The 57,022-nt window shown below is 44.2% G+C and overlaps 2 protein-coding genes and 5 long non-coding RNA genes across 8 annotated transcripts; all 7 read right to left on the bottom strand.

Annotated features, from left to right (window-relative positions):
• Nucleotides 1–14,569: 14,569 nt before the first annotated feature.
• LOC311125495 (transmembrane protein 196-like) lies at nucleotides 14,570–17,155 on the bottom strand. Its single transcript, XM_084158410.1, has 4 exons — nucleotides 16,957–17,155; nucleotides 16,816–16,872; nucleotides 15,600–15,854; nucleotides 14,570–14,959 (listed from the first exon to the last, which is right to left on the bottom strand). Exons 1-4 carry the CDS (start codon nucleotides 17,119–17,121, stop codon nucleotides 14,873–14,875), a joined length of 564 nt encoding a protein of 187 aa, XP_084014536.1. The 5' UTR covers nucleotides 17,122–17,155; the 3' UTR covers nucleotides 14,570–14,872.
• An 11,366-nt stretch (nucleotides 17,156–28,521) lies between these two features.
• Nucleotides 28,522–30,210, bottom strand: LOC311115200. The gene is made up of 3 exons (XR_014611203.1): nucleotides 30,108–30,210; nucleotides 28,908–29,337; nucleotides 28,522–28,747 (listed from the first exon to the last, which is right to left on the bottom strand). It is a non-coding gene; the product is annotated as an uncharacterized lncRNA (long non-coding RNA).
• Nucleotides 30,211–31,729: 1,519 nt separating this feature from the next.
• On the bottom strand, nucleotides 31,730–34,231 carry LOC311125506. Its single transcript, XR_014612882.1, has 5 exons — nucleotides 34,191–34,231; nucleotides 33,931–34,000; nucleotides 33,270–33,304; nucleotides 31,854–33,135; nucleotides 31,730–31,789 (listed from the first exon to the last, which is right to left on the bottom strand). It is a non-coding gene; the product is annotated as an uncharacterized lncRNA (long non-coding RNA).
• A 522-nt stretch (nucleotides 34,232–34,753) lies between these two features.
• On the bottom strand, nucleotides 34,754–36,919 carry LOC311106542. The gene is made up of 4 exons (XR_014610336.1): nucleotides 36,879–36,919; nucleotides 36,619–36,688; nucleotides 35,958–35,992; nucleotides 34,754–35,823 (listed from the first exon to the last, which is right to left on the bottom strand). It is a non-coding gene; the product is annotated as an uncharacterized lncRNA (long non-coding RNA).
• Nucleotides 36,920–38,787: 1,868 nt separating this feature from the next.
• Nucleotides 38,788–39,853, bottom strand: LOC311110068. The gene is made up of 3 exons (XR_014610671.1): nucleotides 39,813–39,853; nucleotides 39,553–39,622; nucleotides 38,788–38,926 (listed from the first exon to the last, which is right to left on the bottom strand). It is a non-coding gene; the product is annotated as an uncharacterized lncRNA (long non-coding RNA).
• Nucleotides 39,854–42,045: 2,192 nt separating this feature from the next.
• Nucleotides 42,046–42,956, bottom strand: LOC311110663. The gene is made up of 3 exons (XR_014610716.1): nucleotides 42,909–42,956; nucleotides 42,518–42,587; nucleotides 42,046–42,194 (listed from the first exon to the last, which is right to left on the bottom strand). It is a non-coding gene; the product is annotated as an uncharacterized lncRNA (long non-coding RNA).
• A 2,935-nt stretch (nucleotides 42,957–45,891) lies between these two features.
• On the bottom strand, nucleotides 45,892–51,749 carry LOC311123340 (metastasis-associated in colon cancer protein 1-like; the record flags this gene model as incomplete). 2 transcript variants are annotated; one of them, XM_084158170.1, is made up of 5 exons in its annotated part: nucleotides 45,892–47,116; nucleotides 47,441–47,629; nucleotides 47,803–49,856; nucleotides 50,177–50,302; nucleotides 51,633–51,749. In XM_084158170.1, the coding sequence occupies 4 exons, from the start codon at nucleotides 50,292–50,294 to the stop codon at nucleotides 46,913–46,915; spliced, it is 2,565 nt and encodes an 854-aa protein (XP_084014296.1). In that variant the 3' UTR covers nucleotides 45,892–46,912. The 2 variants fall into 2 exon arrangements, with proteins under 2 accessions (XP_084014296.1, XP_084014295.1); XM_084158169.1 differs by lacking the exon at nucleotides 51,633–51,749 and having other exon boundaries at nucleotides 50,177–50,312.
• Nucleotides 51,750–57,022: the final 5,273 nt, after the last annotated feature.

Here is a 57,022-nt window from a genome sequence, read left to right on the forward strand (position 1 = left end):
ACTCCAAAGCATCATTATGACCTATCAAAACATACATTAGTCTACTGTCCTCATCATTATGACCTAACAAAACATACATTAATCTACTGTCCTCATCATTATGACCTAACAAAACATACATTAGTCTACTGTCTTCACCATTATGACCTAACAAAACATACATTAGTCTACTGTCCTCATCATTATGACCTAACAAAACATACATTAGTCTACTGTCCTCATTATTATGACCTAACAAAACATACATTAGTCTACTGTCCTCATTATTATGACCTAACAAAACATACATTAGTCTACTGTCCTCATTATTATGACCTAACAAAACATACATTAGTCTACTGTCCTCATTATTATGACCTAACAAAACATACATTAGTCTACTGTCCTCATCATTATGACCTAACAAAACTAGCTAGTTTCTGGTGCGGAAAGTGGAGACACACAAACACGTTTGTTTTACTATCCTTGTGGGGACCAAACAATTGATTCCCATTCAAAATCCTATTTTCCCTAACCTTTAACCCTAACCTTAACCCCAAACACCTAACACACACAAACACACACACACACACACACACACACACACACACACACACCCCTGACTGCAATTTGATATTACAGTTTTTTCTGAATGCTTAAGCGCTAATCGTGATTCTTGTTGCACAATTTCTAAAACTATTAATACGTATAGCAAAACCACTCACTGAGTTTGCAAAACTAAAAGCACAAACACTGCTTTGCACTCAGTTTACAATTTTGTAACACACACTTTGCAAAACTGTAGGCACAATTCACTGCACAACACTCTTTTTGCAGAACTTTTAACACAACTCACTGCTTACACTCAATTACCAAATTTCCAACACACTCCTAGCAAAATTATACACATGTATGCCTATCATTAACACTATTTTGCCAACTGTCTGGCACACATGCACATGTGAAAACTGTTGTAGATAATTAGTTCACTTTGCAATCAGCCTAAGCACTATAAATAAGCCACAGGTAAGCTGTCTGTGTGGAGTACAATGGAAGGAGCAGTAAGAGGGAGAAGAGTGAGAATTAGAGGAGGCCGAGGAGGCCGAGGGAGAGGACGTGGAGTTGAAGAAGTTGGAGGAAGAGGACGTGGAGTTGAAGAAGCGAGAGGGTTAGAGGAAGTTAGAGGAAGAGGACAAGGAGGAGCAAGAAGAGGACGAGGAGGGGAAAGAGGAAGGGTAAGAAGAGTAAGAAATAGAATAACTGATGACATCAGAGCTACAATAGTGGACCATGTCATCAACCATGGGATGACCCTGAGGGAAGCTGGCCAACGGGTTCAGCCTAATTTGAGCCGCTACACTGTGGCAAGCATCATTAGGACATTTCGAAATGAGAATCGGTACCTACTTTGTAGCACTGCCATACTCTAATGAGAAACACAACAGTACCATACATGCAAAAATACTGAAATTGTTACTTTACAGAATTGCTAGACGTCCAGATGTTGGGGGCAGAGGAAGAATGTTCACTCCAGAGCAAGAGACCCATATAGTGAACATGGTGATTGCCAATAATGCAATAAGACTGCGCGAAATACAGCAGCGCATAATTGATAATGACACCATCTTTCAAAATATACACAGTGTAAGTATTTCTGCACTAAGTCGTGTACTTGCGCGCCACAGAATAAGAATGAAGCAAATTTACAGAGTTCCTTTCGAGAGAAACACAGAACGTGTAAAGCAACTGCGATATGACTATGTGCAGGTAAGCTATAGTGTCATTGGTTCTGAATTTGGAAGTGCATACTGTAGTGCTGTGCATGGGCCTGATGTGTTGCATTTGTTTTGTCTTGTCCAGAGAGTGATGGAACTAGAAGCAGATGCCATGGGACATGAGCTACTTTTTGTAGATGAGGCCGGTTTTAACCTCAGTAAAACCAGGAGACGTGGCAGGAACATTATTGGACACCGTGCCATCATCAATGTCCCAGGACAACGTGGTGGTAACATAACCATGTGTGCAGCTATAAGCCAAAATGGTGTTGTTCACCATCATGCAACCTTAGGCCCATACAACACTGCACACATTATTGCATTCCTGGACACCTTACATGACATGCTCACTGTTCAGAGACCAGAGCATACCCGATATGTCATCATATGGGACAATGTTAGTTTCCATAGGGCTGCTTTGGTCCGCAACTGGTTTACAGACCACCCATTCTTCATGGCACTCAACCTCCCTCCATACTCTCCATTCTTAAATCCCATCGAGGAGTTCTTCTCTGCCTGGCGCTGGAAAGTGTACGACCGTCATCCTCATCAACAGGTAGCCCTTTTACAGGCAATGGAGGAGGCATGTGGAGATATTGACCAGGCATCATGTCAGGCCTGGATACGGCATTCAAGGAGATATTTTCCCCGGTGCCTTGGACTGGAGGATATCGCATGCGATGTGGACGGAATTTTGTGGCCGGACCCAGAATGACGACATGATGTAGGCTGATTGTTTTTCTTTTTTTTGTGAAATTACTATTTTGTGTTCTGACTTTGTCTTGGTTTTGATGAGTGTGAATAAACACCAATACTTGAAGTTTGGATCCTTGTATGTTTACATGACACTATGACAAAAGTATGACCTCAAATTGACATCTGTACACAGAGAAAGCAAACGCCAGATGTGTTTTGTATTCATACCATCAGTGTGTAGTTGGCACATTGTGTGCTTAGTAGATGATGGCTTGTGTTTACTGTTTGATACGAAAACACAATTTTTAAGAAGGTGTGAAGAGTTAATCTAGCTGTGTTCGCTTTTGCAAGAGAACTACAATGTTTTGATAATTGGGTGAAAGGTTTTCTTATTTGTGTGTAGAGTTTTGCAAAAATAGCCAATAGTTACAAAAAATGTGCTTAACCAATCAGAAAAAACTGTAATTAGCATGAATCGCTCAAAACACAAAATTATTTTCAGTAGCAGTAAATATTGCACTGGATTCTTGAATAACAAATGGCCTGAATCATTAGTGTTCATATATCCATACTGTGTCAGTAGTATTGACCCGTTGCTCTCCTCCTCCTCCAGCTAACCATCCCTCTGATTCTTACATTACCAGTGGAACTGAGAGAGTCAAGGTTGATACCTCAGCAAAACCTGTCCGGCCTGCGATCCCATTCAATCTGGCCGGAGGGAGGGTTGAAGTTTTTGTGTGAAAATTATTATTTTGGGAGAAAGAAACACACACTCCAGGCCACACTTGAACGTCTAAAACTAGACAGGAAGTATTTCGAAATTATAATGGACGTATATACTATCACATAACTGCCTTTTTTCTGGCCCGCAAATTGATTTCGACAAGCAAATCGGTGAAAAGGTATATGTGAGGCCCTCAGTTGAATTTCAAAATCCTGATGTGGCCCTCGAGCCAAAACGTTTGCCCACCCCTGGTCTAGAGCCTGCTGTTAGATTCACCTCCGCCTTATCAAAGGGCCATGCTGTGAGGGAATCTCTTTAAAGTGATGTACATGTGGCTGGCTGGTGGAAAAAGTGAGAGTGAAAGAAACACAGTGTGTCCAAGGATGTGGATATGACCCAGCAAACCACAGCGATCACTCCCAAACAGACTCACAAACACTTCACATTTCCTCTCCCTGCAATGAGTCACAGAGCTGGAGCGGCGATTTTCACCATTCCCAGCGATGGTCCTGGAGAGAGAGAGAGAGAGAGAGAGAGAGAGAGAGAGAGAGAGAGAGAGAGAGAGAGAGAGAGAGAGAGAGGCACCACTAACTTGCCAAAAGTATGACCACCTCTTATACTACTGTTCTAACTCTTGTACATAGTGGTGTAGTAATACTCATTATTATTAAGACTCATTATTAGTAATAGCCATTATTATTCATACTCATTATTATTAATACTCAATATTACTAATACTCAATATTATTAATACTCAATATTATTAATACTCATCATTAGTCATACTCATTATTAGTCATACTCATTATTAGTCATACTCATTATTATAAGTGGCAAATATTTATTGTAATTTTATGGCACTGTACGAAATGCTAATTTATTTACATGTTACACTAAGGGAATTGAAATGTTCTCTTAATTGTTCCTGGTCTGAAGAAGTGTCACACCCTGGCTCTGGGGACTCTATATGTTGAGCCAGGGTGTGTAGATTCTATGTGTTCTTGTTCTGTGTTGTATATTCTATGTGTTGTATTTCTATGTTGGCCAGAGTGGTTCCCAGTCAGAGGCAACGAGTGTCAGCTGTTGCTGGTTGTCTCTGATTGGGAACCATATTTAAACTGTCTGTTTTCCCATAGTGTTTGTGGGATCTTGTTTCCGTTTGGTTTGTTCCGTGTTGGTTGTGTTAACCGTAGGACTGCACGTTTTGTTTGTTGTTTTGTTGTTTATATTATCACTAAAGATAATAAACCTTAAGTATGTTTGCAACTAACGCTGCGCATTGGTCTACTCCGTCTAACGATCGTGACAGAAGATCCCACTGTAGCTCAACTGGTAGAGCACGGCGCTTGTAACGCCAAGGTAGTGGGTTCGATCCCCGGGACCACCCATACACAAAAATGTATGCACGCATGACTGTAAGTCGCTTTGGATAAAAGCGTCTGCTAAATGGCATATTATTATTATTATAGGACCAAGCAGCGTGTCCAGGAGCAGGCAGCCTGGACGTGGGAGCAAATATTGGACGGGCAGGGGTCCTGGACCTGGGAGGAAATCCAGGCCGGGATGGATCGCCGTCCATGGAGGGAGACGGTAGAGGCGCAACGGAGAGAGGAGCAACGGCGTCAACAGTGTCGTCGTCGGACGGACGAGAGGCAACCCCAAAAAAAATTTCGGGGGGGGGGGGGCACACGGCATGGGCGACGGGGCAGCAGGAGGCAGCTACAGGGCGTATTAAGAGGTTAGGTGAAGAGGCCACCAGGTTAAGGGGGCTATTGGTGCAGAGGGAGCAGGAGTTAGTGGTGCAGAGGGTGGAGCTATTGGAGGCGATAAGGGAGAAGGTGAGAATAGAGGCACGGCGAGAGGAACTAGGTAGGCAGCTGAGGGAAAGGAGGGTTATGACGAAACCCAGTCCCGCTCCTCACACCAAGCAAGTGGTGTGCGTCACCAGTCCGGTCCGGCCCGTTCCTGCTCCCCGCACTAAGTTAAGGGTGCGCGTCGCCAGTCCGGCCCGGCCTGTTCCTGCCCCTCGCACCAAGCCTACGGTGCGCGTCGCCAGCCCGGCCCGGCCTGTTCCTGCTCCCCGCACCAAGCCTACGGTGCGTGTCGCCAGCCCGGCCCGGCCTGTTCCTGCCCCTCGCACCAAGCCTACGGTGCGAGTCGTCAGCCCGGTCCGGCCCGTTCCTGCTCCATGCACAAAGCCAGGGGTGCGAGTCGTCAGCCCGGTCCGGCCTGTTCCTGCTCCCCGCACCAAGCCTACGGTGCGCGTCGCCAGCCCGGCCCGGCCTGTTCCTGCCCCTCGCACCAAGCCTACGGTGCGCGTCGCCAGCCCGGCCCGGCCTGTTCCTGCTCCACGCACCAAGCCTACGGTGCGCGTCGCCAGCCCGGCCCGGCCTGTTCCTGCCACTCGCACCAAGTTTACGGTGCGCGTCGCCAGCCCGGCCCAGCCTGTTCCTGCTCCACGCACCAAGCCTACGGTGCGCGTCGCCAGCCCGGCCCGGCCTGTTCCTGCCACTCGCACCAAGCCTACGGTGCGCGTCGCCAGCCCGGCCCGGCCTGTTCCTGCCACTCGCACCAAGCCTACGGTGCGCGTCGCCAGCCCGGCCCGGCCTATTCCTGCCACTCGCACCAAGTCTACGGTGCGCGTCGCCAGCCCGGCCCGGCCTGTTCCTGCCACTCGCACCAAGCCTACGGTGCGCGTCGCCAGCCCGGCCCGGCCTGTTCCTGCACCTCGCACCAAGCCTACGGTGCGCGTCGCCAGCCCGGCCCGGCCTGTTCCTGCCACTCGCACCAAGCCAGGGGTGCGAGTCGTCAGCCCGGTAAGGCCCGTTCCTGCTCCATGCACCAAGCCAGGGGTGCGAGTCGTCAGCCCGGTCCGGCCCGTTCCTGCTCCACGCACCAAGCCAGGGATGCGAGTCGTCAGCCCGGTCCGGCCCGTTCCTGCTCCACGCACCAAGCCAGGGGTGCGAGTCGTCAACCCGGTCCGGTCCGTTCCTGCTCCACGCACCAAGCCAGGGGTGCGAGTCGTCAGCCCGGTCCGGCCCGTTCCTGCTCCACGCACCAAGCCAGGGGTGCGAGTCGTCAGCCCGGTCCGGCCCGTTCCTGCTCCACGCACCAAGCCAGGGGTGCGAGTCGTCAGCCCGGTCCGGCCCGTTCCTGCTCCACGCACCAAGCCAGGGGTGCGAGTCGTCAGCCCGGTCCGGCCCGTTCCTGCCCCACGCACCGGGCCAGGGGTGCGCATCGTCAGCCCGGTCCGGCCCGTTCCTGCTCCACGCACCAAGCCAGGGGTGTGCGTCGTCAGTCCGGCACAACCCGTGCCTGGGTCACCGGTGCCTGGTCAGGTACCGGTCAGCTGCTCCACACCGGAGCTGAAGCAATCCGCTCCTACGATGTCCAGTCCAGCGCCAGCCAGCGGGGCCTATTGGAGGGTGGTGGGGGGACTATTGGAGGGTGGTGGTCAAGCCCGGAGCCGGAACCGCCTCCGAGGAGGAATGCCCACCCAGCCCTCCCCTGTTTTGTCTATGTTAAGGCGCGGTCACAGTCCGCGCCTTTGGGGGGGGGGTACTGTCACACCCTGGCTCTGGGGACTCTATATGTTGAGCCAGGGTGTGTAGATTCTATGTGTTCTTGTTCTGTGTTGTATATTCTATGTGTTGTATTTCTATGTTGGCCAGAGTGGTTCCCAGTCAGAGGCAACGAGTGTCAGCTGTTGCTGGTTGTCTCTGATTGGGAACCATATTTAAACTGTCTGTTTTCCCATAGTGTTTGTGGGATCTTGTTTCCGTTTGGTTTGTTCCGTGTTGGTTGTGTTAACCGTAGGACTGCACGTTTCGTTTGTTGTTTTGTTGTTTATATTATCACTAAAGATAATAAACCTTAAGTATGTTTGCAACTAACGCTGCGCATTGGTCTACTCCGTCTAACGATCGTGACAAGGAGTGTCTTTGGTATATAACAGCTGACAGATTGATGAGGAGTTGATGAAAGGCTGGTTTCAGGACAGGTCAACAAGTGACTCAATGAAACCATGACTGTAGAAAAACACCATCTAGAGGCCGCATTCCAAATGGCACTCTATATCCCCTATATAGGGCACTTCAGATCCCTATAGGCTCTGGTCAAAAGTAGTGCCCTAAACAGGGAATAGGGCGCCATTTGAGACACATAGTGCACAGTACACGGCCTCTTCAGTAATCTATCTCCCTCCATGGAGGCAGTGTTATACTCTGCTCTTTTAGAGGTCTGCTTCCATGCGCTGATCTCAACATTCATCCATTACCTTCCACAGTATTCAACTACCAGAGTGACACATGAACTACGGGCCAAGAAACTGTAAACCCATGTTTGTTTTGATTTTGTCTAATTGTTGAACTTTCTCAGCCTTCACATCGTCTGTCACCAAATTATTAGAGTGTACTCAGAGGAGGAGTGGGGAGGGATGGAGTGATGGAGGGATGGAGGGATGGAGGGATAGAGAGATGGAGGGATGGAGCAGACACTACTGATGCTTTTATAGTGTACTCAGAGGAGGAGTGGGGAGGGATGGAGTGATGGAGGGATGGAGGGATAGAGAGATGGAGTGATGGAGCAGACACTACTGATGCTTTTATAGTGTACTCAGAGGAGGAGTGGGGAGGGATGGAGGGATGGGGCAGACACCACTGGTGCTTTTATAGTGTACATAAATCAAGGGGCTAATAAATTAATAGCTGCATGACTTCTTGGCCTCAGCATATATCACAGAGGGGAACAAGTTGAAGTCCTGTATACCCCAGAGGACAGAAGAATGCTTCTGTTCAGAACTGTGATTTGTGGATGTCTCTTAGACACATTAGCCTCTGAAACTCAAGCTCAAAGACGGTGATCAGGCTCCGAGGGGCCAAGGGCTCCGGTTACACACACTAACAAGCAGAGCCCCTCTGTATACAACAGATCTGTGTCACAAAAGGCACCATATTCCCTATATAGTGCACTACTTTTGACCAGGGCCCATATAATCCTGTTCCCTATATAGTGCACTACCTTTGACCAGGACCCATAAGGCTCTTGTCAAAAGTAGTGCACTATATGGGGAACAGGGTGCCATTTGGGACACACACCAGAACACCTCTGAATCATGTCTACCTGCAATGTTATGGGTGTGTTATTGGATAGATAGGGGTTTTGGAGGAACATACTTTTTTGGCACATTTTCGAGAAGGTAGTTACAGTCTACGTTAGTGGACTCATAAAACAGGCCCCTTAAATGGAATATCTGCAATTCAAACAACAGAGATTATACATCATTAATTTAAACGTCCAAAAACGGATGTACCAATCCCAGATTGCCCCTTTAAACCAGAACTACACCCCCTGCCAACGTTCTCCTTTCCAGGCTGGCTGAAGTGAACTGTAGTGGAAATGTAGTTTTGTCTAGACACAAATTCCAAAAGATTATAAAGAACCATTAATCTCTATGAGTTTGCAGATTCAAACTTCTTACAGAGAGCAAATGGAGAGGCAGTGGATTACTAGAAGAGAAAGGACAACAGAGGAAATAATAGGGAAGGGCGGTACAGATTAACATGGTGTTAGATACGGGATACTGTTCTCATGGCTTTCACCTCTTTGTATCAACACAGACATAAAGAGCTCGTTCAGACTGAATAGACATGAACACACTATGCATGTCCCGATCAATTCCTTGTCTTTTGACACCACAACATACATGCACTTTACTTTATGAATAATCTCTTCCCTTATCAAGGACTACAAGTCATGAAGGGTTAGACTCTTTCTCAGTCAAACCTCATCAATCCCTGCCCTTATCAAGGACTACAAGTCATGAAGAGTTAGATTCTTTCCCAGTCAAACCCCATCAATCCCTGCCCTTATCAAGGACTACAAGTCATGAAGGGTTAGACTCGTTCTCAGTCAAACCCCATCAATCCCTGCCCTTATCAAGGACTACAAGTCATGAACGGTTAGACTCTTTCTCAGTCAAACCCCATCAATCCCTGTGGTATACAATGGAACAGTCCAGCTCATCTGTGTATATTAAGGGCAGCTTGTGTTGTTGGACGGAAATAGTTTTACCCACAATACGATAGTTCCACCCCTTGGATTGACAGTGTACTGCAGTCTAATTCCCAGTCTAAAATCTCCTGTTTGCTCTCACACAACTGAACGACTACTACAGTAAATGGTACAATATTAACCAAAGGATAAAGAACATGACCACTTCATAATGGAGTTATATAATCAACATGATGCCACATATACATCCAGTACAGTACATAAGTGATGATAGAATTCAATATCAGGTGTAAACAGTATTTGACTTGGGCAGGAGCTCACCGGAACTGAGTACAGGCACCTCAAATGTTCTTCTGCTTTGCTTGAGTTCCTGCACATCGTATAGAATCTTACCTCAAAAGTATTGAGGAGTTCCCGCACCTAAATATAAACGGTACCAGCACCCAAAATGAGTACCTGCCCGTATTTCAGTCCAAATCAAGCACTGGGTGTAAATTGAGACCGTGTGATCACAGAACGCTTCTGGCTGAACCTGTGGGATGTCTGTTGTTCACCTAAAACAATCTACAGTGATATTTAGTGCACCCGCACACACACTCAGGATGCGTCCCAAATGGCATCCTATTCCCTTTATAGTGCACTACCTTTGACCAGGGCCCATAGGGCACCATGCACTATGTAGGGAATAGGGTGCCATTTGGGACACAGCCTCAGTCTGCTCTGTGTACAAATCACCTCCCAAATAGGGGCTGATTCTTTCTGTGGCTCCAGGATTAACCTTCAGTCATATATCTTCAGACACTCCCTTCTGAGACAGGCAGGCAGACAGACAGACAGACAGACACACAGACACACACACAGACAGAGGCAGACAGACAAACAGACACACAGACAGACAGGCAGACAGACAGAGAGACACACAGACAGACAGACAGACAGACAGACAGACAGACAGACAGACAGACAGACAGACAGACAGACAGACAGACAGACAGACAGACAGACAGACAGAGAGACACACACACAGAGGCAGACAGACAGAGGCAGACAGACAGAGACAGAGGCAGGCAGGCAGGCAGGCAGGCAGGCAGGCAGGCAGGCAGGCAGGCAGGCAGGCAGGCAGGCAGGCAGGCAGGCAGGCAGGCAGGCAGGCAGGCAGGCAGGCAGGCAGGCAGGCAGGCAGAGATTAATTAGCAGCGGTGGGGGAACATCACCTTTTCTACATCCCAAAAAGCACCCTATTCCCTGTATAGTGCACTACTATTGTCTTTCTCTCTGCATGGTTGGGAAGGGCCCGTCAGTTGATTTCACTGATAGTCCACACCTGCTGTTTACCAAATATGTGAGGAATAACATTTGATTTGATTAGACTTTTGACCAGGGCCCATAAGGTTCTGATAGAGGGAACAGGGAGCCATTGAGACAGACACTCTGTATCTGTGCTGCTGAAGGAAATGGTTTGGTGTAGCTACATATCTGGAGCTGCCTATCACTGACTGAGTCTTTTTCTGTCATTCTCACTTTTTAACCAGATAGCAGACAACTGTGGTGATTCAGCTGCAGAACAGTATCAACACAGGTAACTAAAGTACAGTACAGTATGGACCTCTCCACCGGGGCAACATCGTGTGCATCTCAAATGGCACCCTATTCCCTATATATGCCCTATGGGCCCTGGTCAAAAGTAGTGCACTATAAAGGGAATAGGGTGCCATTTGGACACATCCACTGATCCATCACTGTAGTACTCACTCAACATTCCCTGAAAACATAAAAGATGGCATATGTCTGTCTCTGAGTTCTTCCCCTAAAGTCTCTCCTAAAGGAAAGAACCCTAAAGTCTCTCCTGAAGGAAAGAACCCTAAAGTCTCTCCTGAAGGAAAGAACCCTAAAGTCTCTCCTGAAGGAAAGAACCCTAACGTCTCTCCTGAAGGAAAGAACCCTAACGTCTCTCCTGAAGGAAAGAACCCTAAAGTATTTCCTGAAGGAAAGAACCCTAAAGTCTCTCCTGAAGGAAAGAACCCTAAAGTCTCTCCTGAAGGAAAGAACCGTAAAGTATCTCCTGAAGGAAAGAACCCTAAAGAACCCTAAAGTCTCTCCTGAAGGAAATAACCCTAAAGTATCTCCTGAAGGAAAGAACCCTAAAGACTCTCCTGAAGGAAATAACCCCAAAGAACCCTAAAGTATCTCCTGAAGGAAAGAACCCTAACGTCTCTCCTGAAGGAAAGAACCCTAAAGTCTCTGCTGAAGGAAAGAACCCTAACGTCTCTCCTGAAGGAAAGAACCCTAAAGTATCTCCTGAAGGAAAGAACCATAAAGTATCTCCTGAAGGAAAGAACCCTAAAGTATCTCCTGAAGGAAATAACCCTAAAGTCTCTCCTGAAGGAAATAACCCTAAAGTCTCTCCTGAAGGAAAGAAAAATACAATGGAATAATAGAATAAGTTATTATTGGCCAGCCAGCCAGCAAGTCAGCCAGTCTGTTAGTCAGTCAGCCAGTCAGCCAGCCAGCCAGCCAGTCAGCCAGTCAGTCAGTCAGCCAGCCAGCCAGTCAGTCAGTCAGCCAGTCAGCCAGTCAGTCAGTCAGTCAGCCAGCCAGTCAGTCAGCCAATCAGTTAGTCAGCCAGTCAGTCAGTTAGTCAGCCAGCCAGTCAGTTAGTCAGCCAGCCAGTCAGTCAGTTAGTCAGTCAGTGTGTCAGTCAGTCTGTCAGTCTGTCAGCCAGTCAGTCAGTCAGTCAGTCAGTCAGTGTGTCAGTCAGTCTGTCAGAAAGTCAGTCAGCCAGTCAGCCAGTCAGCCAGTCAGTCAGCCAGCCAGCCAGCCAGCCAGTCTGCCAGCCAGTCTGCCAGCCAGTCAGTCAGTCAGCCAGTCAGTCAGTTAGTCAGCCAGTCAGTCAGATAGTCAGCCAGCCAGCCAGCCCGTCAGTCAGTTAGTCAGTCAGTGTGTCAGTCAGTCAGTCAGTCTGTCAGCCAGTCAGTCAGTCAGTCAGTCAGTCAGTGTGTCAGTCAGTCTGTCAGCAAGTCAGTCAGCCAGTCAGTCAGTCAGACAGTCTGCCAGCCAGTCTGCCAGCCAGTCAGCCAGCCAGTCAGCCAGCCAGTCAGCCAGTCAGCCAGTCAGTCAGCCAGTCAGTCAGTCAGCCAGCCAGTCAGTTAGTCTGTCAGTCCGTCAGCCAGCCAGCCAATCAGCCAGTCAGCCAGCCAGTCAGCCAGTCAGTCAGTCAGTCAGCCAGTCAGCCAGTGAGCCAGTCAGCCAGTCAGTCAGTCAGTCAGTCAGCCAGCCAGTCAGTTAGTCAGCCAGTCAGTTAGTCAGCCAGTCAGCCAGTCAGCCAGTCAGTTAGTCAGCCAGTCTGTCAGTCAGTCATCCAGTCAGCCAGTCAGTTAGTCAGCCAGTCAGCCAGTCAGCCAGTCAGCCAGTCAGCCAGCCAGCCAGTCAGTCAGTCAGTCAGCCAGTCAGTCAGTTAGTCAGTTAGTCAGCCAGTCAGTCAGTTAGTCAGCCAGTCAATCAGTCAGTCAGTCAGTCAGTCAGCCAGTCAGTCAGTCAGTTAGTCAGCCAGTCAGTCAGTCAGTCAGTCAGTTAGTCAGCCAGTCAGTCAGCCAGTCAGTCAGTTAGTCAGCCAGTCAGTCAGTCAGCCAGTCAGTCAGTCAGTCAGTCAGTCACTTAGTCAGCCAGTCAGTCAGTCAGTTAGTCAGTCAGTCAGTCAGCCAGTCAGTCAGCCAGTCAGCCAGCCAGCCAGCCAGCCAGCCAGTCAGTTAGTCAGTCAGTTAGTCAGCCAGTCAGTCAGTCAGCCAGTCAGTTAGTCAGCCAGTCAGCCAGTCAGTTGGTCAGCCAGTCAGTCAGTCAGTCAGCCAGTCAGTTAGTCAGCCAGCCAGTCAGTCAGTCAGTCAGTCAGTCAGTCAGCCAGTCAGTCAGTTAGTCAGCCAGTCAGTCAGTCAGCCAGTCAGCCAGTCAGTTAGTCAGTCAGTCAGCCAGTCAGTCAGTCAGTCAGTCAGTCAGTCAGCCAGTCAGTCAGTTAGTCAGCCAGTCAGTCAGTCAGTCAGTCAGTCAGTCAGTTAGCTGTCCAGGACTAGAGCCAGGTGAAACAGTATTTGGAAGTTTTTCCCCAAAAAGGGGAAAGGAGAAAAATATAGCAGTCAGTCAGTTTGTCTCCCACACCTCCACCTGGTTCACCATGGCAACAGATTTATAGGACAGACAGAGCTGGGTGAGGACCTTCAGGGGAGCTTTGTTTGGGAGGTTTCACCCTGTCCAATGTCCCCATGAGAGCAGGGGTGGCCTTGGAAGGACGAGGTTTCACTTTACAGGAAGTTCTGGTGGTTTTCACAGCTCCCCGGGATACAGTCTCTCTGTGTCCCAAATGGCATCCTCCCTATGGGCTCTGGTCAAAAGTAGTGCACTGTGTAGGGAATAGGGTGCCGTTTGGGACGTTGCCCATAATCTGAATTCTTACTTTGCAAGGGATGAGGGAGTCGGTAAGAAAATACATGAATGTAAATTAATGGAATGTCTTTCCTCGTCCGTCCACTGGCTTAACTTCTCTGGACAGCATTCCCATAAATAGGACTGGATATTTTCAGGTTAAGGGATACACAAACTGCAACACTCATGTATTCATAAGGTTCCAGATTTATTATGCTGTTCAAACGTTCTACTACAAGAATCATCGTCTGAGTCCCTATTCCCTATATAGTGCACTACCTTTGTCCATAGGGCTCTGGTCAAAAGTAGTGCACTATATAGGGAATAGGGTGCCATTTGGGACAGACATAAGTTAAAAGGAGATGGAGTGCTCCCTCTAGTGGGGAAAATATAACTATCACTACTGCCTGCTACTGGTTGTGGTCTGCTGCAAAATATACTAATGCATTTAGAATTAATTTCCTACTGGATACAATAAAGTCATCAAAATCATCACCATCATCATCATCATTCATCATCATCCATCGAAGTCGTCATCCATCATCATTGTTGTCATCCATCATTCATCATCATCATGGTCCTCTGTAGCTCAGCTGGTTGAGTACGGCACTTGTAACGCCAAGGTAGTGGGTTTGATCCCCGGGACCACCCATACACAAAAAAAATTAAAATAATGCATGCACGCATGACTGTAAGTTGCTTTGGATAAAAGCGTCTGCTAAATGGCTTATTATATTATATATCACCATCATTAAACCTTTAATTCATTATAATTCTCTAAATTGTAAAACCATGTCACAGATGGGACGTTATTATATTTGCATGCTTATGAATAAACAATAATATATTTAAATAATACATACATAAATAATAATTAAAATAAATATTAGTACTGGAAACAACATCCACCGTGTGACATCATCTATATGACCAGTCAAACCCTGAAGCAGTAATGTCTCTCAATGTCTCAACACTGACAATCTCAAATGTTTTAGTTATTCTTTTTGAGCCTTTGGAGGTGCCATAGCTTTGTCCCCTTTACCTGCTGTTTCCATGTACTATCCAGGTGCATCATTCAGCCTCCATCGTCATTGGTGAGACGATTGTCAAATCTCATAGTGCCTTCTCATAGCGTTGCCGTAACTTCCGTTGATTAAGTTGATTCCTTTGTGTATCAGTTAAGTGCAAGAGATCACGTCCCCTGCAACCGTTGGGGTTGTATGGAACCAACATTGTCTCCAAGTTGCTTTGAATACAGTAACACAGCTGGGCTTTAGCCTAATGATAATGGAGGTGAGGACTTTCCATTGAAGGAGATCTGGGGGATGCTGGCTGCTCTTTCAGATCTCTCAGCAAACTCCTGGAATAAAGAATAGTACAGTGGGGTTATACAAGGTTCTCAATTATTACTTTTTAGTCATTTTAGTTAGCAGACACTCTTATGCAGAGCGACTAAAAATAGGTGAATTCCAGTGGAGGCTGCTGAGGGGAGGACGGTTCATAATAATGGCTAGAACGGAGCAAATGGAATGGCATCAAACACCTGGAAACCATGTATTTGATACCATTCCACTAAGTCTGCTCCAGTCATTACCATGATCCCGTCCTCCCCAAGTAAGGTTGAACCAACCTCCTGTGGTGCATTCATATCCCTCTTTAGAAGAGTGGTTCCCAACTCTGGTCCTCGAGTACTTCCAACAGTACACATTTTTGTTGTAGCCCTGGACAAACATACCTGATTCAACTCATTGAGGGCTTGATGATTAGTTGACAAGTTGAATCAGGTGTGCTTGTCTGGGGCTACAATAATAATGTGTATCGTTGGGGGTACTGGAGGACCGGAGTTGGAAAACCACTGCTTTAGAAACACATAGTGACAGAAATGACAGGCCATTCACTCTGTCTGACTGAAATGTCACTATTTTATTTTATGATTAATATTCACATTTCCAATTATATAACATTATTGAGTTTTCCATTAATTTTTTATCTGAGCTCACCTTTTCACTCATCTCATGGGAGTGGTGCAGGGACAGCTCTCTCTCCAGGTACATCCTCTGCTGTTCGCTGCTGGCCAGACGACAGGTGAGCCAGGTAAACAGGATGGACACTCCGATGCCCAGGCAGGCCAGCACCATGATGGCCAGGTAGAGGGACGACAGGGCATCGGGACGCTTTGCCACCACACGCACAAACTGGAAGTTTAGGATCCCACTGATCAGCCCACAGATACAGCAGGCTGAAAACAGGATCATCTGGAGAGAGAGAGAGGGAGGGAGAGGGAGAGGGAGGGAGAGAGAGATAGAATCACAGCAAAATAAATGTACTTACTATGACTGAGATATGTGGTTGTCCCACCTAGCTATCTTAAGATGAATGTGCTAATTGTATGTGGCTCTGGATAAGAGCGTCTGCTAAATTACTACTACTACTACACATTTTGCCATGGGGTGAAGAGAAATTGTTGTTGTTTTAAAGCAAATTTCCTGCAATTCTACACATTTTGCCATGGGGTGGAGAGACATTTTTGCAGTTTTAAAGCTAATTTCCTACAATTCTACACATTTTGCCATGACTTATGCCATGTTAATGATATCTGAATGAGAGTGACTAATAAAATCAATGGGGGGCCCTCTGGAGGTCAGGGCCTCTGAGCACGTGCCCTGCATGCCTGGTCGGTACTCGGCCATGATTACTACAAGTTTAGATGGCTGGCTAGACTAATTTAGCAATCAAAAAATGGTTAGCTGACATGGCCAATTGAGTGACTGTCAGTGACTGACATAACAGCGGCCTCGGGCCCTAAGCAACCGCTTATGTCGCTTATGCCTGGAGCCGGCCCTAGGTGTTTCAAGTTTCGAGTTTTGATGTCACATGCACAAGTACAGTGAAATGCCTTTCTTGCAAGCTCTAACCCTTGCAAGCTCTAACCCCAACAATGCACTGCATGTTCGAAAAAAGGGTTCCAAAATGGTTATTCGGCTGTCCCCATAGGAGAAACATTTTGGGTTCCAGGTAGAATCCTTTTGGGTTCCAGGTAGAACCCTCTGTGGAAAGGATTATACCTGGCTCCAAAAAGGTTCTCCCTGAAACCAAAAAAGGTTCTTCAAATGGTTCTCCTATGGGGACAGCCAAAGAACCCATTTAGGTTCTAGATAGCACCTTTTTTTCTAAGAGTGTACCCATGTTAAATACATTGTATTAAAATCAACTTACAATCAAGCCTGACCTCTTCTTTGCACACACCATCCCACATAGTCCACAGATGAGAAACTGGGGGGAAATAAAAAGTTATACCCTCCCATTCCTATTAACCATAGAGGTAATAATACTGCAAAAGTGAATTATTTGACTTACACACACTCCGCTCCATATAGGGGAGGCATCCCCAAGCTGCAGCTTGTGAACCGACCTGACTCGGATGATGCCGACCACCCCGAGGGCGATGCTGGACGCACCGAGCCCCATCTCCAACACAGACAGTACCACCAGACTCCCGATGGTACATCCTCTCTCCGGCATCACTCATTCCTCCACAGCGGGTCAGTCAAGAGGTGGTGGTGGTGGTCACCTCCTCGAACCACCCAAAAAGCAGAGAGTATTGTTTTTTGCGCTAAAAACATTAATCAATTAATCCAAATTACACAGGTGGACTTTTGCGCGAGGGAATGTTTTCTATCCAGTATCCACCAAGTGATCCAGCATGTAAGGGCTACTTACATGTTCCCTGTGAAAATGACTCCACTGTAAGACTTTAAAAGGTATTCCTAAATCATATCTTGTCATAGACTACTTGGACTTCTCAGGAGGCGTTTTGGACCGCTCTGCGGACAGCTAGTATGCGTGTTTGATCTACTGTAAAATACAGTCACGCGTCACGCTCGCCAGTTGTCACCCTCTCAAAACTTTTCTTGCGCACATCTGCATGGGTCGCGACTCACGTGACTTCCTTGACCTCTTATAGCGCTCATGTGTGCAGTTTATATACATTAGGGTGATTTAGGGTAAATAGCTAGTAAGATTATATAACTAACTCATCCCATTAATTGCCTCTAAGGGGATAAAAATAATAATATTTAATTAAACCCCCAATCAATGCTTAATGCATGGGCTAATGCACAATGCATAATATTTTATATGTTTGCAGGAAAGTTATTGTCAATTGCATAGCTTGCATGGTCCAATGTTACAGTATATAGCTGAATGAGTCCAGAGGTTTTATTTTGCGCACATTATTACATATTATAAACTGGGTGGTTCGAGCCCTGAATGCTGATTGGATGAAAGCTGTGGTATACCACCTGTATGACAAACATTTATTTGTACTGCTGTAATTACATTGGTAACCAGTTAATAATAGCAATAAGGCACCTTGGGGGTTTGAGGTATATTGCCAATATACCACGGCTAAGGGCTGTATGCAGGCACTCCGCGTTGCGTCGTACGAAAGAACAGCCCTTAGCCGTGGTATATTGGACATATACCACACCCCCTCGGACCTTATTGCTTAATTATATTTCAACTGTAGTATTTTTAATTTTTCATTATGGCATTATGAAATATTTCTAGTAGGAATACTTCCTGTGTAGTATAAAACCCAGCAACATGTTGTAGGGCCGGTTTCCCATTTTCAATGGGGTTGTCCATTGAACATGGTTTTTAATCCAAGACTAAGCATAATCTGTGTCCAGGAAACCGACCCTTAAACGTTGCATAATAATTCACAAACCCTACCAACCTGATCCTTTACTCCAAGCCCTGGAGAACAACTCAGTCTGACATAGTAAGGGCGTGCTATTTTTAGCACCTGCCACAATATTACATGAACACTTCCCTCTATAGAGGCAGGCATTGATGTTCACCTGCTAAACCCTACAACCCTAATCTCTGACTGCGATAACACTCCATGCTCAGTGTGTGCGTTCCACTTATTTTGACCAGGGCCCATAGGGCACTATAAAGGGAAGAGGGTGCCATTTGGGACGTAGAGTGTCAGTGAATGGGAAGGCTACAGTATAAAAGGCTCCCTCAACAAAAGTAGTCACATCTCATTAATCACAAACTACACTGCCTCACTGAGTCTGAAAAGGCAGAGTGCTGGTCCATTCTTTGTGCAGGTTGGTTTTGCCTGGGGGCATTTGGGGGTTTTGCTCCTCTGGTTTCGCTGCCAAGGGTGAAGTCTCTCCGCTGAATCCTCCCTTGGCTTGTTAACAAAAAGAAGGCAGGCAACAGAAACATTCCACACAGTGTTCACGTTCAGTTCACACAGACAGTCCATGTTTTTGGTGCTGACAGTCTCAGACAACCTGTTCCTGTGTGTTCTGTTCTTTGCTCTACTGTCGGTGCAAGGAAGAAACCAGGAGAAAGGAATTGTCAAGCACGCATGACTTTTTACACTTGACAAGCTACAGTTTATGTTAATGCTGTTGATGTTTGGGTTTGTGGATGTTGTATGAGTGTTGTATGAGTGTTGTATGTGGAAGAGGATGCATCCTTTAGTCATGTTATATTGTTCCTGTAAAAAAGAAAAGCTACAGGTGTACTATTAATACAGCGGGCCCCTCCTAAGTCCTAAACGGCACCCTATTCACTACATAGTGCACTACTTTCGACCAGAGCCCTACTACGGACCCTGGTCAAAACTAGTGCACTATATAGGGAATAAGGTGCCATTTGGGACGCACACTGTGTGTTTGGAAATGGCCGTCATCTTTAATAGGCCGGGCAGAGGAGACACTGTCTGATGTGGAGGATCATGTGACGTCAATAAGCATAATGATGGTGATCTACAGTCAACATCAAAACAGGGTCGTGGGGATTAGCTGTATGTCTTATTCAAATGGACACTGACGATCTGGCTCAGATTTAGGGGTCGACTCGGTACATTACAATATTTTAATTAACTCTATAATTGACTATTAATTTTAACCTACTCTCACTGCAACATGTGCAGGAAGTTGCGTTTACAGATTGAGCACGGTTAAAAAATAGAAAGTGACACACATTTCTTGAGCTTGAGACATCACATCATTTAAATGTAGAACAGGTGCATACATACACTGTAACCTGCCACCTCCGTTTATGAAAAATGTCAGGTGCATTGTTGTTTTGTCTTCACAAAGGGAAGCTGTGTCCCTCCGTCAGGTACTTCTCTTCCTTCATGTTTACTTTAACTAAAGAAACCACTGAAACTATATTTGATCATGCAAAATCAGACCTAAATAAATAGACAATACATCTCTGTCTCTTCCTATATGATACTAAGCGAGTGACAGCCAGGCATGTTGACATCTCACTTGTGACAATCTGTGCCGTCCCAGATAGTGCATTTTACAGCCATTACCTCCATCATCACACTGCTCCCAGTAATGTGGAGTGTCAGAGCCAGAGCCATCTTAGAGGACAGCTCACCAGGTACAGGCAACACTACCTGCCTGCCTTCAACATGTCTAGTGAAGGGAAACCACAAAGTAACTATTACTGTAAAACAATAACCTGCACAGTGTTATTCTAAAGGCCCAGACTGTTAGATGCAGGCCTGGGTCAGTCAGTTCTGTTTTCATTTCCTGAATAGCAAACAGAAGATTAAAGTGCATTTGGAAAGTATTCAGACCCCTTGACTTTTTCCACATTTTGTTACGTTACAGCCTTATTCTAAAATGGATTAAATAGTTTGTTCTCCTTCTTCATCAATCTACACACAATACCCCATAATGAAAAAGCAAAAACAAGTTATTATAAATGTTTGCAAATGTATTATAGATAAAAAACGAAAATATGACATTTACATAAGTATTCAGACCCTTTACTCAGTACTCTCTTGAAGCACCTTTGGCAGCGATTACAGCCTCGAGTCTTCTTGGGTATGATGCTACAAGCTTGGCACACCTACATTTGGGGTTTCTCCCATCCTTCTCTGCAGATCCTCTCAAGCTCTGTCAGGTTGGATTGAGAGTGTCGCTGCACAGCTATTTCAGGTCTCTCCAGAGATGTTCGATCGAGTTCAAGTCCGGGCTCTGGCTGGGCCACTCATGGACATTCAGAGACTTGTCCCGAAGCCACTCTTGCATTGTCTTGGCTGTGTGCTTAGGGTCGTTGTCCTGTTGGAAGGTGAACCTTCGCCCCAGTCTGAGGTCCTGAGCGCACTGGAGCAGGTTTTAATCAAGGATCTCTCTGTACTTTGCTCTGTTCATCTTTCCCTCGATCCTGACTAGTCTCCCAGTCCCTGCCACTGAAAAACATCCCCCCAGCATGATGCTGCCACCACCATGCTTCACTGTAGGGATGGTGGCAGGTTTTCTCCAGACGTGACGCTTGGCATTCAGGCCAAAGAGTTCCATCTTGGTTTCATTAGACCACAGAATCTTGTTTCTCATGGTCTGAGAGTCCTTTAGGTGCCTTTTGGCAAACTCCAAGCAGGCTGACATGTGCCTTTTACTGAGGAGTGGCTTCCGTCTGGCCACTCTACCATAAAGGCTTGATTGGTGGAGTGCTGCAGAAATGGTTGTCCTTCTGGAAGGTTCTCCCATCTCCACAGAGGAACTCTGGAGCTCTGTCAGAGTGACAATTGGGTTCTTGGTCACCTCCCTGACCAAGGCCCTTCTCCCCCGATTGCTCAGATTGCTCAGTTTGGCCAGGCGGCCAGCTCTAGGAAGAGTCTTGGTGGTTCCAAACTTCTTCCATTTAAGAATGATGGAGGCCACTGTGTTTTTGGGGACCTTCAATGCTGCAGACATTTTTTGGTACCCTTCCCCAGATCTGTGCCTCGACACAATCCTGTCTCGGAGCTTTACGGACAATTCCTTCAACCTCATGGCTTGGTTTTTGCTCTGACATGCACTGTCAACTACTGTGGTACCTTATATAGTGTCACGGTTTCGGCCGAGGCTGCTCCTCCTCCTGGTTCGGGCAGGCTTCGGCGGTCGTCGTCCCCGGACTACTAGCTGCCACCGATCTATGTTTCATGTTCGTTTGGTTTTGTCTTGATGTTGTACACCTGTGTCTTGTTAGTCCTCGTTAGTGTCCTATTTAGTTCTCGTTGTGTCTGTTTGTCTTTGTGTGTGATTGCTCTTCTGTTTTGTGTTGGAGCTACGTACTTCCCTCCAGTGTTTTGGAGAGGTATTTCGCACATGTTCGTGCGCCGTTTGGTTGACGCCTGTGTGCGCCGTTATTTCGCCTTCGGGCTTATTGTGCTTATTTTCTACGTGAATATTGCACTAAAGTCTTTTGGACTGAGCTTCTGCGTCCTGCGCTTGATTCATGCACCACACCCACCTTCAGCACCCCTTGACAGAATCACACACCAAGATGGAATCAGCAGGATCTGCAGTTACGCCTGAGTCGCTCGAGGAGCATGTTCGCGGCCAAGATGACCAGATACGACAACTGGGGACCGCTCTACAGGACGTCATCAACACCCTGCACCGATGGGAGGCCAGCGGGGTACCCACACCTCCACCTACCCTGCCAACCCCATCGGCCGGTCCACCAGTCCAAGGTCCGGAACCCAGGGGGATTCGGCTCTCGCTCCCGAGGGCGTATGACGGAACAGCTGCCGGGTGTCAGGGTTCCTCCTGCAGGTGGAGCTCTACCTGGCCACTGTACACCCGGTGCCCTCGGGACACGAGAGCGTTTCCGCCCTCATCTCCTGTCTCACGGGCAAGGCGTTGGAGTGGGCTAACACCGAGTGGAGGAAGATGGACGCCAACACCATCTCCTACGCCGAGTTCTCCCGCCGCTTCAAGGCCGTGTTCGACCATCCACCTGAGGGCAAAGCGGCGGGGGAGCGTCTAGTTCACCTGAAACAGGGGAGGAGGAGCGCACAGGCGTTTGCTCTAGAGTTCCGGACTCTAGCGGCGGACGCAGGGTGGAATGAACGGGCCCTCATCGACCATTTTCGATGTAGCCTACGGGAGGACGTTCAACGTGAGTTGGCCTGCAGGGATACCCATCTCACCTTCGACCAGTTGGTCGATATGTCCATCCGTCTGGACACCCTGCTGGCCACCCGTGGACGTCCCGAGGGGGGTCCGTCCATTCCGCCCTCTGGCACCTCCGAGCCGAGCCCTATGGAGCTCGGGGGTGCCGGCGCTAGAGAAAGGAGGAGGAGGAGCCCGAGGGGGCCTGTCTCCTGCACCAAGTGCGGTCGTGGAGGGTACACTGCGGCCAGGTGCTGGGGAGGGTTCTCCGGGGGAGAAGACAACAGGCCACGCACTGGGGGGGCCTCCCAGGTGAGTAGACGTCCCACTTACCCAGAGCTTTTTTTTGCACACTTTTGTATACCTGTGTGCTTTCCACAGGTTGCACCTCATTCCCAGCATAAGGCGCTAGTAGATTCAGGCGCAGCTGGGAATTTTGTTGATCGGAAGTTTTGTTTAGATTTAGGGATCCCTCTCCTACCTGTTGACAAACCTTTTCCCGTTCATGCCTTAGATAGCCGCCCGTTGGGGTCGGGGTTGATTAGGGAGATCACAGCACCACTTAGGATGTGTGCGCAGGGGGGTCATGAAGAGACTATACAGCTGTATCAGATCGACTCTCCTGCGTACCCAGTGGTGCTGGGAATTCCCTGGTTAAGCACCCATAACCCTGCTATTTCGTGGCAACAGAGGGCTCTCGATGGGTGGTCTGCTCAGTGCGAGGGGCGATGTCTGGGTGTTTCCGTGGGGGCGACTTCGGTGGAAAGTCCAAACCAAGTGCCCGCACTGCACATTCCACCTGAATATGGGGATTTAGCTCTCGCGTTTAGTAAAACTAGGGCGACGCAGTTGCCTCCTCATAGACAGGGGGATTGTGCGATTGATCTCCAGGTAGGAGCAGCGCTCCCACGGAGCCACGTGTATCCTTTGTCTCAAGAGGAGAGAAAAGCTATGGAGACTTACATAGCCGAATCTTTGAGACAGGGATACATTCGGCCCTCCACTTCTCCCGCCTCCTCGAGCTTCTTTTTTGTGAAGAAGAAAGATGGAGGGTTGCGCCCGTGCATTGATTACCGTGGTCTCAATCAGATTACTGTGAAATACAGTTATCCACTCCCTCTGATTGCGACCATGACAGAGTCATTGCATGGAGCGGTTTTTCACAACATTGGATCTCAGGAGCGCGTATAACTTGGTGCGCATTAGGGAGGGCGACGAATGGAAGACAGCGTTTAGTACCATGTCAGGTCATTTCGAATATCTCGTCATGCCATATGGGTTGATGAATGCTCCATCAGTCTTCCAATCCTTTGTAGATGACATTTTCCGGGATATGCAGGGACAAGGGGTGGTCGTGTACATTGATGACATTCTGGTGTACTCGTCTACCCGAGCCGAGCATATAACCCTGGTGCGTCGTGTATTGAGGAGGCTGTTGGAGCACGACCTATATGTCAAGGCAGAGAAATGTCTGTTTTTCCAGGAGTCTGTCTCCTTTTTGGGTTATCGGTTGTCCGCGTCAGGGGTGAGAATGGAGGTGGATTGTGTGTCCGCTGTGCGTAATTGGCAAACTCCAACCACTGTAAAAGAGGTGCAGCAGTTCTTGGGCTTTGCGAATTATTACCGGAGGTTTATCCGGGGTTTTGGACAGGTGGCAGCTCCCATCACGTCCCTTCTGAAAGGGGGTCCGGTGCGCCTGCAGTGGTCAGCTGATGCGGACAGGGCCTTTAGGAGACTGAAGGACCTGTTTACGTCGGCTCCGGTGCTGGCGCATCCGGATCCCGCATTACCCTTTCAGGTTGAGGTAGACGCGTCTGAGGCTGGTATAGGGGCCGTTCTCTCTCAACGGTCCGGCACGCCACCTAAACTCCGCCCCTGTGCTTTTTACTCAAAAAAGCTCAGCCCGGCGGAGCGTAACTATGACGTTGGGGACAGGGAGTTGTTAGCTGTAGTTCAAGCCCTTAAGGTGTGGAGGCATTGGCTTGAGGGGGCTCAACACCCTTTCCTCATTTTGACTGACCATCGGAACCTGGAGTACATCCGGGCAGCGAGGAGACTGAACCCTCGCCAGGCTCGATGGAGTATGTTTCTCACCAGGTTCGTATTTAAAATCACGTACATCCCTGGGTCCCAGAATGGTAAGGCAGATGCGCTGTCCCGGCGGTATGACACGGAGGAGAGGTCCGTTGAGCCTACTCCCATACTACCGGAGTCTTGCCTTGTGGCACCGGTGGTGTGGGAGGTCGATGCCGAAATCGAGCGAGCGTTGCGTACCGACCCCAGCCCTCCACAGTGTCCTGAGGGTCGGAAGTACGTTCCGCTCGAGATTCGGGATCGACTCATTTACTGGGCTCACACGTCACCCTCCTCTGGACATCCGGGTATTGGCCGGACAGTGCATTGCCTTAGCACTAAATACTGGTAGCCCACTTTGGCTAGGGATGTGAGGGTTTATGTCTCCTCCTGCTCGGTGTGCGCCCAGTGTAAGTCGACCCCGACATCTGCCCAGGGGTAAGTTACAACCCCTGCCCGTTCCACAACGACCATGGTCCCACCTCTCGGTGGATTTTGTGACAGACCTTCCCCTCTCTCAGGGGAATACCACCATCCTGGTCGTTGTGGACCGGTTCTCTAAGGCCTGTCGTCTTCTCCCTATGTCGGGGCTTCCTACTGCCCTACAGACCGCTGAGGCCCTATTTACCCACGTCTTCCGGCATTACGGGGTGCCCGAGGATATAGTGTCTGATCGAGGCCCCCAGTTTACCTCCCGTGTTTGGAGAGCGTTCATGGAGCGGTTGGGGGTCTCGGTTAGCCTTACCTCAGGGTACCACCCGGAGAGTAACGGGCAGGTAGAACGTGTCAACCAGGATGTGGGTAGGTTTCTGAGGTCGTATTGCCAGGGCCGGCCGGAGGAGTGGGCACGGTACATTCCCTGGGCCGAGATGGCCCAGAACTCTCTCCGCCACTCCTCTACCAACCTAACCCCCTTCCAATGTGTGTTAGGTTACCAGCCGGTTCTGGCACCTTGGCAGCAGAGCCAGATCGAGGCCCCTGCGGTGGATGATTGGATGAGGCGCTCGGAAGAGACGTGGAACGCTGCCCACGTCCACCTGCAGCGGGCCGTCCTTCGTCACAAGGCGAGCGCCGATCTCCACCGCAGTGAGGGGCCGGTGTACGCACCCGGAGATCGAGTCTGGCTCTCTACCAGAAACCTACCCCTCCGCCTGCCCTGCCGGAAGCTGGGTCGGCGGTTTGTGGGGCCCTTTAAAGTCCTGAGAAGATTGAACGAGGTGTGTTATAGGTTACATCTACCTGTTGAGTATAAGAATATTAACCCCTCGTTCCATGTGTCTCTTCTCAGGCCGGTGGTAGCTGGTCCACTCCAGGACAATGAGATAGGGGAGACTCCTCCGCCCCCACTGGACATCGAGGGGGCTCCGGCGTACACCGTTCGGTCCATCTTGGACTCAAGACGCCGGATGGGGGGTCTCCAGTATCTCGTGGAGTGGGAGGGGTACGGCCCGGAGGAGCGGTGCTGGGTGCCGCGGAGGGACATCCTAGACCCATCTCTCCTGTCGGAGTTCCACCGGGACCATCCCACGCGCCCTGCTCCGCGTCCTCCTGGTCGTCCCCGAGGCCGGGGTCGGCGCACGGCTGGAGCCGCGCGTCAAGGGGGGGGTACTGTCACGGTTTCGGCCGAGGCTGCTCCTCCTCCTGGTTTGGGCAGGCTTCGGTGGTCGTCGTCCACGGAGTACTAGCTGCCACCGATCTATGTTTCATGTTCGTTTGGTTTTGTCTTGATGTTGTACACCTGTGTCTTGTTAGTCCTCGTTAGTGTCCTATTTAGTTCTCGTTGTGTGTGTTTGTCTTTGTGTGTGATTGCTCTTCTGTTTTGTGTTGGAGCTACGTACTTCCCTCCAGTGTTTTGGAGAGGTATTTCGCACATGTTCGTGCGCCGTTTGGTTGACGCCTGTGTGCGCCGTTATTTCGCCTTCGGGCTTATTGTGCTTATTTTCTACGTGAATATTGCACTAAAGTCTTTTGGACTGAGCTTCTGCGTCCTGCGCTTGATTCATGCACCACACCCACCTTCAGCACCCCTTGACATATAGACAGGTGTGTGCCTTTCCAAATCATGTCCAATCAATTGAATTTACCACAGGTGGACTCCAATCAAGTTGTAGAAACACCTAAAAACCTGTTTTTGCTTTGTCATTATGGTGTATTGTGTGTAGATTGATGAGTGAAAAAAATTATTTAGTCTATTTTAGAATAAGGCTGTAACGTAACAAAATGTGGAAAAAGTCAAGGGGTCTGAATACTTTCCGAATGCACTGTAGATGCGGCTATCATTTGTGCACATTCAGATGGGACATGGTGAAAGTGTTTCCTATGAAGCAGATCTCCCAGTCTATGGTGGTGACTGGTGATTGAAGGAAACTGATTGATAAGGAACCTGATTATTTAAATGTATTAATCCTGGTTTTTTTACACATTGAGCAACCTGTTTCTTTAGTGAAACAAGGAAGTGAATCAGAGGAATTGTCCCAGGAAGTGTGGACAGTCAATGACTAAATGGGCAGACATCCTGACCTGGGGTGGTAATCCAGTCAGACAGTACTCTCTCTAGCCTGTCACATCAGAGAACTGTCATGACATGGGACGCTCAGGACGGTAGATTAGTATCTATATTCAAACACACTTAAATACTGTGGTTCTAGCTCTGCCTATAATTACAATGTTTTAATGTTAATAGTGAGGAATAAACAGTAAATGTCCCCTCTATGTTCCTCCTCTCTTCTCCTAGGAAAGAGTCGGACACGAGCCAGATATCTGGACTGGATTTGGTGTCTTCCTTGTGTTACTGCCTGCTCACCCGTGCTTTAACCTCACCCGGAAAACAGGACCTCTTTGTCTTGGGTTATGTCACATTTAATGGCCCCCTAATAGGTCCCGTGTAGCTCAGTTGGTAAAGCATAGCGTTTGCAACGCCAGGGTTGTGGGTATCAATTCCCACGGGGGGCCAGTATGAAAATGTATGCATTCACTAACTGTAAGTCGCTCTGGATAAGAGTGTCTGCTAAATAAATGGAAATGTAATTGATCTGAAGGCTGGGATTGGTTGAAATTTTTTATTTAACTGTAAGTCAGTTAAGAACCAATTCTGATTTACAATGCTGGCCTGCCAAGAGGCAAAAGGCTTTCTGCAGAGACGGGGGCTGGAATTAAAAATAAAACTGTAGGACAAAACAGACACCACGACAAGAGAGACACCACACCACTACGTAAAGAGAGATCTAAGACACCACAACACTACATAAAGAGAGACCTAAGACGCCACAACACTACATAAAGAGAGACCTAAGACGCCACAACACTACATAAAGAGAGACCTAAGACACCACAACACTACATAAAGAGAGACCTAAGACGCCACAACACTACATAAAGAGAGACCTAAGACGCCACAACACTACATAAAGAGAGACCTAAGACGCCACAACACTACATAAAGAGAGACCTAAGACGCCACAACACTACATAAAGAGAGACCTAAGACGCCACAACACTACATAAAGAGAGACCTAAGACGCCACAACACTACATAAAGAGAGACCTAAGACGCCACAACACTACATAAAGAGAGACCTAAGACACCACAACACTACATAAAGAGAGACCTAAGACGCCACAACACTACATAAAGAGAGACCTAAGACGCCACAACACTACATAAAGAGAGACCTAAGACGCCACAACACTACATAAAGAGAGACCTAAGACGCCACAACACTACATAGAGAGACCTAAGACGCCACAACACTACATAAAGAGAGACCGAAGACAACAACACAACACTACATAAAGAGAGACCTAAGACACCCCAACACTACATAAAGAGAGACTTAAGACAACAACACAACACTACATAAAGAGACCTAAGATGCCACAACACTACATAAAGAGAGACCTAAGACAACAACACAACACTAAATAAAGAGAGACCTAAGACGCCACAACACTACATAAAGAGAGACCTAAGACGCCACAACACTACATAAAGAGAGACCTAAGATGCCACAACACTACATAAAGAGAGACCTAAGACACCACAACACTACATAAAGAGAGACCTAAGACGCCACAACACTACATAAAGAGAGACCTAAGACGCCACAACACTACATAAAGAGAGACCTAAGACACCACAACACTACATAAAGAGAGACCTAAGACGCCACAACACTACATAAAGAGAGACCTAAGACGCCACAACACTACATAAAGAGAGACCTAAGACGCCACAACACTACATAAAGAGAGACCTAAGACGCTACAACACTAAATAAAGAGAGACCTAAGACGCCACAACACTACATAAAGAGAGACCTAAGACAACAACACAACACTACATAAAGAGAGACCTAAGACAACAACACAACACTACATAAAGAGAGACCTAAGACACCCCAACACTACATAAAGAGAGACTTAAGACAACAACACAACACTACATAAAGAGACCTAAGACGCCACAACACTACATAAAGAGAGACCTAAGACGCCACAACACTACATAAAGAGAGACCTAAGATGCCACAACACTACATAAAGAGAGACCTAAGACACCAAAACACTACATAAAGAGAGACCTAAGACGCCACAACACTACATAAAGAGAGACCTAAGACAACAACACAGCACTACATAAAGAGAGACCTAAGACACCACAACACTACATAAAGAGACCTAAGACAACAACACAACACTACATAAAGAGAGACCTAAGACAACAACACAACACTACATAAAGAGAGACCTAAGACACCCCAACACTACATAAAGAGAGACTTAAGACAACAACACAACACTACATAACGATACCTAAGACACCACAACACTACATAAAGAGAGATCTAAGACACCACAACACTACATAAAGAGAGACCTAAGACGCCACAACACTACATAAAGAGAGACCTAAGACACCACAACACTACATAAAGAGAGACCTAAGACACCACAACACTACATAAAGAGAGACCTAAGACGCCACAACACTACATAAAGAGAGACCTAAGACACCACAACACTACATAAAGAGAGACCTAAGACACCACAACACTACATAAAGAGAGACCTAAGACGCCACAACACTACATAAAGAGAGACCTAAGACGCCACAACACTACATAAAGAGAGACCTAAGACGCCACAACACTACATAAAGAGAGAACTAAGACGCCACAACACTACATAAAGAGAGACCTAAGACGCCACAACACTACATAAAGAGAGACCTAAGACGCCACAACACTACATAAAGAGAGACCTAAGACGCCACAACACTACATAAAGAGAGACCTAAGACACCACAACACTACATAAAGAGAGACCTAAGACGCCACAACACTACATAAAGAGAGACCTAAGACGCCACAACACTACATAAAGAGAGACCTAAGACGCCACAACACTACATAAAGAGAGACCTAAGACTCCACAACACTACATAGAGAGACCTAAGACGCCACAACACTACATAAAGAGAGACCGAAGACAACAACACAACACTACATAAAGAGAGACCTAAGACAACAACACAACACTACATAAAGAGAGACCTAAGACGCCACAACACTACATAAAGAGAGACCTAAGACGCCACAACACTACATAGAGAGACCTAAGACGCCACAACACTACATAAAGAGAGACCGAAGACAACAACACAACACTACATAAAGAGAGACCTAAGACAACAACACAACACTACATAAAGAGAGACCTAAGACACCCCAACACTACATAAAGAGAGACTTAAGACAACAACACAACACTACATAAAGAGACCTAAGATGCCACAACACTACATAAAGAGAGACCTAAGACAACAACACAACACTACATAAAGAGAGACCTAAGACGCCACAACACTACATAAAGAGAGACCTAAGACGCCACAACACTACATAAAGAGAGACCTAAGACGCCACAACACTACATAAAGAGAGACCTAAGATGCAACAACACTACATAAAGAGAGACCTAAGACACCACAACACTACATAAAGAGAGACCTAAGACGCCACAACACTACATAAAGAGAGACCTAAGACGCCACAACACTACATAAAGAGAGACCTAAGACACCACAACACTACATAAAGAGAGACCTAAGACGCCACAACACTACATAAAGAGAGACCTAAGACGCCACAACACTACATAAAGAGAGACCTAAGACGCCACAACACTACATAAAGAGAGACCTAAGACGCTACAACACTACATAAAGAGAGACCTAAGACGCCACAACACTACATAAAGAGAGACCTAAGACAACAACACAACACTACATAAAGAGAGACCTAAGACAACAACACAACACTACATAAAGAGAGACTTAAGACAACAACACAACACTACATAAAGAGACCTAAGACGCCACAACACTACATAAAGAGAGACCTAAGACGCCACAACACTACATAAAGAAAGACCTAAGATGCCACAACACTACATAAAGAGAGACCTAAGACACCAAAACACTACATAAAGAGAGACCTAAGACGCCACAACACTACATAAAGAGAGACCTAAGACACCACAACACTACATAAAGAGACCTAAGACAACAACAAAACACTACATAAAGAGAGACCTAAGACAACAACACAACACTACATAAAGAGAGACCTAAGACACCCCAACACTACATAAAGAGAGACTTAAGACAACAACACAACACTACATAACGATACCTAAGACACCACAACACTACATAAAGAGAGATCTAAGACACCACAACACTACATAACGAGAGACCTAAGACACAACAACACTACATAGAGAGACCTAAGACACCACAACACTACATAGAGAGAACTAAGACACCACAACAATACATAAAGAGAGACCTAAGACACCACAACACTACATAAAGAGAGACCTAAGACACAACAACACTACATAAAGAGAGACCTAAGACACCACAACACTACATAAAGAGAGACCTAAGACACCACAACACTACATTAAGAGAGACCTAAGACAACAACACAACACTACATAAAGTGAGACCTAAGACACCACAACACTACATAAAGAGAGATCTAAGACACCACAACACTACATAAAGAGAGACCTAAGACACCACAACACTACAGAGAGACCTAAGACGCCACAACACTACATAAAGAGAGACCTAAGACGCCACAACACTACATAAAGAGAGACCTAAGACACCACAACACTACATAAAGAGAGACCTAAGACACCACAACACTACATAAAGAGAGACCTAAGACAACGCAACACTACATAAAGAGAGACCTAAGACAACAACACAACACTACATAAAGAGAGACCTAAGACACCACAACACTACATAAAGAGAGACCTAAGACACCACAACACTACATAAAGAGAGACCTAAGACAACAACACAACACTACATAAAGAGAGACCTAACACACCACAACACTACATAAAGAGAGACCTAAGACACCACAACACTACATAAAGAGTGACCTAAGACACCACAACACTACATAAAGAGAGACCTAAGACACCACAACACTACATAAAGAGAGACCTAACACACCACAACACTACATAAAGAGCGACCTAAGACACCACAACACTACATAAAGAGAGACCTAAGACAACGCAACACTACATAAAGAGAGACCTAAGACAACAACACAACACTTCATAAAGAGAGACCTAAGACAACAACACAACACTACATAAAGAGAGACCTAAGACGCCACAACACTACATAAAGAGAGACCTAACACACCACAACACTACGTAAAGAGAGACCTAAGACAACGCAACACTGCATAAAGAGAGACCTAAGACAACAACACAACACTTCATAAAGAGAGACCTAAGACGCCACAACACTACATAAAGAGAGACCTAAGACAACAACACAACACTACATAAAGAGAGACCCAAGACAACAACACAACACTACATAAAGAGAGACCCAAGACAACAACACAACACTACATAAAGAGAGACCTAAGACACCACAACACTATATAAAGAGAGACCTAAGACAACAACACAACACTACATAAAGACAGACCTAAGACGCCACAACACTACATAAAGAGAGACCTAAGACAACACAACACTACATAAAGAGAGACCTAAGACACCACAACACTACATAAAGAGAGACCTAAGACACCACAACACTACATAAAGAGAGACCTAAGACACCACAACACTACATAAAGAGAGACCTAAGACAACAACACAACACTACATAAAGTGAGACCTAAGACACCACAACACTACATAAAGAGAGACCTAAGACACCACAACACTACATAAAGAGAGACCTAAGACACCACAACACTACATAAAGAGAGACCTAAGACAACAACACAACACTACATAAAGTGAGACCTAAGACACCCCAACACTACATAAAGAGAGACTTAAGACAACAACACAACACTACATAAAGAGACCTAAGACGCCACAACACTACATAAAGAGAGACCTAAGACGCCACAACACTACATAAAGAGAGACCTAAGACGCCACAACACTACATAAAGAGAGACCTAAGACACCACAACACTACATAAAGAGAGACCTAAGAGAACAACACAACATTACATAAAGAGCGACCTAAGACACCACAACACTACATAAAGAGAGACCTAAGACAACGCAACACTACATAAAGAGAGACCTAAGACAACAACACAACACTTCATAAAGAGAGACCTAAGACAACAACACAACACTACATAAAGAGAGACCTAAGACGCCAAAACACTACATAAAGAGAGACCTAACACACCACAACACTACGTAAAGAGAGACCTAAGACAACGCAACACTGCATAAAGAGAGACCTAAGACAACAACACAACACTTCATAAAGAGAGACCTAAGACGCCACAACACTACATAAAGAGAGACCTAAGACAACAACACAACACTACATAAAGAGAGACCCAAGACAACAACACAACACTACATAAAGAGAGACCCAAGACAACAACACAAGACTACATAAAGAGAGACCTAAGACACCACAACACTATATAAAGAGAGACCTAAGACAACAACACAACACTACATAAAGACAGACCTAAGACGCCACAACACTACATAAAGAGAGACCTAAGACAACACAACACTACATAAAGAGAGACCTAAGACACCACAACACTACATAAAGAGAGACCTAAGACACCACAACACTACATAAAGAGAGACCTAAGACACCACAACACTACATAAAGAGAGACCTAAGACAACAACACAACACTACATAAAGTGAGACCTAAGACACCACAACACTACATAAAGAGAGATCTAAGACACCACAACACTACATAAAGAGAGACCTAAGACACCACAACACTACATAAAGAGAGACCTAAGACAACAACACAACACTACATAAAGAGAGACCTAAGACAACAACACAACACTACATAAAGAGAGACCTAAGACACCACAACACTACATAGAGAGACCTAAGACACCACAACACTACATAAAGAGAGACCTAAGACTCCACAACACTACATAAAGAGAGACTTAAGACACCACAACACTACATAAAGAGAGACCTAAGACACCACAACACTACATAAAGAGAGACCTAAGACAACGCAACACTACATAAAGAGAGACCTAAGACAACAACACAACACTACATAAAGAGAGACCTAAGACACCACAACACTACATAAAGAGAGACCTAAGACGCCACAACACTACATAAAGAGAGACCTAACACACCACAACACTACATAAAGAGAGTCCTAAGACACCACAACACTACATAAAGAGAGACCTAAGACACCACAACACTACATAAAGAGAGACCTAACACACCACAACACTACATAAAGAGAGACCTAAGACGCCACAACACTACATAAAGAGAGACCTAAGACGCCACAACACTACATAAAGAGAGACCTAAGACGCCACAACACTACATAAAGAGAGACCTAAGACAACAACACAACACTACATAAAGAGAGACCTAAGACACCCCAACACTACATAAAGAGAGACTTAAGACAACAACACAACACTACATAACGATACCTAAGACACCACAACACTACATAAAGAGAGATCTAATACACCACAACACTACATAAAGAGAGACCTAAGACACAACAACACTACATAGAGAGACCTAAGACACCACAACACTACATAAAGAGTGACCTAAGACACCACAACACTACATAAAGAGAGACCTAAGACACCACAACACTACATAAAGAGAGACCTAACACACCACAACACTACATAAAGAGCGACCTAAGACACCACAACACTACATAAAGAGAGACCTAAGACAACGCAACACTACATAAAGAGAGACCTAAGACAACAACACAACACTTCATAAAGAGAGACCTAAGACAACAACACAACACTACATAAAGAGAGACCTAAGACGCCACAACACTACATAAAGAGAGACCTAACACACCACAACACTACGTAAAGAGAGACCTAAGACAACGCAACACTGCATAAAGAGAGACCTAAGACAACAACACAACACTTCATAAAGAGAGACCTAAGACGCCACAACACTACATAAAGAGAGACCTAAGACAACAACACAACACTACATAAAGAGAGACCCAAGACAACAACACAACACTACATAAAGAGAGACCCAAGACAACAACACAACACTACATAAAGAGAGACCTAAGACACCACAACACTATATAAAGAGAGACCTAAGACAACAACACAACACTACATAAAGACAGACCTAAGACGCCACAACACTACATAAAGAGAGACCTAAGACAACACAACACTACATAAAGAGAGACCTAAGACACCACAACACTACATAAAGAGAGACCTAAGACACCACAACACTACATAAAGAGAGACCTAAGACACCACAACACTACATAAAGAGAGACCTAAGACAACAACACAACACTACATAAAGTGAGACCTAAGACACCACAACACTACATAAAGAGAGACCTAAGACACCACAACACTACATAAAGAGAGACCTAAGACACCACAACACTACATAAAGAGAGACCTAAGACAACAACACAACACTACATAAAGTGAGACCTAAGACACCCCAACACTACATAAAGAGAGACTTAAGACAACAACACAACACTACATAAAGAGACCTAAGACGCCACAACACTACATAAAGAGAGACCTAAGACGCCACAACACTACATAAAGAGAGACCTAAGACGCCACAACACTACATAAAGAGAGACCTAAGACACCACAACACTACATAAAGAGAGACCTAAGAGAACAACACAACATTACATAAAGAGCGACCTAAGACACCACAACACTACATAAAGAGAGACCTAAGACAACGCAACACTACATAAAGAGAGACCTAAGACAACAACACAACACTTCATAAAGAGAGACCTAAGACAACAACACAACACTACATAAAGAGAGACCTAAGACGCCAAAACACTACATAAAGAGAGACCTAACACACCACAACACTACGTAAAGAGAGACCTAAGACAACGCAACACTGCATAAAGAGAGACCTAAGACAACAACACAACACTTCATAAAGAGAGACCTAAGATGCCACAACACTACATAAAGAGAGACCTAAGACAACAACACAACACTACATAAAGAGAGACCCAAGACAACAACACAACACTACATAAAGAGAGACCCAAGACAACAACACAAGACTACATAAAGAGAGACCTAAGACACCACAACACTATATAAAGAGAGACCTAAGACAACAACACAACACTACATAAAGACAGACCTAAGACGCCACAACACTACATAAAGAGAGACCTAAGACAACACAACACTACATAAAGAGAGACCTAAGACACCACAACACTACATAAAGAGAGACCTAAGACACCACAACACTACATAAAGAGAGACCTAAGACACCACAACACTACATAAAGAGAGACCTAAGACAACAACACAACACTACATAAAGTGAGACCTAAGACACCACAACACTACATAAAGAGAGATCTAAGACACCACAACACTACATAAAGAGAGACCTAAGACACCACAACACTACATAAAGAGAGACCTAAGACAACAACACAACACTACATAAAGAGAGACCTAAGACAACAACACAACACTACATAAAGAGAGACCTAAGACACCACAACACTACATAGAGAGACCTAAGACACCACAACACTACATAAAGAGAGACCTAAGACTCCACAACACTACATAAAGAGAGACTTAAGACACCACAACACTACATAAAGAGAGACCTAAGACACCACAACACTACATAAAGAGAGACCTAAGACAACGCAACACTACATAAAGAGAGACCTAAGACAACAACACAACACTACATAAAGAGAGACCTAAGACACCACAACACTACATAAAGAGAGACCTAAGACGCCACAACACTACATAAAGAGAGACCTAACACACCACAACACTACATAAAGAGAGTCCTAAGACACCACAACACTACATAAAGAGAGACCTAAGACACCACAACACTACATAAAGAGAGACCTAACACACCACAACACTACATAAAGAGAGACCTAAGACGCCACAACACTACATAAAGAGAGACCTAAGACGCCACAACACTACATAAAGAGAGACCTAAGACGCCACAACACTACATAAAGAGAGACCTAAGACAACAACACAACACTACATAAAGAGAGACCTAAGACACCCCAACACTACATAAAGAGAGACTTAAGACAACAACACAACACTACATAACGATACCTAAGACACCACAACACTACATAAAGAGAGATCTAATACACCACAACACTACATAAAGAGAGACCTAAGACACAACAACACTACATAGAGAGACCTAAGACACCACAACACTACATAGAGAGACCTAAGACACCACAACAATACATAAAGAGAGACCTAAGACACCACAACACTACATAAAGAGAGACCTAAGACACCACAACACTACATAAAGAGAGACCTAAGACAACAACACAACACTACATAAAGTGAGACCTAAGACACCACAACACTACATAAAGAGAGACCTAAGACACCACAACACTACATAAAGAGAGACCTAAGACACCACAACACTACATAAAGAGAGACCTAAGACACCACAACACTACATAAAGAGAGACCTAAGACACCACAACACTACATAAAGAGAGACCTAAGACAACAACACAACACTACATAAAGTGAGACCTAAGATACCACAACACTACATAAAGAGAGACCTAAGACACCACAACACTACATAAAGAGAGACCTAAGACAACGCAACACTGCATAAAGAGAGACCTAAGACAACAACACAACACTACATAAAGTGAGACCTAAGACACCCCAACACTACATAAAGAGAGACTTAAGACAACAACACAACACTACATAAAGAGACCTAAGACGCCACAACACTACATAAAGACAGACCTAAGACGCCACAACACTACATAAAGAGAGACCTAAGACGCCACAACACTACATAAAGAGAGACCTAAGACACCAAAACACTACATAAAGAGAGACCTAAGACGCCACAACACTACATAAAGAGAGACCTAAGAGAACAACACAACATTACATAAAGAGCGACCTAAGACACCACAACACTACATAAAGAGTGACCTAAGACACCACAACACTACATAAAGAGAGACCTAAGACACCACAACACTACATAAAGAGAGACCTAACACACCACAACACTACATAAAGAGCGACCTAAGACACCACAACACTACATAAAGAGAGACCTAAGACACCACAACACTACATAAAGAGAGACCTAAGACACCACAACACTACATAAAGAGAGACCTAAGACACCACAACACTACATAAAGAGAGACCTAAGACAACAACACAACACTACATAAAGTGAGACCTAAGACACCACAACACTACATAAAGAGAGACCTAAGACACCACAACACTACATAAAGAGAGACCTAAGACACCACAACACTACATAAAGAGAGACCTAAGACAACAACACAACACTACATAAAGTGAGACCTAAGACACCCCAACACTACATAAAGAGAGACTTAAGACAACAACACAACACTACATAAAGAGACCTAAGACGCCACAACACTACATAAAGAGAGACCTAAGACGCCACAACACTACATAAAGAGAGACCTAAGATGCCACAACACTACATAAAGAGAGACCTAAGACACCACAACACTACATAAAGAGAGACCTAAGAGAACAACACAACATTACATAAAGAGCGACCTAAGACACCACAACACTACATAAAGAGAGACCTAAGACAACGCAACACTACATAAAGAGAGACCTAAGACAACAACACAACACTTCATAAAGAGAGACCTAAGACAACAACACAACACTACATAAAGAGAGACCTAAGACGCCAAAACACTACATAAAGAGAGACCTAACACACCACAACACTACGTAAAGAGAGACCTAAGACAACGCAACACTGCATAAAGAGAGACCTAAGACAACAACACAACACTTCATAAAGAGAGACCTAAGACGCCACAACACTACATAAAGAGAGACCTAAGACAACAACACAACACTACATAAAGAGAGACCCAAGACAACAACACAACACTACATAAAGAGAGACCCAAGACAACAACACAAGACTACATAAAGAGAGACCTAAGACACCACAACACTATATAAAGAGAGACCTAAGACAACAACACAACACTACATAAAGACAGACCTAAGACGACACAACACTACATAAAGAGAGACCTAAGACAACACAACACTACATAAAGAGAGACCTAAGACACCACAACACTACATAAAGAGAGACCTAAGACACCACAACACTACATAAAGAGAGACCTAAGACACCACAACACTACATAAAGAGAGACCTAAGACAACAACACAACACTACATAAAGTGAGACCTAAGACACCACAACACTACATAAAGAGAGATCTAAGACACCACAACACTACATAAAGAGAGACCTAAGACACCACAACACTACATAAAGAGAGACCTAAGACAACAACACAACACTACATAAAGAGAGACCTAAGACAACAACACAACACTACATAAAGAGAGACCTAAGACACCACAACACTACATAGAGAGACCTAAGACACCACAACACTACATAAAGAGAGACCTAAGACTCCACAACACTACATAAAGAGAGACTTAAGACACCACAACACTACATAAAGAGAGACCTAAGACACCACAACACTACATAAAGAGAGACCTAAGACAACGCAACACTACATAAAGAGAGACCTAAGACAACAACACAACACTACATAAAGAGAGACCTAAGACACCACAACACTACATAAAGAGAGACCTAAGACGCCACAACACTACATAAAGAGAGACCTAACACACCACAACACTACATAAAGAGAGTCCTAAGACACCACAACACTACATAAAGAGAGACCTAAGACACCACAACACTACATAAAGAGAGACCTAACACACCACAACACTACATAAAGAGAGACCTAAGACGCCACAACACTACATAAAGAGAGACCTAAGACGCCACAACACTACATAAAGAGAGACCTAAGACGCCACAACACTACATAAAGAGAGACCTAAGACAACAACACAACACTACATAAAGAGAGACCTAAGACACCCCAACACTACATAAAGAGAGACTTAAGACAACAACACAACACTACATAACGATACCTAAGACACCACAACACTACATAAAGAGAGATCTAATACACCACAACACTACATAAAGAGAGACCTAAGACACAACAACACTACATAGAGAGACCTAAGACACCACAACACTACATAGAGAGACCTAAGACACCACAACAATACATAAAGAGAGACCTAAGACACCACAACACTACATAAAGAGAGACCTAAGACACCACAACACTACATAAAGAGAGACCTAAGACAACAACACAACACTACATAAAGTGAGACCTAAGACACCACAACACTACATAAAGAGAGACCTAAGACACCACAACACTACATAAAGAGAGACCTAAGACACCACAACACTACATAAAGAGAGACCTAAGACACCACAACACTACATAAAGAGAGACCTAAGACACCACAACACTACATAAAGAGAGACCTAAGACAACAACACAACACTACATAAAGTGAGACCTAAGATACCACAACACTACATAAAGAGAGACCTAAGACACCACAACACTACATAAAGAGAGACCTAAGACAACGCAACACTGCATAAAGAGAGACCTAAGACAACAACACAACACTACATAAAGTGAGACCTAAGACACCCCAACACTACATAAAGAGAGACCTAAGACGCCACAACACTACATAAAGAGAGACCTAAGACGCCACAACACTACATAAAGAGAGACCTAAGACACCAAAACACTACATAAAGAGAGACCTAAGACGCCACAACACTACATAAAGAGAGACCTAAGAGAACAACACAACATTACATAAAGAGCGACCTAAGACACCACAACACTACATAAAGAGTGACCTAAGACACCACAACACTACATAAAGAGAGACCTAAGACACCACAACACTACATAAAGAGAGACCTAACACACCACAACACTACATAAAGAGCGACCTAAGACACCACAACACTACATAAAGAGAGACCTAAGACAACGCAACACTACATAAAGAGAGACCTAAGACAACAACACAACACTTCATAAAGAGAGACCTAAGACAACAACACAACACTACATAAAGAGAGACCTAAGACGCCACAACACTACATAAAGAGAGACCTAACACACCACAACACTACGTAAAGAGAGACCTAAGACAACGCAACACTGCATAAAGAGAGACCTAAGACAACAACACAACACTTCATAAAGAGAGACCTAAGACGCCACAACACTACATAAAGAGAGACCTAAGACAACAACACAACACTACATAAAGAGAGACCCAAGACAACAACACAACACTACATAAAGAGAGACCCAAGACAACAACACAACACTACATAAAGAGAGACCTAAGACACCACAACACTATATAAAGAGAGACCTAAGACAACAACACAACACTACATAAAGACAGACCTAAGACGCCACAACACTACATAAAGAGAGACCTAAGACAACACAACACTACATAAAGAGAGACCTAAGACACCACAACACTACATAAAGAGAGACCTAAGACACCACAACACTACATAAAGAGAGACCTAAGACACCACAACACTACATAAAGAGAGACCTAAGACAACAACACAACACTACATAAAGTGAGACCTAAGACACCACAACACTACATAAAGAGAGATCTAAGACACCACAACACTACATAAAGAGAGACCTAAGACACCACAACACTACATAAAGAGAGACCTAAGACAACAACACAACACTACATAAAGAGAGACCTAAGACAACAACACAACACTACATAACGAGAGACCTAAGACACCACAACACTACATAGAGAGACCTAAGACACCACAACACTACAAAAAGAGAGACCTAAGACGCCACAACACTACATAAAGAGAGACCTAAGACACCACAACACTACATAAAGAGAGACCTAAGACACCACAACACTACATAAAGAGAGACCTAAGACAACGCAACACTACATAAAGAGAGACCTAAGACAACAACACAACACTACATAAAGAGAGACCTAAGACACCACAACACTACATAAAGAGAGACCTAAGACACCACAACACTACATAAAGAGAGACCTAAGACAACAACACAACACTACATAAAGAGAGACCTAACACACCACAACACTACATAAAGAGAGTCCTAAGACACCACAACACTACATAAAGAGAGACCTAAGACACCACAACACTACATAAAGAGAGACCTAACACACCACAACACTACATAAAGAGAGACCTAAGACGCCACAACACTACATAAAGAGAGACCTAAGACGCCACAACACTACATAAAGAGAGACCTAAGACGCCACAACACTACATAAAGAGAGACCTAAGACAACAACACAACACTACATAAAGAGAGACCTAAGACAACAACACAACACTACATAAAGAGAGACCTAAGACACCACAACACTACATAAAGAGAGACTTAAGACAACAACACAACACTACATAAAGAGACCTAAGACGCCACAACACTACATAAAGAGAGACCTAAGACGCCACAACACTACATAAAGAGAGACCTAAGACACCACAACACTACATAAAGAGAGACCTAAGACACCACAACACTACATAAAGAGAGACCTAACACACCACAACACTACATAAAGAGAGACCTAAGACGCCACAACACTACATAAAGAGAGACCTAAGACGCCACAACACTACATAAAGAGAGACCTAAGACGCCACAACACTACATAAAGAGAGACCTAAGACAACAACACAACACTACATAAAGAGAGACCTAAGACAACAACACAACACTACATAAAGAGACCTAAGATGCCACAACACTACATAAAGAGAGACCTAAGACGCCACAACACTACATAAAGAGAGACCTAAGACGCCACAACACTACATAAAGAGATACCTAAGACACCAAAACACTACATAAAGAGAGACCTAAGACGCCACAACACTACATAAAGAGAGACCTAAGACGCCACAACACTACATAAAGAGAGACCTAAGACACCACAACACTACATAAAGAGAGACCTAACACACCACAACACTACATAAAGAGCGACCTAAGACACCACAACACTACATAAAGAGAGACCTAAGACAACGCAACACTACATAAAGAGAGACCTAAGACAACAACACAACACTTCATAAAGAGAGACCTAAGACAACAACACAACACTACATAAAGAGAGACCTAAGACGCCACAACACTACATAAAGAGAGACCTAACACACCACAACACTACGTAAAGAGAGACCTAAGACAACGCAACACTACATAAAGAGAGACCTAAGACAACAACACAACACTTCATAAAGAGAGACCTAAGACGCCACAACACTACATAAAGAGAGACCTAAGACAACAACACAACACTACATAAAGAGAGACCCAAGACAACAACACAACACTACATAAAGAGAGACCCAAGACAACAACACAACACTACATAAAGAGAGACCTAAGACACCACAACACTATATAAAGAGAGACCTAAGACAACAACACAACACTACATAAAGACAGACCTAAGACGCCACAACACTACATAAAGAGAGACCTAAGACAACACAACACTACATAAAGAGAGACCTAAGACACCACAACACTACATAAAGAGAGACCTAAGACGCCACAACACTACATAAAGAGAGACCTAAGACAACACAACACTACATGAAGAGAGACCTAAGACACCACAATACTATGTAAAGAGAGACCTAGCAGCAACACATGACAACACATGAATTCTGTGTGTCTCACTCTGCTGACCAGTCCGGCGGAGAAAGAAAGAATACTGCCCATGCAAGCTGGAGGAGTGATATCCATCCTTCTTTTTACATGGATATGAAAACACATAGTAATAATTTATTGTTTTCTCAGTGCAGAATATGAGGAGTTGGTGTTGACTGTTACTGTACATTTACCTCCACGTAGGGCCGGTTTCCCAGACACTGATTAAGCCTATATAGTCCTGGAGATTCTCCATTGAGATTTATTTTTAGTCCAGGACTAGACTTAATCTGTGTCTGGGAAACTGTCCGATAGTGCTTAAGTGGTAATATAAGATCTCAGTCATTGCCCTGTTGTCCTCCAAAGGCCTGCCTTTTAAAGTGCACAGTCAAGCTTTGGTCAGAGTCACAGAATCCAATTATAAGTCAAGCTAATGTTTCAGTCAGTGCAATAAACATCAGTGTACCCTCCACTCTGGTGTTTTAAAGCGCTCTCTGTGCCTCCGCCCTCACCCTCGCATGGCAAAGTTTTGACTTGGTCAGCCTTATCTGGGATCGGCCCGGACTTCCATTTCAGTGCGGAAGAAATGTAGATCGCCCAATTAATCCCAGAGTTTTATCCATCAATCACTTTATGTTTTGCCCAGTGAGATGTAGTCTTCCCTTGTCTAAATTAAGTGGCACGTCTCCATAATTAATCTGCACTTGATGCTGGTCCAGTAACATGTCACTGGTCGTCTAACTGGATGGAATATTAACAGGATATTGAATAAGACCATTGTCTCTCTGTTGTCAACAATAGATGAACTATAAATCATTTTAATGAGAAGATATTTCACTAGTTATAATGTAACAGCCATTGTTTAAAACTATACAGAACACCTTCTTACTTTAGGACTGTCCATGTATCAGGAAGGAGGTTCAGATATTATATATGTATTTGTTCTTCTATTCTATGCCATAATGTATGCAGTCATAACATTCACCTGTAATACAGAACAGAAGCAGGATAGACATCCTGAGCTTTCACGTTGCCAACACTGACAGATAAAGACTAAAGACCATACAATGCAACTCTCAGTTGAAACCAGCTTAAATAAACAGGAGGAGAGAAAGTCAAACTTAAAAAGGTCAACAAGAGTAAGTCAACAGAAAACACACAGCCAGGAAATTCTACGACAGGATTCAATTCTATATAGGGTTCAAGGACAGGATTCAATTCTATATAGTGGTCCTCTGTAGGTCAATTGGTAGAGCATGGCGCTTGTAACGCCAGGGTAGTGGGTTCGATCCCTGGGACCACCCATATGTAAAAATGTATGCGCACATGACTGTAAGTCGCTTTGGATAAAAGCGTCTGCTAAATGGCAAATTAAATATAGGGTTCAAGGACAGGATTCCATTTTATATAGGGTTCAAGGAAAGGATTGAATTATATATAGGGTTCAAGGACAGGATTCATTGCAGATAAATTGGGGAGTTAGGATTATGAATTTCAGTTATTTTAAATTGAGGGTTTCCACTGTGGATATAATCTGTCTGTACTGAGATGGTGAAAACAGGCCAAAATATGATCCATGCCTATGTAATTAAAGCGTTTTTGCCATGGTAAATCAGGCCATTTTATTCATCCACCTCTATGAACAGACAGTATTAGGGTCAATGACGTCACTAACGGAGCCCAAGTATTCTCATTTATCTTTAACTGAATGGATGTGACATGTTAGAGACCAAAGTGAACCGCATGACACTACTTGTAGTATCTTGTCACATGATTACACTACCCACACTGCAAGACACAGACCAGACCCTTACTGCTCACTATCCCTGCTACTCTTAAAAGACAATACATGGGATTCACAACCTGGTGATAAACTAGAACATGAATAATGGGTCTTCTTCTCAATTAACTACTTACAGTTTTAGTTGCTAATTAATTGAAAATACATTTACATTTTACAAAATAGATACATTTTGACAGATAAGTAATATATAAGTAATATTTATTCATACTTCACACACACCAGGTCACCATTTCAGTTATAAATCTACATTGTGAAATATTAATTTCAGAAAAAGCACAACAAGGTTGTTTTACATTACATTACATATTTAAAATAGTTTTTAACATAATATGCTATTTTCAAGTAGACAACACTGAGTGCCCTGTAATAGGTTTCAATGGAGGGGCTTAAGACACTGAGTTAGAAAACAGCAATCTAAATACTGAGGATTGGATTTGGCAGATAAAACATTCCAACCTTAATCAAAATGTGCGTAAATACAGCGTCTAAAATCAACATTGTCTAATTACTAAATGTAAAATGTAATGAAAAAGCAGGGGGATTGCATGTAACATTGTAACATAAAATATATACAGTATAAAACTGTGTGAGAACATCTTGTGTACAACTGGAAGAGCTAACTACTGTATGTTGCCTTACTATTAATGTAAGATCAATAACAAGCTCTATCACATAGTGTCGAACAGAAAATCCAAAGTAACAGACGTCAATATAGTTTCTGCTGTTTTAAGAAAATATGTCAATGGAAGCAGATTAGATGATAATCTGTTAGAGAAATTATCAAACAAACTCATGTAAATGGTTAATATGGCAGAGAAATATGTTTGTTTGCATCCTGTGTAACAGAATCTGTCCATACACTGGTTCTAGCTTTGTATGAACAAAATCTAGCAATATAGTTTAAGTATCTGGCCACAATGAAACATGCAATATTGCTATAATTATTGTTTACGACATTAACTGAACTCTAAGAAGAAACTCTGAAAAAGTGGGCAAAGATACGGCACAATACAAGAACAAGGACAAACATTGACTCTGCATCGTAAACAAGGACCTCCATATTCAAAGATAGTGGGAACTGTACAGTAAGCTTTATCAAAGGGCCTCTGTGGCCTCAGTTATACAGTTCTTACCCATTGGAGCGCTCCAGCGCGTTCATTATTCTCCTCAGTGGGGTTCTATGGTTCTATGGTTCTATGGTTCTATGGTTTGGGGAAGGCCGAGACCCTGAGGATTTCCAGACAGTTGACTGCGATGAGCGCCCCGGTCAGCTGCCTCCACTGTCTGGTGATTGGGCTCTTCATCTTGTCCAGGGCCAGGTGGAGGTCCTGGATCATGTCCTGGTAGCCCTCCCCGTACAGCTGGCTCCATGAGTACAGGAAGTCATAGGCAGGTTTCCACATGGACTACAATAGAGGAGAGAGGAGGAACCACGAGTTCAGTTCAGTTGATAGTTAGTTGATAGTTTGAGCATCTATCAAATCAGAGTTTATTCGTCATATGCACAGGATACAGCAGGGTATAAACGGTACAATGAAATGCTTACTTGCGTGCTCTCAAAAGAGCAGTGGAAATAAATATATTGCCCACCTAGAACGGACGATATGAATAAAAGTATTGGTACAGCCTTACTAATCCTTGTCTGTTGATCCAATGAGATCATGAAAGGGTGATCTTCTAAGAACAACACATTTTCCTAAATACAACAAATACAAGTCAAATGAACAAACCGTGGCGCTAACTTCTCCACTCTTCCCCCGGTGTGGTGCCTCGTAACCAGCGATCTGAGCACTGGAGAGTTTCCCCAGCCTCTCAGCGAGCTCCCTCCACCTGACACCCAGCTCTACCGCCGTGGACAGGATGACCGTGTTCTGGATCAAATGAGCCACTAGAGCCTGAGAGTCCATCTTCAACAGGCCCTAGGATGGAAAAAGCACCATACAAAACACATACTTGAAATGCAACAAATGAAGCGCATTTAGAAAATATAAAAAGTCACTCAAAACAAAGGTCAAGTTGGTTTGAAGTTTCTTCTCTAAACCTGAGACCTATCAAACAAATGTTAACATGCCCCGTCCTTTTCTACACTTACGATTATAAGCTTGTGCTGGAACTTCTTCTTGCTGTTCTCAGTGTGGCAGTCCTCCTTCAGTTTCTCCAGCACGCATGCAACCTTCTCGGCTTCTGTTTCAGCATGTCTCCGTGTGATTGTGTCCAGCGACAAGTTTGAGTAGCCCAGGGCATCAGCGAAGCCCCTCCAGCTGGGAATGTGTTCGGTCACCAGTGTCTGGATGTCTGAGTACATGTAGGTGAGCTTCTTGAACGGCAGTGCCATGTTGTCCAAAAGGGTCTCGGTGGTGAAGTCAGTGCTGTTGAAGTCGATCACTTGGTCTCGGGTGATGAGCTTGACGTTCTTGCAATGGACCAGGCCGGTCCTGCCTCGGAGGAAGCCGATGTACCACTCCTTGACTTTGGACTGGCCCACCGACCTCACGGTCTCTCTGGAGAGGAGAGCCACCGTGTCTCCTTTGAAGTACTCCAGGAGGTATTCCACTCGCGGTTGACGGAGCACTGACTTCAGTGCCACCCCGTAACACTGCACCTTCACAGGTCTGGTCCCAAATTTGGGGAACTCTGGGACGGATTCCTCCGGGATAGGTAGCGATTTATACATTTTGTTTTGCCTGGAACCTCGCTTTTCAGAGCGAATAGGTGCCGCTGCAGGGGAAGACACCTGGAACTCTGCTACAGTGACACTGTTTGAATCCCTCACCTGGAGGCATAGCTTAAAGGAATCCATCTCCCCATTGCCCATCTTGGCCAGCTCAAGAGGCAGGTGAATGACTTTGCCCAGTTTGAGTAGCCCTTGTCTCACCTCTTTCCTTTTATCCTGGGCTTTGACCTTGAACTTTGACGCTATGACGGTAGTCGCGATGTGTAGGTCATTCAGTCTCTCTGGGCTAAACTGGTGCTTCTCCCAGAGCTGTAGCACCAGAGGGGGCAGATTTCTGCTGCCCCTGTGTATATCTGAGAACGGAAGCCTCGGTGGAACATTATCGTGGCAAGAGACGACCACGACCACTTTGAAAGACGGATGGATATACTTTGGGCCATAAACGGCAACAGTGACTTGACGATCCAGGTAATCCCAAACAGATGTAGCAGGGGGTTGGATAACCGATGCCTCTGCGGCTACAATAACATAGAAATGAGACTTTAAGTCTTGAAGCTTCATCTGCATGATGTTCTTGTAAATATAACAGTCCTTGACTTTCTGATAAGGTCCCTCTCTCTTATTGGACACTAGTCCAACAAAGGTGGTCATGACCTGACTTATCGGATCCTTCTTAACCTCCGCGACCATTTTCATTTCCAGCGAGATGGATTCCTTTCCGCTCGTGTTGCCGAGACTCACCTCCAGGAGCGGACTCACGGTTGTCATATAGTTGTTGTTCAGCCCGTGAGGGGGCTCCAGGATGGCTTTCAGCGCAACCTCCTGAACCTCCCCAGCAGGAACATGGCCCTCTGGGATATGGGCTGTAATATCAGAGTCTGGTAACTGTAGTGACCCTCCGCTGTGACCTATCTTGCAGACTATCTGAGAGTCGGTGGCTTGGGTCTGGGCCCATCCAGGACTTTGACTCATCAGTCCTAGGTCAAGGCATGACCTCGTTAGCTGCCTGTGACTCAACCAGGCCATTTTGTAAGCCTCCCGGTCGTTTTTCAACCACTCAAAATCTGCATTCAGAAACGGGCTTGCTGGCGATTTGAGGCTATTGTCCCTTTTCGGTTCCTTTCTCTCCAGGTCACCGAGAATATCCGAGGCACTCCTCCATCTCCCTGACTGTCTTCTGCTCTTTCGCTTCGTATCCGCAAAATGGACGAAGTTTGTTTCGTCTGAAGACGTGCTACTGGCGTCAAAGTTCTCACTGTCAAACAGAGCCGAAGGTTCATCTTTCTGTATTGATAGATCAGTATTGTTTAACGTTTTGTCATTGTTTGTGTGTACAATGTCATCCAAAAACGGATTGGATCCAGATAGTTTGTTCCAGAATGGATTTGTGGTTTGACTTCCATGTTTGACCTCCGGCTGCAACACAGGCCACTCAGAATGTTTTGGCACTTGATTTATTATGTAACTACTCCCTGTGAAAATACAAAATATATGTGTGAAATCAATGCCTTATTTGCTAATATAAAACATACATATGAGAGCATGGTAAAATCACATAGAATGGGCTTCAATACTGGTTATTCAATACTAGCTCTTTAAACAGGCATTATTTTAAATGAGGCCACCATTCAAAGGAGTTACAATACCCATAATGCAATCCTATATTTGAAATTGTTTCATAACTAGGGTTGCAAAAATCTAGTAACTTTCCCAAGACTACCAGATTTTTGCAACCCTATTCATGACATTTAGTTCAAAGACAACATATTTCATAAACGTTAGAGTAGGCTACCATTTAAATTGTTGATGTTCAGCGTTCCATTTTCGTCTAGATCAATCAACATCCCCTCAGATTTGCTCCTAATTAGACTTCCTTGACGACGAAATGACTTTGCTCTGACAGCTGCCATCTTTACATCTGTAAACATTAAGATTCATAAGTTACATACACAATGACTACAGCTCAAATTGCAATCAGTTTGTATAATAACAGATCAGTACACAGTATATCCTGTATAATATTTGAGCGAATTCGGAGAGTAGCCCCGGCTCGTAACCGGGTCCAGCGACTGTCAAACCAAGCCCTTAACCGTTATGCCAAGAGGTCCGAACCCCTTGACAAGGTCTAGGTGTTGAGTTAAGGTCTCTACGATATAGGCCTATGTCCTACAATGTTTATATGTTTTCTACCCTGGCTGTTTATTCTATAAATATTGGCTACATACACGATAGTTTAAAAATACGGATAAAGTAGCCTACAGTTGAAGCTAAAAAAAAACTATGAAAACACAGAGAATCAACATATCTAGATAGGCCTACAGTTTCTTTCTTTTACCAAAAGTTGTTTTGTGGTGCTGTAGTAGGGCTGGCCGATATCTCCAATTAATATTTTTAGGCCATATCGCCCAGCCATTTGCCATTGTTAGTCCATTTCCTCCACACTGGTTCACACCTGAGATTCTTTACCTGGGGCTACCTGTGGGTTTAGTTTGAGGTAACTTATTTTACAGAGCATAAAGCATGAACTCATTCATACTGTCATTTGTTTGCGTAAGGGAGACTTCTTATCATTCATGTATAGCCTATGTAGCTGTCGCAGTGAGTCAGTAGTTATTAATTTGGTTTGTACACGAGTGCACACAAACAGGTTGCTCTTGTCTGGGATTCAACAATCAGTTATTTCGCAAAGCCGATTCTTGTGTGTGTGTGTAGGTAGGTGGGTACCAACCCTCCTGTCGAATTTGACTGTTGCGTCATCTTCAAATACAGAAGCCTAGTTCAGGCGCACCTGTTGGATAGCCTACCTTGTCGTTGAGAAAATGTATAGAGCCAGAGCTAGGTGTGAACACACCATCATCATCGACAAAACCATCATCAAAATTAGGCTACATACAGTATGACTACTGTAATAGTTGTTTTTACACATATAGAAATGCTGCTCCACTGTCTATGCCAGATTTATTTTAAAAAATACAATTTCCGCGGAGTCAACAGGTGCATTACAAACGCCCGCTTGTGCGCTTCAACTACGGTAAACCAGTGGCTATATATATATAGCCTACATGTCAAACTTTCAAACACAAGATAGACCTACCTGTACTACGTTCATACAAATATTATGATTCCGTTCGGCTACCATATATTTAACTGATTTGCCAACTTGCCTACTATTTCCAACGTCGGTTAGAACGTTAGAAGCAGCAGCAGACAAAAATATTGAAAAATAGATTGTAACAATATTTACTTACCATGCCTCGCCAAACGGTCTTTCAGAGATTTCGGGGAATCTCACTTTTCATCCATGGTAATAAGGTTTCCATCATAGCCTTATTTAAACACCAACTTTTTTTAGGAAGCGAGTCAGACCGAATCATATCATTACGCCTTCACGCCACAACTCTAGCCTCTGTTTGCTTTGAAACTACAAGCATTCCGGGACTAGTAGTTCAAAACAATGAGGCTACTATTCAAATGAGCTGGTTTAAATTGATTATAAAACTACAATATCCGTAATGCAATCCTGTATTTACACAAAGAGCGTTGCAACACCTGAAACTGTAGCAGAAACTAGGTAGTTTCAGTGTTCTGTCATTATAGGAGAGATTCTTTTTTTCTCCCATTGATGCAATTATGTGAATGGCAGACAGTTCAATGACAAAGTTGGCTCATCATGCATAATCATTTAAGCTATTATAAATAATGGGTCATAATAACACATGTATAAGCTATTTACTAATTGTTTTATACAAAGGGTTTTTGATTAGAAGTTATACATTGTGTTACTCAATTAGTACATTTTAGTGTATTGCTCGAAAGATTTGTTATCACTTGTAGCCTAACATGGCCTAGATAGCCTACATTAAATCTATGTGAATAACATTTGATCCTCTCTCTTTGTTTAAACATGGGTGTGTTTCTTCTAGCCTATGGCTTTATGCACATCATATGTTTGTGGTGTTGAGATTGCGCTCATATATCTTGTCTTGTCCAAACTCAACATCCAAACTCAACATCCAAACTCAATATCCAAACTCAACATCCAAACTCAATATCCAAACTCAACATCCAAACTCAACATCCAAACTCAACATCCAAACTCAGTTTCTTGCTACAATCACTCCCTTTGGTCATTTAGCCTACCTAGTATCCAGATGGGTCTATGGGCCGTTCTGGCTGGGACAAGGAAGGCTTACTTAGTCTCTTTAGATGTTAGGTGACATTTTACCTTTGAACAAAGCATGCTGATATTCTCCTATGCTCTAAAGAGGGTAATGTAGTAGCGTGATCTCTTTGTTCTCATTGACTTCAATAACACTGAAACATTCAGATACTCACTTTAACCCAAGTAATTGACATACAGTCCTCGTCATGTTGATCTTGACAAGGAGCAGGTATAGCCTGGACATAGACCTGTATAAATGTTCAGTTTAGTATCAGCATACTGCTGATGGAGTGAGTTCAAATCAAATTTTACATGATGTCTTATTGTCTTCTAGGAAAAAATAGGATATATCCATCATCCATCATTTATCCATCTGACAAAATGACTTACAAATGTGTCTGTATAACCAGGGAAAAGTTGAAATGGCTGAATTGTGGCCAGAGCCGCTAATATTGTGGCCAGAGCTGGTTTGGTGGTGTGTGGACCTTGGCCTCTGAAAGTAGCTGGTGTTCGAGAAATGCGACTAAGCGCTACTGAGTAGAATATGAATGTTAATTTTTAATGGGGAAAAGACGGTCATACAGCACCTATTTAAAACTCTGGGGAACACATGCAATGATTGTGAAAGGCAAAATGCAAATAAAACTTCACTTACAGATGAAGGTTATGCCCCTTTGGTGCTCAACCCTTAAAATTGTATTATTATTATTTTTTATAAAACATGATGAACAATATTTCAGTATTGTACATATCATACCCCTGAAGCTGGTACTGTAGTAGTCTATGCTTAGGACAACTCTACTGACAATGACATGAAAGAATTGAGACAGATATGCCTCCTACTGGTCAACCTTAAACAAACTCACATCACAATGCTGGTTAGATACTAAGCTGTTGAGAAAATTGACTAACGTCTGCTCTCTAGTGGTGCTTTTGAAAGTGTTGTTGTGCCAGGATAAAAAATATACTAGATGACTGACTGAATGTACATTGAGTGAAAGCGTCTTTCCCCTTCATATAGAGCCTTCCCACTCAAAAAGGATCCATGGTCATCATCATAAGCCCTGTTTATACCTGCCGCTAACATGCGTCCTTTGTCCTGATCTTGTCCTGATCTTATCCGTTTACACTTATAAGATCTGATCAAAATAAGTTAATAATGCGTCTTTTAATCGTCTCGCATCTACTACAAAACCATGGTGCTTGCCTACGGAGCTGTGAGGGGAACGGCACCTCCTTACCTTCAGGCTCTGATCAGACCCTACACCCAAATGAGGGCACTGCGTTCATCCACCTCTGGCCTGCTAGCTCCCCTACCTCTACGGAAGCACAGTTCCTGCTCAGCCCAGTCAAAGCTATTCGATGCTCTGGCACCCTAATGGTGGAACAAGCTCCCCCACGACGCCAGGACAGCGGAGTCACTGACCACCTTCCGGAGACACTTGAAACCCTACCTCTTTAAGGAATACCTGGAATAGTATTCCACATTCAGATATTTTTTGGGGCAGCAGCATGTTTGAATTGCATAAAGATAGTTTACCCAAATTACAACATTAGATGATTCATTGCCCTGAAAGCAGTCTATGGGCTAGAAGAGACTTTAATTATATATATTATTTGTTTTACTTCGCAACTGCCACTAACTACGAACTTCAGAGCAGCAACATGTATGAATTGCATGGCCAAACCAGCTAGGATGGAGAGAAGTAAGTGGCAGGTGATTTAAGCTCTCACCTGGTTAAAAGTTAAAAGTGTGTACAGATGTAGAATCTTCATTTCACCTATATTGTCACAGCAAAATAAGGATTCGAATGTTTACGCCATAAATTCCCAGCAACAAAAGAGTGGTCAAATTAAGATCCTACACCTGTAGATTATATCAGTGGGACTGTTTGCTTCCAGGGACCATAGTGGATGTGGGTTCCTGGTGCTTCAAATACCATAGCAGGTTCATTTAATGTGAAGAAAGTTCATTTACTGTGTGCTATGTTAGGCCTACAAATGTTTAGGCTAGTATTGACTCTCACAATACACTATGTTCAACAAAACACTTTAAGCAGACTTGAAGAAGCTTCATAGGAGCATTCATAAAGTATTTTAAGCTCTACTTAGGTGATTCACAAACAATTGATAAGGAAATATCATTCAGGGTGATATAAAAGGTATTTACTTCTTATGCTTTTCCAAATGTGGCATATGAATGCAATATGAATGCAATATGAATGCTGCATCTAGTGTCCATAGGCTTCAATTAAGCCTTAACAGTTACATTTAGTCTAAAGTGGGACCAACAGTTGTTGAGAGAACATAGTTAGCCTGAACCCGTTTTCTAGGTTAAACAGTAGGGTAGTATTTTATGTAATTACATCTGGAATGGATGGTTATACAAGACAGTATGTTCAGAGTTCATAGATGTTGTCAGTCCCAAAAACAATACAGTTCTCCAAATATTCAGACAAACCAGTTTTTCCTAGATAGCATCTCATGCATTGTAGATAGCATTTTCTGCATTCTCGCCATGAGCTGTGCGTTATGATAACACACGCACACGGTTGTCACGCACACACACGTGCACATCAGGTATATTTCAGTGCCAAAACCAGATCATACTGTAGTTCCTCAACAACAAAGTGTTAGGAGAGTTCATTTATCTTGAGTAGCACGAACACTAACATGTCATCAAAGTAATTACATTTTCCTGCGATTCGCCATTAAGTAGAGGAAAAAATCAGTAGAGAAAATCAGATCTAGGTCAGGTTGATTAATCTGACTGGATCACTGGGTCGAGATTGTTTATATTAATACAATTAAACATTAAAATGCTCATTCAAATTAAAGTCTTGATCTAGATCTTATTCTGGCAATAAAATAACAAGAAATGTTGAAACAGGGAATCTTAGGTTGGCATCTAATTTAACCATACATTTTATTCTGAAAACTGGAAACATTTTCGTCTGATTGGAGACTATCTGGTAGTAAGAGTAGTCTTATTCCACTTATAATGATGATATTTATTCCACTTTTACTGATGTGTGATGGGATGAATGCATGAAGTGCAACAGCCATTGGCTTTGAGGGGCCAGTGTTTTGGGCAACCATAGTCCCGAAGAAGAGCCATAGTGGGGCCAAACATGGTATTGATCATCCTAATATTCAAACATTGTATTGATCATCCTAATATTCAAACATTGTATTGATCATCCTAATATTCAAACATTGTATTGATCACCCTAATATTCACTTGGCAGCATACTGCGGTCTCCAAGCCCCTGGCAAATATCATTTGAATGAATGTGTCATGCCATTAGAACAATGGTACAAATGTGTATGCTGAATATTCATTCATGAACTCAATAACAACATTTATAATAATAAGCTTACAATGACAATGTGTCTCTCTTTTCATTTGAGATTTAAGGATCCTAGTTGATGACAATTTCAGATTAGCACTTGGATGCGTTTCAAAGGTTATGAAAGTTGCTTGTCACACCCATAGAAGCAGAAATATTATGCCAACCAGATGACTTTGAGGTGTGACAGTGCACATGTCCTAGGAACTTAAAACGTGCAAAAGTTCATTCACTTGTCACATAAATCTGCACTTGAGTGACTGTGACTGCGTGCATAGAGTGATTCACTGATCTCATGGTCTGAATAGTTTGTCAATGCTATGCCACATATTGTAAGATGTGAAAATGTGATGCAATAGAAAATGTAAAATATTTTCACAATTTAAAAAAAATCGCTTTTGAAAACCACTAAAAGGAAAACATTATTCAGACAATAATGGAGTTATATAGAGACGGCAGGTCGCTTAGTGGTTAAGAGCGTTGTGCCAGTAACCGAAAGGTCGCTGGTTCTAATCCCCGAGCCGACTAGATGAAAAATCTGTCGATGTGCCCTTGAGCAAGGCACTTAACCCTAATTGCTCCTGTAAGGCGCTCTGGATAAGAGCGTCTGCTAAATGATAAATAAATAAATAATCTTTAAATAATTTCTTGAGCAAAGGTTTATTAGATGTATTAGAAATGAGTCTAATCGAAGGCAGGATAAATCATTATCAAATTACCTAGTTTTGTAAATACTGTATATGAAATATGCCATCAGTGACTTTAAGTGTCATTATTGATTAATTGTATAATGTGTCATGACGCACCTCCCCTAGGTGAGTGGAATGTCAATAGGCTCCTTCACTAGAAGTAACTTGACACCTGACACCTGATGATGATGCCGTCCTGCATAGCGATATAAAATCTCCCAGCTCCTAAAATAATGATTACATTCCTCTGACAATTAGTAAGGGTGGTATTATTGAGAGAATAGCTTGTGGATTGTCTAAAAGGCACATACTGGATTCTCTAAAGGTAAGTAGCCCACATCTGTACACATTACGTCTGTATTTATGAATGTTTGTAGACTACAACATTTTGTATAACATGCTTTTTAAAAATGTTTTTCCATAGCTTTAATTTTTGT

Source organism: Coregonus lavaretus (assembly GCF_964263955.1).
Source record: "Coregonus lavaretus genome assembly, chromosome: 3".
Classification (NCBI taxonomy): Eukaryota; Metazoa; Chordata; class Actinopteri; order Salmoniformes; family Salmonidae; genus Coregonus; species Coregonus lavaretus.

Excerpts from the sequence above, each read along its gene's own strand:
- LOC311125495 (XM_084158410.1), bottom strand. The coding sequence starts at position 17,121 with ATGCCGGAGAGAGGATGTACCATCGGGAGTCTGGTGGTACTGTCTGTG. Across the intron at positions 16,873-16,956 it reads CTATATGGAGCGGAGTGTGT|TTTCTCATCTGTGGACTATG; the intron begins GTAAGTCAAATA and ends ATTTCCCCCCAG. Across the intron at positions 15,855-16,815 it reads AGAAGAGGTCAGGCTTGATT|ATGATCCTGTTTTCAGCCTG; the intron begins GTAAGTTGATTT and ends CTCTCTCTCCAG.